This window comes from Callionymus lyra, chromosome 3 (genome assembly GCF_982586985.1).
Source record: "Callionymus lyra chromosome 3, fCalLyr1.hap1.1, whole genome shotgun sequence".
Classification (NCBI taxonomy): Eukaryota; Metazoa; Chordata; class Actinopteri; order Syngnathiformes; family Callionymidae; genus Callionymus; species Callionymus lyra.
The window spans coordinates 27,670,703-27,731,732 of NC_141820.1; the positions used below are offsets into that span (position 1 = coordinate 27,670,703).

Here is a 61,030-nt window from a genome sequence, read left to right on the forward strand (position 1 = left end):
TGTCAGCGTTCATATTCAGGTCATGTGTTCGTACTGTAACCAAAGTCAGAAAGATATTTGTAATGCTTGATATATTGTCTTTACTATGGACATACAACATTGCTATATAACGTTTTTGTTAAACAGATTTTACTTTTTTTTTTCTTAGCTAAACTACTCCCCCTGCTGTTCCCAAAATGAGGACATCATTTCTCTGTTATCACAACGTATTTATTGACTTGATTTATTACTTGTTTATTACAACTGCGCACAGATATGGTGTCAAAGTGAAGGGGTTTTCTGTTTTTGCGAAACTGTGATTATATGATTAAAGTTACATTAATGAAAAGGACATTTGAGCTAAATCTCACCCTTTAAACACCTGTAAAATGATTTATTACAATCATTTTCCATCCTTTATGAGTCAGTTACAGTGTTGGTCTTCGCGTGACTCTGAAAACGATAATGGGATGGATGGCATAGCTTAATAATAAGAGACATTATTTTCAGGAACGGGCTAACTAAACATTGAAAAATAGTTTGTTTACATTCTTACATAATTAACAACCGAGAGGTTATTTTGAAGTATGTATTGCATCAGTTTCTATCTATGTTTTGTCTAGACAAGAAGATATTATAGATATAAATCAGAATTTTTTCACATAGATATTACAGACCATCATTTTTTTGAGGCGATATAATTTTTATCTAAGTTGTAAGTGTGTAAAAAACACTTGACCCGACCCCAAATAGAATCAAGGTTTACAACAAATCTACTCCAGGTAGTAGTTTCACTACATGGTCACTCTATAACCATCTATCTATCTGTCTGTCAGTCTATCTATCTATCAATCTATCATGTAATTAAAACATTTTTTTTAGACATTTTAAACTTACATTCTTATTTTGCTATTGCCAGAATACATACAATTTTGTTGCATAATTATCCATCATTTATCATTATCATTTCATATATAGGTAAAAATAATTGCATGTCTCCAATGTCTAACATGAAACACTATAACAAATATTGCATTTAATATTGTATTTCTAGCTAAATTATTTTGGATTATTAGTTTAAATAAGCCTATTAAATCGCCAAATGGTCTTTAAAATGTGTCTTGATCTACATAAATGCATTGACGTTGATCATGAATGTACACATTTTTTTAACCAAATAGTCGGGGATTGACGGGACTGCAACGCAGACAAGCAGTGGAAAACAGGGGTTAGGCTCCTAAAGAAAGAGGACAACAAATGATTAAAATGTAAAGAGACTTTATTACTGGTCGAATCAATGAACTTTGCCCTTTGGCAGATTTAATAGAAACTAAAAGTTGATGCCGATTTCCACACCCATAATTAACATTAAATCGATGAGAAAACAAATCCAAACCAATTCATTTAAGTAACTTAATGAAGTTATTTGAACAGACGCTGATCAACACCTGAAGAACACAAACTAATCAGACGCAGCGCAATAACATAATAGTCCAGCGGAGAAAAGGCCAGAATGATCCCACAAAAAGAAAACTGATTTCTGGTGTTTGTCAATCCAAGCAGGTCAGAAAGAGGTTTGATGAGAAGTGTAGTTGATGAATGGAAGAAGGGGAGAAGAGTCGAGGTCGAGAGTCAGGGAGATGTTTGCCCAGGTGTCCCTGAGGAAGTCTCGTAGTTCATCTCTGCTCGCGGCCACAGCTGCTGCCACGTCCTGAAAGGAGCAGTGAGGATTGATGTTGGTCTCAGATGAGACGTGGTCTTCAGGGGTTGCTGGAATGGAGGAGAAGTTCTGGAGGAAGAGAGTGTGGTTGTCAGTTTGAGACAGCTTCTCCAGCTGGACATCTTGCTTCCTGAGCTCGGTGATCTCCTGCTCCAGCTTCTTCTGAAGCGCCCTGATGCAACTAACTTCGGTCTTCTGCCTGGATCTGATCTGCTGCTCCACAGAGGACAATCTCGTCTGGATGCTCTGGATCAGCTGTTGGAGGATCTCCTGAGTGTCCTGCACACTCTCATCAGCAGAGACGATGACTTTCTCCTCCTTCCCCCTCAGCAGCTTCACGTCTCTCTCTTTGTACCGGATGCTCTCCTGCAGCTTCTCTCGTCTCTGCTTCACCTCCGTCTCTCTCTCACCTCTCGCTGCTGCAGCTGAGACCGTGTTGTGACCCTTGTGTTGGTCCATGGTGCAGAGAGAACAGATGACCTGCTGGTCTGTGTGACAAAAGATCTTCATCACCTCATCGTGGTTGGAGCAGATGTTCTCCTGCAGCTGCTTGGACGGCTCCACCAGCTTGTGTCTCCTGAAGGCCAGGTTCTTTAGATGAGGCTGTAGGTGTCGGTCGCAGTATGATACCAGACACACCAGGCAGGACTTTAGAGCCTTCTTCCTCCTTCCGGTGCAGAAGTCGCAGGCGACATCTTCAGGTCCGGCGTAGCAGTTGTCTGCAGGTGTCGCTTCTAGTCCAGTCTTCTTCAGCTCCTCCACTAAATCTGCTAGCACGATGTTCTTCTCCACAAGAGGTCTCAGTGTGAAGACTTTCATGCACTGAGGACAGTTGTAGGTGTTTCTCTCCGCTTCACTGTCCCAGCAGTTGTTGATACAGTTCATGCAGTAGCTGTGTCCACATGGGGTCGTGACCGGGTCGCTCAGAAGGTCCAGACAGATGGGACAGGAGATGGCTTCTCTCTGCAGCTGAACTGTCGTGTGCTCCATTTCACGGCTCAGTGAGGAATGACTGACTTAGGCAAGATATACCACAGTGTCTTATGACCGAATTCCAACACACATTTTCTAACTGTAATTTAGATTATTGTGATTCTTATCAACGATCAGCAGCTGAACTTTAAACTGCCATTTTTTAACACGCTGATGAGATAGAGAGAGAATAAACCTTATAGCTTCAAAGAAGTCGTAAAACAATTTGAAAGAGCCTAGTGGAAGGAAAACACTAGAGGCGCTAGTGAATGCTAGATGTAGAGAATAAGCCAGAGTGAAGAAGACTGTACTGCATGCTACATACTACTGCTAGATACTAAGTTCCACCTGTTGATCCATCTGCCTTTGAGTAAAGTGGATGAAGTAAGTTACCGACTCCTTTCTACAACAATACAACACAATGCCAAAACCAATATTTTTTTTTAGTTCTTCAAACTGTCATGAGCTTCTTAATGGGCCTTGAGGGACCCAAAGCGCTACACCAAGATCCATACTCACATCCGAAGAAACAAACGTTGGGTTCTCCAATGAATAAAATCTGGCAAAGATTCTGATCACATCATTGGTTATTAACAACAATTACAAAGAGCTATCTGTCTCCCTCCCATTGATCTGAGATGTTACGAAACAAAGAGAACTTTTCGTACCCAGATTCATCAAATTTATAGCAATACTCATTTCATGATGGTTTTGTTTGTGAGTGATTTAGTAATTTATACTGTTTAAAGGGCAACTAATGTCAAACTCAATTTTCCTCTCCAAGATGCAGTAAGTCTCTCATAATGACGCTATTTTAAGGTTATTACTTTATAAAATTCTCCCCTGTCTGAAATCTCGGCAAACAAGATATCACATAATCACATATACAAAAAAAGGAATTTGTTTCTGTCTTTGTACATTGCTATTATGTGTAAATTGTTTCTGGTTGGCAAATTGGATCATATGAAGAAATGAAAGAAAAATGTTTAAAGTCTCTTGCCAGTTTCCACATGATTTGTCTCCCTGTCTATGTTCAGCTTGGTCAGTCTCTATCTTTAAATAAGGGATTATTAAACTCAATAATATTACCCTTAATAATTTCTTGGATTCCATTCTCCTATACATGCATATTTTGGACCAATGGCATGTCTATCAAGCCATTAAATCTCTAATCTATAATCCATTACAACGAAGACCGATGTATTTGCCCTACCCTTGTAAACCATTTTTACAACTCTCTCTTGGTGCGAAGGGCCACACAGTCTACAACAAGGGAAAACAAAAAAACCTGCTTTTGCATTGTACTTTCAATTTGTTCCATTTGTAAGTAACTTTGTCCATGTTATGTTCAATCAGTTTTAAAAGTATGTTTTGGGAGCTGAGGCTGTTTTATTATTTATTTCTAAAACATATTTTTGACTTAAATAATGCTTTGGAGTAATTGAATGTTTGCCCTGATTTCCGGCTTGTCGTGACATCGTACATCACTTTTTCCTCCTTTAAAGACAGTTCAAATAAAAATACATTCATCAGGCATATCTGGTTCCAACAGACACAGTGAAAGTTTAGGTTTTCATTATTGAAGTGTCTGTATTTTCAGGAATTTAAATTGTGTTGTATTTCTGTTCTCATGGGGGGTTTCAACACTCATTTTTCATGCATTGAATTTAAACCACCCATGAAAGCACCACCATTCAATGCAAATATGTTTAACAAGCACTGCAGCTGACCTTCGAACTCCCCCTGCTCACCGGAAACAATCTAAAGTCCGCCATTGATAAGCGAAGCAGTTTACATCACAACTCTTTGGTCTCAACATGGAGCCGATCTCAGAGAAGCTTTCCAAATACAAGAACTTTAATTTTGTCACCGGCCGCACTACAAAGGAATACATCGACGAACTGCAGACGTTTGAGGTGCGTGAAGATGATGTCTACCTGGTGACGTACCCCAAATCTGGTGAGTTTCGTGGGATCTGTGATGCATCATGTACAAATTTAACTGTGTGGTGTTGTATCGATATAGGCACAATCTGGACTCAGCAGATTATAATCACCATCCACAAACTGGACGGAGGAGTCGCTGAATATACAAACAACTTTGAGACCATGCCGTGGCTGGAGTACATGGAGGAGAGGGAACATTACTCCCTGCGTCCGTCTCCGAGGCTCTTCAGCTCTCACCTCACTCCCGTGCTCATGCCACCGGGCCTCAAAGACAAAAGAGTGAAGGTCAGAAAAAAAAAGAATCCCTTTCGGACTTTTACTTTCCTTCTTGTTCTTTACAAATTCATATTTATTTCACTACACTATTTTAGAGCCAAGAAATGAGTGATCTCATTTAGTAATATTGTCTGTATCCTTTTATAACAAACTAAGGGGTTGGGCCAAAGGGGTCACCTTGACCCAGAGATAACGCGAGGGTTAATAATTACACACAGTAACACTGATGTATTGGTGCCACTTGCTCAGACTCATTCAACAGACATTCAACTGATGGTAAGAAACTGATGGCCTGCCTCCACTTTTGGCAAACAAGACTATTTTTAGTTGTTGTTATATTCTACACCTACCAACATTACGTTTCTCTCTAAAACGGTTTTAAAGACATCAAACGTTTATGGCCTAAAACTACCTAAGAATACTCATATGAGTTATTTAAGTAAGAGATTCTGACAACTAAGCTAAACTTTAACTTTAATGTTACATAGACATGTTTTCTCTGTGAAGAAGAGAGTTTTATTGTGTTACTGTTTTAAATAAATTGTGTAATTATATATTTCCTGACTTTAGTGAAGAACACAGATATGGTTATTTTGTCTTCATCTATTTTATGTATGGTGTTATTTTTTATTTCCACACAGTTTTTTTTCTGTGAAGAACTCGGAGAGGGTTATTTGGTCATGTGTAGCCCCCATCAGAGGAGGGGAAGCCATCAATAAGAACTGCCAAAATAATCACATAAACAAGCAAAATTATTTTTCTTTTGTCTTTTTTCCTTTATTGAGAAAGCAGGAAATCCATCCATTACCTTTTAAAATGTAATGAATTTAACTGTGGTAATTTAAAGAGCATCAAAACTAGATCACCTCTAAAAAGCGTAGATATTCTGTTTAGACCTTCTGTTAAAGGGCCATTGTTTGAGGTATCCCTTGTGTTGTCTCTGTGCTATACAAATAAAAATGACTTACTTATTTACTTACTTACTTACTTACTATTCTGTCTGTCTGTCTCTTATGTGAAAGCTAAAATGTTAAACCAAAACCATTGAGGCATTGATAAGTGATTTATTTCTAGGCTGCACAATGTGCTGTTAATCACAGACGAGCTATTATGAGAAGATGTAACAAGTAACAACTCGGGAATATTCTGTTTAGACCTCCTGTTAAAGGGCCATTGTTTGAGGTATCCCTTGTGTTGTCTCTGGGTCAAGATTGGTGTTTTTGGGGACTTTGGGTCACCTTGACCCTGAGATAACACAAGGCTTAAGGGGAGACAAAAAAAATGGTTTCCGTGCTGAAACATTTTTGAATTATCTTCATTTTAGGTCATTTATGTGATGCGAAACCCCAAAGACAACATTGTCTCCTTCTACCACTTCAGCCAAGTGATGAGCGTGTTGGACAATCCTGAGAGCTTCAACGTCTTCTTTGAAGAATTCTTGGAAGGAAACGGTAAGATTGAGTTTAATGAAAGGCGAAAGTCAGTTCTAGCATCTTGTCTGGAATCCGACAGTTTTGTGCGGATCCTGGTTTGACCACGTCGAGGCCTGGCACAAGCAGAAGGACAACTACAACATCCTGTTCTTGACCTACGAGGAGATGATTCTGGTACATGACTCAAACTCTGATGTATTCTATGTTTGATCTACATCTTTATATGTGCACTTTGTCATCCCTTGAACTTTGTTTCATCTCTGAAATCTGAGCAAAGTTAAAATGATTCAAACAACTTAACTACTTTTTTGCTCTTATCCAGGACTTGGAAGCAGCTGTGAGGAAGATCTGTAAGTTCTTGGGGAAAACCCTGAGTGAGGCCCAGATCCAACAGGTGGTGCACCTGTCTACGTTCAAGAACATGAAGAAAGACGAGAAAGCAAACTACCAACATTTCCCTAAAGAACAGATGAAAGGAGACTTCATGCGCAAAGGTGACACCTGCAGTGGTTTGAGAAATTCCTCATTAGATTCACAAGCTTGCTGGCAAGCTCTTCAGATGGATCAACACAAAGAACTATACATAAATACTCACTCAAAAATGGATTCTAACAAATATTTGACATGAAATGTTTTAATTTTAAATATATTTCATGTAATTTTACGAGGTAATTCTATGCGAACAGCCAAATTAAATCAGATAATGTTAAAGTCTACTCAATTAAAGTATGCATTGACTGTCACAAGAAATTACTTGTGACATTGTTATTATTACCCAGGTCAAGATTTTCTGACACCCTTGTCTTTCTCCCTCAGGTAAAATCAGCGACTGGAAAAACACTCTTACGGTCGCCCAAAGTGAACAAATTGATCGGATTTTCCAGGAGAGACTCGGAGATCTGTCGGAGTTCATCTGGGAGTGAATCTGCTAACATAGCTCATGACATGAACAAATGGATTTAACTGGCGACAAAAGGCATGATGGGAAATTAAAGATACAGTAGTTACTACCACAATAGTAAATATTGTTTAAAAAATATGTGATGTTTCATTAGAACAGTTGTTCAAAACAAAGCCATCCAGTGTAGTCTGAAAATAATGACATTGCTTCATGAAGCTTCATCGGCCCATCACTACTATTTTCCTTTGTTGTTCTGTTTTAATAAATCATGATATCATTTGTAAACTGATGGCGCCACCTACTGACCTCTATACATCATGACACTGCTTCATGAAGCTTGATCAGACCATCTCCACTTTCTGGACTGTGTCCCATTTCCTGTCTTTCTAAAACTTGATATCAGTTATTGAAAAGATCTCACGCGCAGATTGACAGATTATTATCACGTCTAACAGCATTATCTTTCCACCCCTTTCATTTGGTGTTTTATCAACTGGCTCATCATTAATGGACCCGCCAAACAAGTTCAACGCACCTGCAATGGAACGTTTGTCTTTTGGCGGCTCCACCTGTTGATGGAAGAAATTCTGGCAAGAGTACGTTTGGATTTCAGCCAAGTTCGAGAGATTTCTGTAGCATATGTGACCAAAGTACAGAGAGTTATTCAGAACAAGACATTTGTTCTAACATGTGGAACACAGTCATGTCAGCGTTCATATTCAGGTCATGTGTTCGTACTGTAACCAAAGTCAGAAAGATATTTGTAATGCTTGATATATTGTCTTTACTATGGACATACAGCATTGCTATATAACGTTTTTGTTAAACAGATTTTACTTTTTTTTTCTTAGCTAAACTACTCCCCCTGCTGTTCCCAAAATGAGGACATAATTTCTCTGTTATCACAACGTATTTATTGACTTGATTTATTACTTGTTTATTACAACTGCGCACAGATATGGTGTCAAAGTGAAGGGGTTTTCTGTTTTTGCGAAACTGTGATTATATGATTAAAGTTACATTAATGAAAAGGACATTTGAGCTAAATCTCACCCTTTAAACACCTGTAAAATGATTTATTACAATCATTTTCCATCCTTTATGAGTCAGTTACAGTGTTGGTCTTCGCGTGACTCTGAAAACGATAATGGGATGGATGGCATAGCTTAATAATAAGAGACATTATTTTCAGGAACGGGCTAACTAAACATTGAAAAATAGTTTGTTTACATTCTTACATAATTAACAACCGAGAGGTTATTTTGAAGTATGTATTGCATCAGTTTCTATCTATGTTTTGTCTAGACAAGAAGATATTATAGATATAAATCAGAATTTTTTCACATAGATATTACAGACCATAATTTTTTTGAGGCGATATAATTTTTATCTAAGTTGTAAGAGTGTAAAAAACACTTGACTCGACCCCAAATAGAATCAAGGTTTACAACAAATCTACTCCAGGTAGTAGTTTCACTACATGGTCACTCTATAACCATCTATCTATCTGTCTGTCAGTCTATCTATCTATCAATCTATCATGTAATTAAAAAAAATCTTATAGACATTTTAAACTTACATTCTTATTTTGCTATTGCCAGAATACATACAATTTTGTTGCATAATTATCCATCATTTATCATTATCATTTCATATATAGGTAAAAATAATTGCATGTCTCCAATGTCTAACATGAAACACTATAACAAATATTGCATTTAATATTGTATTTCTAGCTTAATTATCTTGGATTATTAGTTTAAATAAGCCTATTAAATCGCCAAATGGTCTTTAAAATGGGTCTTGATCTACATAAATGCATTGACGTTGATCATGAATGTACACATTTTTTTAACCAAATAGTCGGGGATTGACGGGACTGCAACGCAGACAAGCAGTGGAAAACAGGGGTTAGGCTCCTAAAGAAAGAGGACAACAAATGATTAAAGTGTAAAGAGACTTTATTACTGGTCAAATCAATGAACTTTGCCCTTTGGCAGATTTAATAGACACTAAAAGTTGATGCCGATTTCCACACCCATAATTAACATTAAATCGATGACAAAACAAATCCAAACCAATTCATTTAAGTAACTTAATGAAGTTATTTGAACAGACGCTGATCAACACCTGAAGAACACAAACTAATCAGACGCAGCGCAATAACATAATAGTCCAGCCGAGAAAAGGCCAGAATGATCCCACAAAAAGAAAACTGATTTCTGGTGTTTGTCAATCCAAGCAGGTCAGAAAGAGGTTTGATGAGAAGTGTAGTTGATGAATGGAAGACGGGGAGAAGAGTTGAGGTCCCGGCCTGGGTCACTCTAACCTGTCAGAGCACAAAGTAAATAAATGACAGAAAAATCTTCTGTACGTCAGAAATGGAACATTCAAGGCATCACTCACCACCGTGGCATCATGACAGCTACATTTTGGAATCTGTTTGAAAAGCAAAGAAACTCACAATGAAAAATGATATTCCTATAAAATAAAGATGAATCCATATATTGATTCGAAACAACCAGCAACGTGAAGCTAAATGAATGTACCTGAAGAAGCAGCACCTTAATCACAACCATATATCAGTACTAGTGGTTTAGGTACAAAATATGACATCTTTACAGGCACTCCGGATTCCTCCCACCGTCAAAAAACACACAGAGGTTAATTGGGAACTTGGGGAAATTTACCGTCGGTATGAGTGTAATGCGTGAATAATTGTATGTCTTTGTGTGCCCTGGCATCCTGTCCAGTGTGTCCCCGCCTCCCACCCAAAATAACTGGGATAGGCTCCATCCTCCCGTGTCAGAAAATGAATGAATAAATAAACGTTTTATTTTATTTAACTTATAATGTCATAACAATTTCAAAGACAAAGATGGTGAAGAATGAAAGCTAAGTTTTAATTGGGGAAAAAAAAGATAGCAAACGTATAATATTTTTCAAATGAAATGCTTGAAATAACTAAGATAGAGGGTAAGTCTCGAATAATTACCCTATTGACATATGTCTCTTTTGGTACATTTAATCTCAAATAAATTCAATTTCATAAAACTGGGAAAATCTTAACAAAATTGATTAGAAATGAACAAAATAAAAAAGGTCTCAAGAGAATATCCTTTAAACTTAACGCTACATGATTTAAATTATTTGAATGACTAACAACTCCAACTCACCCCACTCAAAGGGTTTGGCCCTGTTCATGTGAGTGACCTCACAGCTGTATTTTTCACCGCTCTCTGGGGTGAAGGCGGCGTTGTAGGACAGGTGGAACTGCCAATTCTTGCCAAAAGCCAGGTCACTTGGCTCGGATGGAATCTCCACCCCGTCCCTCAGTAGGCGGATGTTGATGTCGGGTGGGTGGAAGTCGGTCACCTGACAGATGAGCCTGTTGCTCTTACCAAACATTCCCGGGTCCAAACTGTACACGCTCACCTTGGGTGAACCTGAGGAGGAGATTTATTATATTTTCTTTAGTACACTGTAAATAACATCATCGGTGTTACCATCTTTTTATTATTCTCTCCACCTGTTTTGTTCACAAAATGATGATGTCATTAAATTTTTCATTTGCCAATTAATAATTTTCAATACTAAAACGAACTATAAAACACTAATAAGTCTCAATGTTCTTCTGAATTTATAGCGTCTCACACACGCACACACACACGCGCAGTATCTGGTTTTCCATCATAATTTCGATGATATTTTATAGAATAAAAAAATTACAAAATAAAAATCGATAATAAAAGCAAATAGTTTCCGTTTGTAAATTAGACTTTTTCTGTTACTACATATACATTCACTTCGTCGTTATGTAAGTTGCGTCATGAAAATACTTGTTATATTTGAACTTTTTTTTTTTACATAAACTATAAGTCTGATATAAGTCTTCAACAAGGATATGTTAAAATTCATGATCACTTTTAAAACATTTGAATCATGGTGTATGGAGCTCCTAATGTTTGCTCGAGTCTTCAAACTACGCACTTGGAAAAGCTGACCCGTGCCACGTGATCTCACACCTTATTTAACCTAAATGTTCTGGGGGCTTCTTTCTTAAGGTTTATTATTCAAATCAAAACATTTTTTGTAATATTCTGCTGTTATGTTTGTCTGCAAACTGCAAGAATATCAATAACGCGACATCCTTCAAATACAAGGGGTTAGAACAAAAAGTGGAACAACAGAAGCAAAACGTAATAATACTTTTTTTTTTACTCGTTTAAGTCTCTTATCTTTAATAAATATCCATCAGAGGGATGTTTTTTTTCTGATCCTTAAACACACTCTTCCACCATTTTATTCCCAAGTGAAAGTGAAAGTGGAGAATTCGAGCAACCTCCATTTTACCAACAGATCCCTTCCCCGTTTTTGTTGATTAAATAATTCACACAAGCTTTTCTTTGTTGTACAAACAAGAAAAAAAAACGTTTACTAAGATTAAAGATCGGTGCGTTTATCGGGGAAAATGTTTCAATAAAGTGTTGAAAAACTTCTACTCACTGTATTTAGCGTCGACCATGCACAGGATGGCAAGAAATGCCCCCAAATTCACAATCGGATGCATGTTTCTGGCTGGATTTGTTCGATCGAAGATGCTCAAGTGCAGAGATGCTGTTGTCGCTCCGATGTCAGCTTCACTCTAGCCCTGCTGCCGGAGAGAGCAGGAAGAAAGTTGAAAAGTCCCTCCCCTCTCACGTCATACAATGACGTCATAGTTTAGAAGACAAAACCGTAAATACAAAATATCTATGTGTGGTTTAAAGTGAAAAAAGTTGCAGATTAATTGGCGACAATAGTCCTTTTCAAAGAGTTTACTTGAACTGAAGTGTATTAAGTGTATATTATGGTATTAACTCCAACTAAAATCTTCTCTAGTTCTTGAATTAGGACTTTTTACTTTACTTTTATGAGTATTTCTTTCTCATCAAAATAACTTTCGAAAATGTTTTATATCAGTTTTTCTATTTTAATGAAAGGTTTTTCAAATAAATGATTGGCATAGTTGGGTTTATTTATTTATTTTTTCTTGGTTTTCTGATACTTGCTTTGTTTTAACGTGTTTGGCTTTTCAATCTCTTTTTGCTTGACGACCCCTCCCAATACTAATATAGATAATGTGGCCCCCAGGGAAATGTAATTGCCCACCCCTGTATTAGACATTAAACATCAAACAGTTCATGTATGCGCCTTGAGCACTGTTATAAACGTTAGTTTACTTGTTCCATTTTAGATTTACGGAAAAAAAGTTCTTATCTTGGAAATGGAAGATGTGGTACGGCAGGGGTGGGCAATTAAAATTCTTCAAGGGCCACATTCAATTCTGTGAATGTTGTTAGGGGCCGTCAAGCAAAAAGAAAGACGAAAGAATCCCTAAAAAAAAAGACATTCGTCATTAGGCCATGACCTTTATTAAGCTAAATAAGCTGCAATTGTATTCTTGTATAGATTCATTTTTTTCAAAACATTTCTTCAAATAAATTAAAAAAAAATAAAATTGAGGGATTAATTTATACAAAAGAAAATTACACACAAAAAGGAGGGAAGTGTTATGTGAAAATGTAAATTAATAATAGATACAAAATACATTTGTCATACTTTGACATTACGAGGGCCGCATAAATAAAGTCAAAGGGCCGCATGTGGCCGCACTTTGCCAAGGTCTGTGTTACGGGGTGTAACATTTCACCTTAGGATGACTGCAGCTAGCTCTGCTAGCAACTAACTAAGATAGCAAGTATTAAAACCCAAATCTTTATTGTAACAGGTGGAGAGACGAAGACAACCTTCCCACCGAGACCAAATACTTGTGACAGAGGTCAGAAGAAAACTATGAATCTTGTCATCCAATAGTCGGAGCTCACAATTGTGGGGGAAGCAATAGAAAGCACAGGCTTCTTTTAAGGGTACATCAGCATCTTTGAGACATTCAGACAAGGTGTCCTTCTCTGATCTGGCTTCTCTAGATGTAAAGCAGCACGTGTTCTTCTTTGAATTACGTTGATGGAGGCCTTATCATTTGAGCGGTTTACACGTCTAATTTAATCGCACTTGGTCTGCTGGACAGAATACAACTAAAATAATAAATTATATATGTATTCGATTTTATGAAAAAGGACATTTTGGTAGTAACTCATTTTATATTTAATAAAAAATGTATAATGTATTTTTTTTCCTACAAAAAATGAAATGTGAACTATTTTCATATTTCTACTTTCTCAATTCTCACTTTCATGTTACGTATAGCAACTTCTATATAGTTTAAATATTTATTTCTGTGTCTCATCATACCTTCATTTTCTCATGTAGCATACACAAGATAAGTAAGTAAGTAATATTTATTTATATAGCGCTTTTCGAGACCAGGATCACAAAGCGCTTAAACAATCAAAACAATACTCAAAAAAGTACATACTTTAAAGATCAAGATAATACTGAGAACAACACAGGAGTTCGAGAAATTCAAGGAAAAGCCTGAACAAATAGAAACGTCTTAAGATGTTTCTTAAAGGAGTCAGTAGACTCCATCAAGCGCAAAGAGAGAGGAAGATTGTTCCAAAGCTTAGGAGCAACAGCCTGAAAAGATTTCTCTCCTCTGGTCCTGAACCAAACCATTGCAACAATTTGCTCCTATTTACTCATGGAAATAATACAATCAATATTAAGTAAATGTTAATGTGACTGTACTTCAGTTTGTTGAGTTAGCGAACTTTTTCATGCTGACAAACACCAACGTTCTCTTTCATTTTCTTCTGGTCAAACTCTCAGCACAGAAGAACCGGTTTGTTGGGAGCAAATGGAACAATTGTGGACACGTAATTTGGTTTTCCCCTGGGCGGTGTCTGACATTTATGGTTTCACTTTAAAACAGCAGTGTTGTTGAACTTGTCTTATGATCAAAAATGGCGGTGATTCTATTGTTTACAGACAAGTAGGAAGTGTCTCTCAAAATGGCACCCAAATGTGATTAGTTTTCTTTATAAAAACGTTTAAAGATCTATTCCGTCTGAGTAATGTGGATGTATACATTTGAAATAAATCAAAACTCGTCATGTCAAGTTAAAAAAAAATGTATTAAGTATTTTCATGACTATCCAGAATTTTGATTCTGGTTGTAAAGAGTGTGGTCTGTACTGCCCCCTGTGGATAGAGCGTGAAAGTGCAATTCGGCTTCTCGGCCTTCTTTCTCAAGCGTCACTTTTAAAAAGTACTCAGTACAGACTAGTGCAGGGGTCGGGAACCTATGGCTCGCGAGCCAGGTGTGGCTCTTTTGATGATTGCATCTGGCTCGCAGATTTCGGCTTTTCAGATAAAACATAAAATATTATCACTTGTTTCAGGGGTGGGCAATACGCAATAGCAATTGCCCACCCCTCGCAATAGCTTCGCGATCGACCGGTGTAGGTACAATTTCGGTCCCCCCTACAATATTAGGTACAATTTCGGTCCCCCCTACAATATTAGGTACAATTTCGGTCCCCCCTACAATATCGGTCCCCCCACTTCCTACGTGATGACGTCACACGCGTCACATGCGAACGTCTCTTTAAAATATTTTTTATGGGTTAAAGAAACGTCAACAGAACGTTTACATGATACTTTTAACCACACATGAAACATTTATATTGACAAAAAGACGATCTTCGTCAACATAATCACTTTCCGTTCTTTCATTTCCTGGTCTGACGACACACGTGACTTTGAGACCAACGGAAGGGTCCGCGCTACATGTGACGAAGCCGCTGATTGGCTGAAGCTGTTTTACTAATAATAAAGCACAACTGTATAATGAAATAAAAATCATTCGAGTTCCGAAATAATTCGCTTTTCAAAAAAAAAAAAGTTAGAATATTCCCCTTTCAATAACTCGTCTGTAGTTCGATTATAAACACCTCAGTAATTATTTAGGTTTCGATTTTTTTTAAATCAATTATTAAATGTACATATGCCCACTTTATTGAACGAGTCATTTTTTTTAATTGTCATATTTGTATAATGTATGCACTACAAAAGAAATCGTGTTTTTTTAACACTACTGGCAATAAACATTTTCTAATTTTCACACTATTGAGATTTGTTCTCTTCATAATACTGTTGGAATATAATATATATATATATATATATATATATATATATACCGCGGTCATCCACTCCAACCTTGTCCGACTTTGAGGCACCAGGCCCGGCCACCCTCCGAGCCTTTTCACTCCCTCTCCTGTTATGGTGCCTCCCTATTAACCTCTAGGTGGTTGCGCTCGTGACATCAAAAAGAACACTTTTTTCAGAGCAGTCATATATATATATATATATATATATATATATATATATATATATATATATATATATATATAATAACCCTCCTATATTGCTTTTTGTTCTCAATTGTAAACGGGCTTGTAGAACAATGAAACATGTTTAGGCTGATTATTCCAGTTGCATAATACGTACAATTCTACAGTTAAGTCTGTTTATTTACACTGCAACACAAACAAATGACAGAAACAATGATAAAATGACAACAACATTTAATAATTACGGCCTTTCAGTATATTCATTAGCATGTGGCCTCTAGGTCACAACACTCAACAAACAGTAATAAACTGTCTGACCACCAATGGTTCATAAAACGACCAAAACACGACACTTCCGTCGCTCCAACACAAAGAGTGTGTAACGGGTCGTTTATTCGCCTCTTCAAGTCAAAGAAAATACAAGCTTTCAATTCAATTCAATTTTATTTAAAGTGTCTTATCATTACAACATTATCTCAAGACACTTCACAGTTGAAGTAAGACTATAGTTAATTAAGGAAAAATAGATCCAGCAATTCAACAAAGAGCAAGAAGCGAAACACTGTACAGTGAGCAATGGCGAGGAAAAAAATCCTTTTAGAAGGCAGAAACCTCGAGCGGAACCAGACTCATTGTTGACGGCCTGCCGCTTTGACCGGCTGGGAGGAATGATGGGGGGGTAGACAGATGGATAAGGAGAGGAGTGAGGGAAATTATAGTGAGAAAAAAAAGAGGACAGTGTAGGAGAGTCCATGGAGGTGCTGATCAATTTTTCCTTAATTAACTATAGTCTTACTTCAACTGTGAAGTGTCTTGAGATAATGTTGTAATGATAAGACACTTTAAATAAAATTGAATTGAAAGCTTGTATTTTCTTTGACTTGAAGAGGCGAATAAACGACCCGTTACACACTCTTTGTGTTGGAGCGACGGAAGTGTCGTGTTTTGGTCGTTTTATGAACCATTGGTGGTCAGACAGTTTATTAGTGTTGAGTGTTGTGACCTGGAGGCCACATGCTCATGAATATACTGAAAGGCCGTAATTATTAAATGTTGTCATTTTATCATTTTTTCTGTCATTTGTTTGTGTTGCAGTGTAAATAAACAGACTTAACTGTTGAATTGTACGTATTATGCAACTGGAATAATCAGCCTAAACATGTTTCATTGTTCTACAAGCCCGTTTACAATTGAGAACAAAAAGCAATATAGGAGGGTTATTATATTATATATATATATATATATATATATGACTGCTCTGAAAAAAGTGTTCTTTTTGATGTCACGAGCGCAACCACCTAGAGGTTAATAGGGAGGCACCATAACAGGAGAGGGAGTGAAAAGGCTCGGAGGGTGGCCAGGCCTGGTGCCTCAAAGTCGGACAAGGTTGGAGTGGATGACCGCGGTATATATATATATATATATATATATATATATATATATTATATTCCAACAGTATTATGAAGAGAACAAATCTCAATAGTGTGAAAATTAGAAAATGTTTATTGCCAGTAGTGTTAAAAAAACACGATTTTTTTTGTAGTGCATACATTATACAAATATGACAATTTAAAAAAATGACTAGTTCAATAAAGTGGGCATATGTACATTTAATAATTGATTTAATTGATTTTAAAAAAATCGAAACCTAAATAATTACTGAGGTGTTTATGATCCGAACTACAGACAAGTTATTGAAAGGGGAATATTCTAACTTTTTTTTTTTTGAAAAGCGAATTATTTCGGAACTCTAATGATTTTTATTTCATTATACAGTTGTGCTTTATTATTAGTAAAACAGCTTCAGCCAATCAGCGGCTTCGTCACATGTAGCGCGGACCCTTCCGTTGGTCTCAAAGTCACGTGTGTCGTCAGACCAGGAAATGAAAGAACGGAAAGTGATTATGTTGACGAATATCGTCCTTTTGTCAATATAAATGTTTCATGTGTGGTAAAAAGTATCATGTAAACGTTCTGTTGACGTTTCTTTAACCCATAAAAAATATTTTAAAGAGACGTTCGCATATGACGCGTGTGACGTCATCACGTAGGAAGTGGGGGGGACCGATATTGTAGGGGGGGACCGAAATTGTACCTACACCGGTCGATCGCGAAGCTGTTGCGAGTAGATCGCGTGATTTAATAAAATATGATATAAGAAAATAGTAAAGAGAGCTCTGATTGGCTGCTGTGCATATTAATCAAATGGTTATTGTGCCGATTGGTTGAAAATTTGATTGAAATACACAGCAGCCAATCAGAGCTCCCGCCTCTTCCACTGAACGCACGGAAAAGATCATATGAATCGAGAATAAAAAGAGCAAAAGGTGCGACAGTCATTTTACGCAATTCAGAAAAACGATATAGAATTATAAGCTTGTTTTTTTTAAATAATATATCGAACAAAATAATGCGCGTTTGATCGCTTCAGGTTCTTCTCTACGAGAGTCACAGAAACATGACGTCAGGTCCATCAAAGTTAAGCTGCAGGTTTCAATGAAAGCGCAACAAATGCTGGTTTTCCTTTTGTGATCGCGTCCTTAAAACACACTTGCATTAATACACCATCACATGATGACTATTTGTAAATTACCTTTATCTCACGAATGTAATAAGAATACGCTCAAACCCAAACACATTAAACAGGTGCAGGTGAGCCACACATTCTAATGACGTCAGAGACGATCAGACAAAGCGATGATGATGTGAAGTTACTGATTTATTTATTTATTTAACAGTTTTATTCTCGTTAAACTTCATCTGAAATGTAATTAATCCACTTGTGTGATTCATATCAGACATGTTTAAAATTAACAAATATAAACTGTTAGTTTGAATTCATGTTTTCATTTGTTTTTGTTTTTTCATGATCACAGAAATGGAGAAATTTTAGTCTTGTGCTTCATTTAAATATGATGGACATATTGAAATGGAGGCATGGAAAGGGATGAACCCGTCTGAATTCTTTGTTGATTTTGATGAACAAAGGAAAAGGGCTTGAATTCGTGTCAAGCACAGATTCTTACATCTGAATATTATTTATATGGCTCTCACTGAAATAAATTTCCAAATATTTTGCTTTCATGGCTCTCTGAGTCAAAAAGGTTCCCGACCCCTGGACTAGAGAGACATGATACAACCTAGTCTTGTCAGCTGGACGATTTTATCTTTGCCATAAAGTCCTTCTTAAAAGGCCCTATTTCTCTCCTTACTCTTGTTGAAAATGAAAATAAAAGATATATACGCTTATATTTAAAAAAAATATGGCTCTGGAAAAAATTAAGAGACCACTGCAAAATTATCAGTTTTATCTTAAAAGATTCCATCTCCGTCGAAGCATCAGACGACCAGCCGTTGGGCAAAGCTGAAAATTGGATCAATTTGACTATCTAGAATCCTGGATCAATTTTCTGCAAATAAACACTTTGCGTGATGATACGTGTATTTGGAATTTGGGGCGAAATGTTATCAGTAGTTTATAGAATGAAACAAACATGTTATTTTTTCTGCAACACATACCTATAAGTAGTAAATGGTAAATGGTATTTTTTTTCCCAGAGCTGTACGTATACTTAAAGATCTGTCAACAATTGTGTTGTGACAACAAAGGGTATAAACTCTAGAGCAGAACTTCCCCGAGCATTTAATTCAATGGTATAGTAAAAATGATTATCATTCACAAACAGTAAGTAGGACATTGGGAAAACAGCACAAACAAAGAAAAACAAAAAACAACATACCCTCTACAATGAGTTGACAAAAATATGTGAATATGTACAATGGCGGCAGCGAAGCAAACAATATAATACACAGTACAAACAACATGAATCATACCAAATAAAAAGTTTTTTTTTAAAGAAAACCAGTATGTAATTTAGTGGAAAGATACATCTAAAGTCCTCCAACCAATTGGATAATAATAAAAAATGTATTTAATGAAATTAATATGTGCGTAAAGTTGATTTTTTTTTTTTTAGCAAGTAAATAAAGACCAGGGTCACAAAGCGCTTAAACAATCAAAACAATACTCAAAAAAGTACATGCTTTAAAGATCAAGATAATACTGAGAACAACACAGGAGTTTGAGAAATTCAAGGAAAAGCCTGAACAAATAGAAACGTCTTAAGATGTTTCTTAAAGGAGTCAGTAGATCCATCAAGCGCAAAGAGAGAGGAAGATGGTTCCAAAGCTTAGGAGCAACAGCCTGAAAAGATTTCTCTCCTCTGGTCCTGAACCAAACCATTGCAACAATTTGCTCCTATTTACTCATGGAAATAATACAATCAATATTAAGTAAATGTTAATGTGACTGTACTTCAGTTTGTTGAGTTAGCGAACTTTTTCATGCTGACAAACACCAACGTTCTCTTTCATTTTCTTCTGGTCAAACTCTCAGCACAGAAGAACCGGTTTGTTGGGAGCAAATGGAACAATTGTGGACACGTAATTTGGTTTTCCCCTGGGCGGTGTCTGACATTTATGGTTTCACTTTAAAACAGCAGTGTTGTTGAACTTGTCTTATGATCAAAAATGGCGGTGATTCTATTGTTTACAGACAAGTAGGAAGTGTCTCTCAAAATGGCACCCAAATGTGATTAGTTTTCTTTATAAAAACGTTTAAAGATCTATTCCGTCTGAGTAATGTGGATGTATACATTTGAAATAAATCAAAACTCGTCATGTCAAGTTAAAAAAAAAATGTATTAAGTATTTTCATGACTATCCAGAATTTTGATTCTGGTTGTAAAGAGTGTGGTCTGTACTGCCCCCTGTGGATAGAGCGTGAAAGTGCAAGTCGGCTTCTCGGCCTTCTTTCTCAAGCGTCACTTTTAAAAAGTACTCAGTACAGACTAGAGAGACATGATACAACCTAGTCTTGTCAGCTGGACGATTTTATCTTTGCCATAAAGTCCTTCTTAAAAGGCCCTATTTCTCTCCTTACTCTTGTTGAAAATGAAAATAAAAGATATATATGCTTATATTTAAAAAATACGGCTCTGGAAAAAATTAAGAGACCACTGCAAAATTATCAGTTTTATCTTAAAAGATTCCATCTCCGTCGAAGCATCAACGACCAGCCGTTGGGCAAAGCTGAAAATTGGATCAATTTGACTATCTAGAATCCTGGATCAATTTTCTGCAAATAAACACTTTGCGTGATGATACGTGTATTTGGAATTTGGGGCGAAATGTTATCAGTAGTTTATAGAATGAAACAAACATGTTATTTTTTCTGCAACACATACCTATAAGTAGTAAATGGTAAATGGTAATTTTTTTCCCAGAGCTGTACGTATACTTAAAGATCTGTCAACAATTGTGTTGTGACAACAAAGGGTATAAACTCTAGAGCAGAACATCCCCGAACATTTAATTCAATGGTATAGTAAAAATGATTATCATTCACAAACAGTAAGTAGGACATTGGGAAAACAGCACAAACAAAGAAAAACAAAAAACAACATACCCTCTACAATGAGTTGACAAAAATATGTGAATATGTACAATGGCGGCAGCGAAGCAAACAATATAATACACAGTACAAACAACATGAATCATACCAAATAAAACGTTTTCTTTTAAAGAAAACCAGTATGTAATTTAGTGGAAAGATACATCTAAAGTCCTCCAACCAATTTGATTTTTTTTTAGCAAGTAAATAAAGACTCTTTGTAGTGGTGTCAACAAAGTTGAATATGATTATTCGCTGTGTTTGTTAGATAGTCGCTAACTTATCGTCGGTAAATTCTCGATAGAAACTTTAAAGGTATTTTCTCTGTACTGTCTGTGAAGTGAAGGCCATCTTAAACGGAATGATATACTTGCTAGCTTAGTTAGTTGCTAACGGTGTTAGCTACAACTGTGGCAACAACCAACACTTCTTTATATATTTTTGAAGATTATTATTTTATTAAGTTTAAATATCCCTTATATTAAATCTAAAACAAAAAACATCGCTGGATTTTCTAACATCAAAGGAAGTACAGTTCATGACATTGTTATACAAAATTATATAAATATTATTTTAACATGCATTTGGGTTCAAATAATTGTAAAGAAAATAACATTTACATGTTTGCCAAATGGTTAAAATTACAGGTGGCCATTAAGATGAAGTTAAAAAAAAAAATTACGTTTAAAGGTATGCGACATTTGCATCCTCAGACTATAAACGTCGCGGTTACGTCATCCAAACAACAGCAGTGAAGTCTGCTACAGTGGGATCAGCTGATAGATCGTCAAAGACTCACTGACACCATGAATGCGGAGAAACATCCTCGGTCTTCCATTGAAGACGACTTCAACTATGGCACTAATGTCGCCACAGCGAGTGTACAGATCCGCATGGGTGAGTTTATTTCCTGGCGTTTGTTGTTTGGTGCTGAGAGCGCTTAGCTTAGCTTAGCATCTCGCTGCGGAAGCTAGCTCCTTCTAGCTAGCTCGCACTTCCTGTCCAGTGTTGCTGCCAAACATGGCATTATTAAGCACGATGGATCTTGAGAAACGCATTTTGATTTACATTTGTAAAATATTTTTGGTTATATATTTTTGCTACCACTTTGTCCAAATGTAACATTGGCTGCCAGAAAATGTATAGCCCTGTTATAAGTAAAAGAAGCTTGTTTTCACTAGTATATCTGACGAGTATTTACGTGTGTAGTAACATTTTAAAATTACTTGATTTATATGAAATATTAAAAGTTACTATCATTGAAAAGCTTCCTAATCAAAGATACTTTATGTAATAATGATGTTAATACTTTTAAATCAATAAATTAACGTTAAATTAGAAAATTGGGCTCAGAAATAATGCATAGAAAAGGCTAATTAAAATTCAAAATTTAACCAACGTGGCACTAGTTGTGTAAATAAACAGTATTGGAAATATGAAACACAGATTCAATGTATTTCTAATGGATTAGATTCATGAAATTAATGTTGTAAGTGATGTAAAATGTTTGGCATAGGGATTCCAATGATTCTTTTATTTGCCTCAGATTTTTTGCAAGGGAGTTTTTTTTGAAGGTTAGGTTAGGTAGAACTTTATTGATTGAAATCTGTTTTTTGCCACAGCAATACAGAAATTTTTCATAAAAAAATAAATAAAAATAAAACAAGAACAAAGAGAAAGAACAAGATGATACAATCTAAGTCTAAATGTAAAGAACATAGATCAAAGAAAAATAACAAAGACAAAGAATACAAAGACTAACATAAAATAGAACATCATTATACTTTTACTCCACTCCTGCCCCCGAACTCAGAATTATACAATTTAATAGCCCAAGGAATGAATGAGTCCTTAAGTCTATTAGTTTTGCAGCTGGAGACGAGCATTCGTGCTCCATCTGCTTCTCTGCTCACTGATGACAGTGTTGAGAGGATGACTGTCATCATCCATGATGGACAGTAGTTTGTTCAGTGAATGAAGAAATGTGGATTTTCAATTTGTGGAGCGTGTACTTGGTCAATCAAAAAATATCAGTATTCTTAAAAAAACTAAGACAAAAAACGCAGATCTGGGAATACATTTCTCTGGCAGCTATTAAGATTATACGCAGATGTCCAGCATCAGCAAATATACACGTACCTAAATAATGTGTTACGACCAGGAGCTGAAAGAAAAACTGTATCCATGTTGTGACATCGGTTGTGACGGCAATTTTTTATTTGTGCGACCTCGTCACGCACCTGAAAGGAGCATTTGAAAGCATCAATGATGGTTGCAGCACATCACAAACTATTTGTTAATTAATGTAATGTCTTTAAAATTAATTATTATTGTTATTATAATCATTGAGAGTGTGTTTAAAAAAAAAAACATGATGTAATTGGGACAAAACCTATTTGTTGATCACATGTTTATCACCTGTTGTATTAAAACAATTTCCCGAAGGAGACCTCCTGAGGGATCAATAAAGTTTTACCTTCCCTTACCTGATTGAACACCAAAACATTCTTTGTGTCTCCTTTGATATCAGACTTCCTGCGGAAAGTGTACTCGCTCCTCAGCCTGCAGATCATCCTGACGACGGCGACTTCTGCTGTTTTCATGTATTCTCAAACTCTGAAGGAGTTTGTCCACTCAAGGTGATCATCAGATTTTTTGAACAATGCCAATCTTAACTTAATTATGATGATGTGTCAATGAATGTCACGAATAGGGCATTGTATTGCTTCTGTCTTCTGCACGATATTTTGGTATGTTTGTTGTTGTGTCCAACATGATGTGTGTGTTTCCTCAGTCCTGCCATGGTTCTCGTTCCGTCCATCGGATCTCTGGTTCTACTGGTGGCGTTGGCCGTTTACAGACACCAGCACCCAGTCAACCTGTACCTGCTTCTAGTGTTTGTAAGTCTCTCGCACCTCAAACTATTGAATAAAACTTGAAATGCAAGTAAAATAATAAAATGATTTTGATTTGTCACTAGACACTTATGGAGGCGGTTTCTGTGGCAACGGCTGGTGAGGATCGTTTCAGTGTTTGGTGTTCATCGTATTTCTACTCACTAAACTAGTTCTTATGTGTGCAGTGACCTTTTATGACTACACAACTGTCCTGCAGTCCTTGTTCCTCACCTGCGCTGTGTTCGCGGCACTGACCACGTACACGCTTCAGTCCAAGAGGGATTTCACTAGAATGGGAGCTGGGTGAGTTCCTCATATGTTTCTCTCTTTAACCCTTCATTGATGATCCTGTCACTGCCTGCAGGATATTGCATGCAGATACGCTCATACAACTGTCGTTACACTTCTGCAGAAGCTGCCTAAACACAGAACAGATTCACCTGCACATGCCACAAGATCAAGTGCAAGACTGTGCAATAAAATTACTCCAGAGAAACCTGTACAATATTAAAAAGAAGCAAAAGTTTTTAATTATGTGTAATATGAGAATGATGATGAAGGTTAAAAAAAAGGCAAATAAGTTCACTCGGGGAGTGAGAAAAAGTTTTTGAGTAAGAAAATGGTCTGGAAGTTATGTTTCTTTCTGGAAATGAAGAGAAAAGGATGCATTTTAAGCACATTTTTATTAAATTCTAAAAACACAAAATCTATAAACCAATTACTATTGGTATTTAATTATTGTGACATAAGTTGTAACTCTTGTGTTCTCTCCCTACAGACTCTTTTCCTGCTTGTGGATACTTGTTATCGTTGGCTTCATGAAGGTGAGCTCTCTATAATCTCAGATTAAACCAGGGTAGGATGTGTTCAGTGCTGATTATTCATCTCTTTTCTAGCTCTTTTTCAACAGCGACAGCTTGGAGCTGGTGGTCGCAGGGTTCGGAGCTTTTGTCTTCTGCGGCTTCATCATCTATGACACCCACCTGCTGATGAAGCAGCTCTCCCCGGAGGAGCACATCCTGGCCTCCATAAATCTGTACTTGGACATTGTCAACCTGTTTCTGCACATCCTGAGAGTGCTGGACTCCATGAAGAAGCACTGAACACCTGCACTCGTTTAGACTTCTCTGCTAATCTGTTAATCATTCCAGATCTGGAGTTACCTTCGGCACCGTTCCACTTATTGCTTGTGTCTTTCTTAACTATTGTTGTTGGATTAATGTTGCTGAACATTTTTACGGGGTTAAGTGCGCCTCGGTGTTTCGATATTTCTCGAGTGTTTCTTTTACTGCAAGTAGGCTATAAATAACACACCACAAGGTTTATCTTTTATTGTGAGTTAGAAGACATATGAAGATTATATTCATTTTGGTGGTTTCTTGAACCAATGATGTGTTATTGCTTTAAAGGTTGTATCAGAAGCTCCACGGTGATTTAACTTGTCATTGATGTAATTGCTGTGTGGTTGGTATGATTGTATGAGGTTTAAGCAATGAGGGAGTAAATTATTTGAATTTGCACATCTTGTCTGGTTTATGAATATGTCACCCCTGTGGGTTTATGAATCCGGAAGACTGTGATGAAGGCCATATTTCTGAGTTACACCTGAGCCCTTCAGCACTTCCTGTTTGGTTCCTGTGGTATCATCACCAGGTCATTGATGCATGCAGGCTGGATCCTTCTCTCCAGGGACACCCCCTGTTCCAGCTGAGTCTGGGATCGATGCGGACCAGAACATTGCCGTTCAATAACTCTTTCTTTACATTTAATGGATGTTATTTTGCTTCATTGATTACTTGTATGCCACATTATGGAAATCCCTTTTAGATTAATGTATTTTATGACTCATTTATTTATATAATTTCATTTTTTAATTAGGTAATGTCGCAACAAAAATAATTGTTAATAGTTTCTGATGTGCTGTTTGGGAAAGAAGCTGCAACCTGCAGTACCAATCAGCTCAATGCTCTTTATGATATTGTAAATGCCCAAAAGGGTGTTGAATTATTTAAATAATATACAGAGAATAGTATTGTCGTTATACTTTTGTTCCTCCCATGCGCTCTGTCGGTCCATTTCTCAACCATTCAAATAAGTTATTTAAGGTGCAAATACAAAGCATTTGGTTTCTTTTTCGAAAACATGGACAATTTCTTTTTGAAATCAGAATCATGTTTATTGCTTGTAATATAAAAACAAAACATTTGGAAAAGACCAGCCAATTTCAGAGGCAGCCATATTGGTATCACAACTGTGGGAAAAGATCACACAAGGACAGGAATTGGAGGAACTTATAGTTTAGTACAACCTGTCCAAGAGTAGACAAACGGCAGCCATGTGCGGCGTCCACTTTGCAGATGTGAAAGAACACATAAGGAAAGATGGGTGGTGGGAAATTACAGGCGTCTCTGCGCTGCTCCTACAGAGCGCTGTGCAGGGACACAAAAAACCCACACATAAGAACATAAAAGCACATATTCAGAGAGACACAACATGATGATAACACATGGTAGGGGTAGGTACAGTAGAGCAGGGGACGCATCCATGGAACCAGCGCATAAATACGACCAGAAGGAAGAAGAAAATGAAGTAAAAACCACTTCAAATAATAGAAACATCAACATCATCATGGAGCAGGATGGAAGAAGTCTGCATGAAAGAGTGAGGGATCATTTATCTGGAAGGTAAATGCAGGTTTGTTGTTGAGAGCACAGATGTTTGCCAGTTAGTGTTTTGTGGTCTGCTAGCATTTATCATCCCTAGTAAGAAATCTTGCCTTTATTTGTTGTGTCTTTGATCTCCATGCTGAGCTGCACCAGGCAGATGTCCTCAGGAGACCCAGACCTTTATTCAGAGCTCAGTAGAATTTTTTTTTTCTCGAAACTTATCTAAAAGTGAATCAGTTCTGCTTGCATCAAAAACGCTTCATTATAAAGCTATTATTTGTCAACCCAGGAGCTCAATAAGCAATAAGTCACTGCACTGCCTCCACAAAGGGTGTAAATATATAGAATTATAAACAATTGTAACCAACTTAATTATAAAATTGACAATACTAAAACTTTTAAAAACATGTTATTAAAGTATCATTTCTCAAATGAAAATCCATCCTGTATTTTTACACTTATTATCTATTCTTAAACCACTGTTTCTCTAAGTGACATTTTAAATATAAAGAAGACATGCACGAATGCTCCTACCCAGGTGCAAAACAAATAGACTCAAGGACTCATTCAATCCTCGGGCTATTCAATTGTACAATTCTGAGTTCAGGGGCAGGAGTGGAGTGAAAGTATCTGGATGTTCTGTTCTATGTTAGTCTTTGTATCCTTTGTCTTTGTTGTTTTTCTTTGACCTATGTTCTCTGTCTTTATCTTTAGACTTAGATTGTGTCATCTTGTTCTTTCTCTTTATGTTCTTGTTCTTGTTTTATTTTGATTTATTTTTTATGAAAAATTGCTGTATTTTCTGTGGCTATTGGAAAAAAAAACAATTTCAATAAAGTTTTACCTTACCTTACCTTATATCGATCTTTGCCTCTGATGGACTGTGTCAACCCTTCCCACTGGCTGGACATTTAAGCAAAGGCAACATGATAAAAGCCCCCTCATATTGCCTTCTGACATCATAGAATAACCTAGAAAAAAAACTTGCCTTGTTTCTTTGATTGTGACACTGTTGTCTTTGATGTAAATTGGGACATAAAACAGTTAAAACCCTTCACAACTGAAATGTTTGGCTTAATGACACAGACAACGGACTCGGATCAGGCCAAGCACAGGATGGCACAAGACAACATAACAAATGAAGAGCTCTACTCTAAATTGGAAGATTTGGGGTGTACGCCCGGACCGATCACTGAAAGCACTCGACCTGTTTATCTGACGAAACTTGAGAAACTTCAAGAGGAGCGACAAAGTAAGAGCGGAATGGCATCCAAGATGTCTGACAGCAACGATGGTTTATGTGATGTTCCCCGCAGCCTCCGTGGAAGACCTCGGAAATCTGCGTACTCCGGGTTCTCGGCCAGCAGACCACCAAATCCTGAACCTGCCACGAACAGAAGAAGTGCAAGACTTGCTATGAAGACACTTGACATTAGCATGGACAGTGACATCATCATGGAAGAGACCCCTCTCAACCTCAAAACCCGCCGTATTACAGGTCAGGCCAACTCTGAGGAACCCAGAAGATACAGTGCTAGACTTAGCAATGTGTTGCGTACTCAGACCACCAACAATCTCAACACAAAGTATCTCAGTTCAAGTCAGAATAATCCGGAGGCTTTTGATGAAGGCCCAACAAACCATCACTACAAAAATCCCGCCAGGAAAACATACTCCGTCCCCAGCATCAATGTGATTGACAGCGCAGATGGTGACCAAAGCGAGAGAGCACTGTCCGAAACTGCCAGCAACGAAATCCCATATGTGACCTCTGGCAACCATATTGAGACAGCAGGATGGGGAACAGGCATGACTGAAGCCACTCAGTTTGCCAACCCAAGCCGGCACTTTACGCTCTTTGACGTTGACTCCGAGCAATCTGGCACTGAACAAGCGCAGAAAAAAGGATTTCCAATTTTGATGTGGGGTAACAACAGCGATGTCACAACAGTTGATGAGGACAACTTGGACGAATGCAAAAGCCTGAATGGTATGTACCCTAGGACCTTAAAAGTGCCATCTGTTAGTAGCATGGAAGTACAAAATGCAACACCAAAATCTGTTATCAGGGAGATAAAAAGAATTGTCCACAATAAAGAACAATCACACTACCAAAGTGTAATGCAAGGCAGGCGTGCCAAGAAGTCAATCTGTCCTTCCAGCATATCAAATGTTGAACCACCACGGACAAGAAAACTCATCAGGATGAATGAGGACAGCAGGAGTGTTAACCATGTAAGCGTCCAACCAGGTTTTAACATTCATCCATCCAATCTTTTTCAAAGGAAACCTAAATCTATGTGTGGCATTCTCGACTACAGCTCGGAAGACTCTGACTCTGAATCAATGACCCTCGTAGAAAGCACACACCTGGTCCATCACAGCACGACTGGTGGATACAATATCAGAAATGGTTACTTTCAGTCAATTTTGGCCTTAACAAAATTTTGCTTTGGTGGCAAAAGTAACGAAAAGCTACCTCCAAATCCAAACACACAGATTCAAGATTCTCTTACCGTTTCAGTTCAGCAAAAGTCCAACCTTGAAATGAAAGATCCAAGAGGCATTGTGTCCTATGACGATAAGTGCTTCGGAGAAAATGTCCTTTACACTTTAAAAGAGCAGCAGGCTTTTAGGGATATCTTTGAATTGCCTCAGTGCTCATCCCTCACTACTTCAGTCTGCTGCAATGAAGCCAAGATCGTCAGTTTGATGGGGAACTCGACAGACGACGATGCGATCAGACAAAGATTCAGGCTTCAGCACAGTGGAGGAGTGTCTTCAACCAGCTGTGATTGTGGTCCACCACAAAGCAGGCCCAGCTCATCAAGCATTAGGGCACCAAACAGCCGCAACACGTTCCAGTATAACGGCTCCAAGAATAGCTCTTCCAATGTCTCCTGCAGCCAATTCAAGAACAATCCATTTATTTCAAACAGGCATCTGGGTATGACCAAAAGGAGGGAAAGAGCGCCCAATGCTGGATCTACTCATCAGTGCCAGTCTATTTTTCTGGTGAGGGTATTGTGTCTATTTTTATTTGGTCTGGCTGCCATATATATCTGGAAAACCAGCTCTTTATTCCTCTTTAAAAGTATTAAGTGAGCAACAAAGTGGTTTAAACAATTCAATCATCCACCCTGCACCTGGTGTACTAAAGAGAGTTTTTGTCCAAAGTCTATTTCATGTATTTTGATAACATTAGCTTAGGTATACTTTAAAAAAAAGGAACATTAATTAATCATGAAACTACACACACATGCTAATATTATTTTATTTTTGTTGATTTAAAAAAGCAGTACTACCCAATAAAGCACCGGAAAGACTACATTTAAAAAGCTCTAAGGGTCTTTAGAGTATTCAATCATTCACATGTTGTCGCACTGTCTTGTGCAATCTATAAAATATTTTAAAATCTTTGTCAATCAACTCATAAATCATGAGGAATGAAAAGAAATAAATGCAACACTGTTTTCTCATTCATTCCTTCAATAAAATAACTGATTTTAAAATACAATTGTGTCCGTCGATCCTTGTTCAGCCACATCTACCGTTTCCTTGAACACGTTTAAGTTAAACTAAATAGGAAGAAAATATAGAAGACAGCCAAAAGCTAAAAGCTCTATTTTCATTCTTATATTTTTAAAAACGTCATCAGATTATCATTGAACACATGGGTTGTAATTAATTTCTCATTTTATTTTATACATTTACTTAAATATGTATACACATTAGATACATTTCATTATATACTTTCATTGGTGGTAGATTGCATGAACATGTTCTTTGTTCCTAACATGAAATATTACAAAATAAACGATAAAAATATGAACTTGTAAAACCGATAATTGTTCAATTTAAGATAATGCATATATGTGGCGGTAAATGAAGTTAAAAAGTCAGTTTTGTTCGTTTCAAAATTATACTTTAATTCACACGTAATAAAGTGCTCCACCAAGCGTCATACAGCAAAAGTTGCAAGATGATATTAATAAAATATAATTAATTTTGTATTTATACCGCTCGTTTTCTTGTCGCCAGTTGCTTCGGGCGAGAGGCGGGGATCCCCCCCACACACCCCCGCTCACAGACAATTTAGAGAAAGATTTTTCTTTAATTGTCTGCGATGCGGAACCCTTTTTCGGTCGTTTGTTTCTTACGCGACCCGGTTCTTCTCTTTCCATTTCCCTCTTGCGTCACTTCCGCGACGCAGCCTTCTGCGTGAGTTTTGTCCAAGATGGCGTCGGCGCTGCTAACGGACGAGGAGCTTTTCTCCGAACTGAAGCGCTTAGGTTTCACTCCGGGCCCGGTCACGGAGAACACGCGGCCCGTGTACGTGAAGAAACTCAAGAAGCTTCGCGAGGAGCAACAAGTGCGGGATATTATACCGGGGAAAACCCGAAGTAGAGGCGGCATCAACAGCAGCAGTGGCGGCGGCGGCGGCAGCAACACGGCGGGATCCAGGCCAACCAGCCATGACGTCACGCACCTGAGCTCCAGCAGGAGACCGGGCCGGAAGTCCGCCGTCCTCGGCTTCAGCTCCGACGAGAGTGACGCTGAACCCCCGCATAAAGGAAAGCACTCGCAGGTGGTCAGCAGATCGGATCGTCGCTCCGGTTACCAGCTGAAGATAAGGCCTGTTGTAACGTCATCCGCGGTCGGCGGCGGCAGTCAGCGTGGCGCCGGGGGTAGCATCGGTTCCTCCCCGGGTCCGGACGGTCCGAGACGAGCGTCGCTGGGTTGGGGGGTGCGGGGTAAATCGTCTCTCGAGGCGGAGGAGGACGAGTCGGGGGACGAGGATGGACCGGAGAAGGAGAAGACATCGCGCTCTTTAAACGGCAGCAGGGCGTCTCACTTGGATGCTAGCGAGCTAGCGGGGAGTTACTCGGACTCGGACGAAGACGAGGTCGGGCGCCTCTGTGCCGGAGACAAGCGTCCGGAAAGGTTCGACTCCAGACGGAAAACTTCTTTTTCACCCCACGGCGTCGCTCGAGACTCTCGAACGGAAGCCGGCGCGGCCAACGCGACCCTCAACATGAGAAGCCGGAGGGGAGAAGAGGAGGAGGAGGACGACGACGAAGACGAACCCCCAAGACGAGATTCGGGCCCGTCTGCGACCCATAACTTCGCGAGAAAGTCCATCTACGTCTCCCTCGCCGACAACAACGGAGGAGACGCGGGCAAGAACCACCATCTCCCCGGGGAGGACGGCGCCTCCTCCAGGGGCAGGTTCAGCATCGGGCTGAGACCCAGATTCTCCAACTACAGCAGTCTGTCCCAGACCTACAGGGTCAACAACTCGAACCACAGCGGTCCAAACCACTCGTACAGCCCGGCGTCGACGAAGAGGAGGCCGTCCGTGCGAGAGGACGAGCTGCTGCAACAGTTCAAAAGGGAAGAAGTGGCGTCGTCTGGAAGCTTCAGTGCCCACTACCTGTCCATGTTCCTGCTCACGGCCGCCTGCCTCTTCTTCCTGCTGCTGGGCCTCATGTACCTGAGGATGAGGGGTTCTGGATCCCCTGATAGCGATGGAGTCAGTGAGTATCAAGCCCAGAGTTGGAGATAATGATGTAAAAAAAAAAGAGTGTACATATATTTTGCCGATAGACAAACACTAGACGCAAGTCTTAAAAATATTAAAAAAAAATATATATATATCTTGGATTCATAAGACAACAATACTGGTATTAGTAATATAGTTATCAATAGGTGCTGCAGGATAAATGGTGATTTCATTTTAGGAATTCTCTAGATCCTAATTGAAGTTTAAAAAAGTGTGGAGGAATAACTTAGACTTAGACTGCACTTTAGAACTAACATGGTTCTCTCCATTACTTTATGTAATCACTGCTGAAATTTAATGCAGCACTTTTCTAAAAGTATCCCGCTAGAAGAAGATGCATATAATGCATTATGAACATTGTATGAACAGTATGTTGCATATAGTCCTGAGGTAAGACATGAGTATAGCGGGACTACGGTTTGGAATTTTAATTATTCGGAATTTTGGGTTTTCTCACCTTATTCTTTTTTCACATGTTGCAGTTCGGAACCATCCCTTTGGAGTGGAGTTTGAAGAGACATATGTAAGTGTTTTCAGTTATAAATAAGATGCCTGTAGTTAATATTGGTGCCAATATGTATTTCACTGTTCGACTGTTGTCCTTTCAGAACCTTATTTTCATTGTCAGCGAAAGCTTCCACCTACTAGAGATTTTCTTTGGTACAGTTGTGCAAACATAAAACGTGAAAAATGTAATCATAACGTATATAAAACTTACAATTTCATTATGTACACAGTGAAGAAAGTATTAGTGCTAATTGATCCTGCACTGTGAACCTGTAGTTTTACACACATCCGTGTTGGATATATCGATTGACTTTTTAGGTACAACAAGTTTCATAAAAACTAGAATAAAGCGCAAGGGATGACAAGATTAACATAGAATAGAATACATCATACTTTAACATCATCCTTTTTTATTTTTGAGTAAAGTGTCAATGTCTGAGCTTACATGTTGAGATAAGTCGTATTTGAAACCAACATTTTGCTTTTAAACCCGGAAAACGTTGTTGATTAAATTTTTAAGGCAGGAAAGAATGTGGACAATAGAACCATCCTCATAACTGAATACTCTAAAGAGAAACCTTAATGAAGTTTTTTTTAATACATTTGTGATGAGATACAGGGGAATCTCTCTTGCACAAGAGGTGCTGGAATATAAATTGTGCTCACTTTTAGCTTTGGTGCTCGTGCTATGCATCATGCATGTTTTTTTTTTCAAATGCCATTTCTTTTCTTCCTAAGGCAAGTTATGCATCCATGTGTCATACATGTCTGCTTGGGTCCAAAATTATTAAATTACAACTGCATTTTCAAAGAGAAGTGGTGTAATCTGCCTAATAGGAACCACTTCCTACTTTATTAGTAATTTTGTTTTTGAAAACCTTACTATGTGTCATGTTATAAGTTGATCATTGCAGTTGTGTAAGAAGCAATCTCTAGATATGATAATATTAGTTACTGAGAATCTGATTCAGAGTTTGTTAATCAGTCTGTCCAGTCCATCTATTTGTGGGGGTTTTACAGTTTTCACATTCAACTTTGATTACATCCCACAATTTGTGCCTCATTGCAAATCCCTGCAGTGCAGACACAAACTCTTTCAAAACATGAATTAACCAAAATTTAAACTCAAAACAATCCTTGTGCCACTGACTTATCAGGTACATTCTACTACTTATTTTTATCAATTTAACTGGGGAAAACGGTCTCTAAAAGTCATCCAGAAACCCTTTACTACACATCTTTACTCTTTGGGTTATATCATATGATATGCCCTTACTGTGACATATGTGACATTATGTATTTGTTTTCTCATTAATTTTTTATTCATAAAATAATTCTTCTATACAGGACAAGACGCAAAGGGACCTTATCCTGAATCTGCTACTCCACCTTCATGATCATTTGGCCTATGTTGCAGGTACTTATTCACATTTGTTTTCAGTTGTTCTTATCAGTAGCATAGTTAAGTTAGAAACAAACTGGGATAACTGAGCGCTTGAGTTATAATGTAAACCTTCCAATCTTGCTCTTCGTTTACAGATCTTGTATTACTCCTCACACTAGCTATTCATAATCTTCTGCCCTCCTACAAGCTCTGATCCCTAGTTTGGATTAAATTATAGGTGCATGGAATTAGTGTTTTAAAAAGTGTTGGATCTTGATTGTGAGAACAGAGTTACCTGTGACTTTTTAGATCAGTCCACAATAATCTTTGAATATGGTTGTATAAGAAACAAAACTGACTCTAATACAGCTTTTTGATAAGCGCCTCTAAAGTTATTCAAAGGTTAAACAACTCAAGTGAATATTAAAATATGTAGCTAAGAAATAATACGAGACAACGTCTTGTTGTCCAGGACTATTTTTGCACTAGAGCTGGCCCCAGGCTAACAATGTTGAATATTTATTTCTTGTTATTTATCTCAAAATTCATGCAACTGAAACTGTTTCAACAACCCAAAATATTTTCTATCACTTGTAACAACAGCCATGTCTCCAATTATCTGTTCTCAACATTTTTACTTCTTTCGGAAAAACTTCTTTGTCAAAGTGATGCCCTGTAATTGCAGGCCAGCATGACTGTGGAAACCCACAACATCCTAAAAGAAGGCTGACACGAGACGAGGCTGATGTCTATCTAAAGGTTTGTGCATGAATTCCTTTTCGAGCTGTTGAATGTGTCACGTTTGAATCTGAAACCTCTATAATATGATTATAAGCCTCTATTAATAATATAGGAATGAGGTTAACTACAATGTAGTATCGTGCATATTGTAAATCTACTTTATTCATGCATATATTTATAAGTCCTGAATTTGGTTGTAAGCTTTATAGTGAGGCATGGTTTTTTGTTGTCACTCCTTAGATTAAAGTCTATCTAATCTAATCTGTGTTCCAATCTCACATGCTCAATAATTATTGATTAACTTCTAGCAACCACTGATCTAATCGGTTGTATGTCATTTTCTGATTAAAAAATCCCTCAAAAGGTAGAAAAATACCAGTTACCATAAAAATGTTTTCATGAGATGATCATATTTAAACCCCCCATTCTTCTATTTTCCCACGGTAATGCCATATTTTAACCCCCCCCCCTTATTTTATTAGCTACTGTTTGAGATGTTTTATTAACCCAAGGTCTGTGTATTCTTAGTTCAGAAAATCTTAGTTAAGATGTACAATGTCTCAGTAAACAACCATTTTGTGCTTTTGTTTAGTCGAAGAATGAGGAGTATTCATCTGTATTCGACAAAGCGCTGGAGTGGGTCACCAGGTCCAAAAAAGATGTCGGAATAAGGTAAGTCTTAAAATGAAAATAAATAATAATAAAATGATTAAAAAAAGTTTTCTAAGCTCCTGCTTCTTCTGTAGGGTTCTGGGTAATGATGGCAGCGTTCCTGCTGTTGCTTTGTCTGAGATCATTGAGATGGAGTCCACTCATCCCAACATGCCCTTCATCTGCAGGCTCCGCAGAGCCTTCTTCAGCGTCATCATCAAAGTCTTCCTTGCTGCAGCTGGTGAGGAGGATCTGTCAGACGTTTGGTGTTGTTTGGATTGTGTTAGCGAGCAGCACCTGAATTAGCCTTGAGAAGATGCTTGACTTCTCAATTAGTTCTGACGGAACATAAGAAAGAAGTGCTGCAATGGAAACGATAGAAAAAATGTTCTAAGCGTAAGAGTACAAAAAAGATGTAGATGTGTGTGTATGAAAGGGCAGCAATCGTATGCGTGTTTCTCCTCGATAGTAGTGATGGACTGACTAAGCGTCGTGAAGCACTGACCTACTTTTTTAGAGCTCAGTAGGTGGCGCTCTCAATGCCCTCTAGTGGGCTTGAAAGGCTTCATCAACTCATCAGTTGCCAACCGAACTATTGAAATGGGTCTCTCTGTGTGTATGAAAATGTTATTGATCTGTCCCAATTTAAGTTGTAATGGTCATTTCTGAACCATGTGTTTCCAGTCATCGGCTGCGTGGCAGGTGTGGTCTTCTACATGAAATATCGCTGGAGACGGGAGGAGGAGGAGACCAGGCAGATGTACGATATGGTGGAGAGGATCATTGGTACGTGACAACACAACTGTTGAAGAGAAAATCACATGCAGCATTTTGTATTATTAATGCAGCTTATTTAGAGTTAGAGTTCAACTATAAAATTCATCATAAAGTTATTAGACACACTCTTGAATTTCAGCAATTTAGATTTATGTTTGGCTCCTAAATCCAAGCTATAAAAGTTACACTCATTACTCAAGATTTTTGATTTCTTTCCCCAAATCACTGAGCCCTAATGTCAACGGACGAGATTAAACCGAAATAAACACTACAGCTATAATCAAAATGTCATCATGTATTTGTAGTGCAACTTACCAAGTCATGTTTCATCAATATAAAAATGGTGTTCTGATTTCATCTCAGATGTGTTGAGAAGTCACAATGAAGCGTGTCAAGAGAACCAGGACCTGCAGCCGTACATGCCCATCCCCCACGTCAGAGACTCCCTGGTCCTGCCGCAGAACAGGTCAGTGTCGACTCCATGAAGGTCTAATCTAGTCTCATTTCTATTTGCTTTATATACCAGAGCTTTTGTTTTGCTTGTGCAGGAAAATGATGTCAAGAGTTTGGGATCGCGCAGTGACCTTCCTTTCCAGCAACGAGTCCAGGATTCGAACAGAGACGCAGAGTGTGGAAGGATCCGACTTCATCGTCTGGAGGTGGATCCAACCTGCACTCAGCAGCGACAAGACAACTTCAGGGCCGTCCAAGGTCTGGCAAGGAAAAGGTGAATAAAACAATTAGAACTTTAAGAATTTTGAACTTTTGAGTCTGACTTTGATCAGTTTTTTTTTATGCTTGAAGACCTCAAACAAGACGAATGTTTCTCATCATCTCACTGTTTGATTCAGTAATGCCTGAAATTTGAGGAATGAATCCCAGCTCTTGTCTGGACCATGTTCTTTATTGATCATTTTTCCGTCTTGCAGCTTTCCCTCTGGACCGCCGGAACTCTCCACCCAACAGCCTGACTCCTTGTTTGAAGATCCGGAACATGTTTGACCCGATCATGTAAAGACCTCTTCTACCCCTTCAATGAAAAACCACATAAGTCTTTGCACGCTCATCGTGTCTTCTTCTTTGTGATTAGGGAGGTGGGAGAGAACTGGGACCTTGTCATCCACCAGGCCATTCTGCAGAAGTGCAGCGACAACAACGGGATCGTCCACATCGCAGTTGACAAGAATTCCAGAGAGGTACGGTCAATTCCCAATTTATTTGGCAGGTGAGAGAGTTGGTCAATGCAGGGGATGTTCATGATGGTATTGTGGCTTTGAAAGATGCATGTGTGTCAGCAAACATCATGACAAAATAGTGTTGTTAGACCCTGTAATCGCTTGTTAGTTAAATATATTATTACATATGGAAGAGAAATAACAATACTTAAAAGTGGTTTATAAATTACATTCTATTCATTTTCTGTTACATGTCAACTGCGATCATTGACAAAAATGTGGTCAACATAGTTACACAAATGTAACTTTGTGCTGTGGTCTTCCGTGACTGGATACAATTAACATTATTGATGCAGTAAAATAGAATTTCATTGCTAAAACTTGAACAAAACACAATTAAACTAGTCAAACAATTCATGCCTTCTTGATGACTAAAACAGTGAAAGTGTGTGATTAAAATAAACTTAAATTGCAGCTCAAAGAAAGGACTACAGTAAAAACATGTCATCAGAAGCCTCACTAGTTTCAGCTAATGACCATAGATTATCCATGTCAACAGTTCTAGATGGAATGAAAATAATAGAACATTGATAAAGAAAGAAAAAGGAAAGGTTTGGAGCATTTTTTGTAAAACATTGTTTGGTAGAGGAACACGCATACAGACGATTAAGCCTCCAAAATCAAGACTTTTTTGGAATATTCTGGCTCAATGCCTGACATGAGTTGTTAAATGACCAGACCTCACAGTTGGTTAACCAACCTCATCTTGTCGCAGGGCTGCGTCTACGTCAAGTGTCTCTCTGCGGAGTACTCGGGGAAGGCCTTCAAGGCTCTGCACGGCTCCTGGTTTGACGGTAAATCTCTGCTCCAAATGTTACATGTGCTGCTGCCACAATATGTCAAAGCACAAGTCCGTGCATACGAATAAATATAGTTTAAAATTGATTTTTTTAAACCTGGATTAACACCTGATTGTTCTTACCTGTGCAGGTAAACTGGTGACCGTGAAGTACCTGCGTCTGGACCGGTACCACCAGCGCTTCCCCCAAGCTCAGAACTGCACCACTCCACTGAGAGCCTCCAGCCTCGATCCAAACTCCACGACTCACAACAACTCCTTCGTCTCCTCATGATAGAGGGGTCACTCTGTGTCCTCCTGTTGTCATGGCAACCAAGTTTGCTGCTTCTTACACTCAGTTTTTGTTGTTGTTGCAGGGGGGGGGGGTGTTTTTTTTACCCTCTACTTTTTTGGAGAAGCTGTGTGTTTACTACTCTTATATACGACATGTTCTCACAAAGTGGAGTCCGCTGACAGAGGCTGACGTCGCCATGATGTCATCGGCCAGCTGTTTGGATGCGACATAGAACAGTGTCGGGGTTGTTTTCCCTGGAAAATGTCGGCTCTCCTTGTTTTCGAGCCAGGCAAGAGGACAGGATGTAAATAGATGCAAACAAAAGGCACAAGCTTTATGTAATAATCTGCAATTAAGAAAACCATAAGATCATTTTTTTTTGTTTTAATATTATCTCGTCGGTGAAGACTAGACAAACCCACTTTTAACAGCCATCACTTCTATTGTAATCCAGTATTACCCCCATGTTGTTTATTTACCTGTCTCGTCTCACTTCTGGATGATTGATTGTAGTCCAGAGTTCCAAGTCCACATACTCATCTATTTGTCTCCCACTCTTAAGGCGTTATTGTCTTTTTTCTTTTCTTTTTTTTTCCTAATGCAGTGAATTGAAAGTTACAGTGTGTTGTTGTACAAATTATGCACATAAATGTTAACACAAAACTGCTGTTTCAAAGCAGGCAAACCCAAACGTGCCTTAAATTTGTGCTTTTTAAATACTGCATTGCTGGGGAATGTACTGGGGAAACAAAGGTCAAGTCTGGTATAGATGTAGTTTTGTTAGACATACTCATATTTTGTAGCAACATGATTTGAGATATTAAGAAACCAAATGCTTCTCTCTATTTATTATTTTTCTAATCAGCCACAGTGATGTATGTTTAATGTCACTACACATAACATGAATATTTTCTTTCCTTTCACCCCCCCCCCCTCCGCTCATCAACGACCATCCTTGCATCCGCTTCCAGACTTCTGTCAGGATTGTGCAAAATAAAGTGAACACTTTTGGAAATAAGCCGGTTGTTATTTGAGTGCATCACTGGAATCTATTTTTGTACGGCGTCAACGAAGCGGAATGTAAATGTTAACTGCTCCTCTCTGAGCTTTTGTATGCTTCCCTGTGAGATGCATTATTTTCCTCGGATGTATTTTTTAAATGTACGTACATATTTCTTAATGTGGACAAAATTATATATATATATAAATATATGCAGCTTTATTTCCACTGCGTTGTTTGAATTTACCGGTGTCCCTGCCCTGCTAGCCAGAGGAGGGAATTGTACAAAATTGCAGATTTCTAAATAAAAAATTCACAAGTTTCCATGTTATTTTTTAATTATATAACACAATTAAAAAAAGATGGCATTACGTTCTCTAAGAATCACACATTTTTTTTCATATCAATGACATCTTCAGTAGCTGATAAAGAATAGTGTACTTATTTTATAGAATCACACTTGAATATGTTGAATATTCAGGAAAACAGCTTGATCTGAAACGTATTACGTCATCGAAAGAGTAACTGCGTAACGCCTGTTTTGTTTTGTGTCCGTGCTAATAAAGTTTGGACTTGGAAAAAAAAGAAAAGAAAAAACGTCACAGGCTTATCGCACTATAATAGGAGATGTGTCTCTGCTGACATTCTATCCGACCTGCAGCTTCCCTCGGCCTGACTCGGGCAGGTTTTTTGGTTCCCAACTCCGACTAATGTTTGAGTCTGACGCCGGGAAACGCTCTTTCTTCCGCCGCTACTTCAGCGTCTGTGTCGGCCTTCTGTTGCTGCAGAGCTCCGGTAGGTTTGCTGGTGTCCCTGGAGTCAAAATGTCCGTTGCTACTACATGCTAAACTAGCATTGATGGTTTTTCTAGCTGGAAGCGGATATTTCGATGTAAAACAACGATTCACTTGAGCAGAAAGAACGACAAAACGTTACGATATGTCAATCATCTTTAATAATATTACTATTTTGAAACGGGAAAACGTTTAGAAAGATTACAGAAACATCTTCTGAAAGAACCGAATCATATGCTATTCAATGACTGTGTTGTTGTTGCTCTTAGAATCTCGTGATGACAAGACTCTGTTAATGGGGACGTGGCGAATATCGCGATATTTGGCGCAGCCGTGTGTGTGACGTGTCATGTAAACTAACGTGATGAAACAAATAGTAATTTTTTTTTTAAAAAGGCCTACGAGAAACAACCATGTTGAGAAAACTGATGAGATGTTCATGAAAGGTCTCTAATGGCAAATGTCTTATTTTACAACTTAAAGTATTTTTCAGATATTAGCCACATCTAGTTAAAACAACTTGTATTTTTTACACAAATAGAAAATAGTTACTGACAAATGGAAAGTCTATATTGATTACTTTTCCTGTAATGTTTATTCCTTTAAACAGGCCAAAAGGATTGATCTTACCTCATAAAAATGTTTATGTCGTCATTTAATTACAAACTAAAGATATACATTGAAAGAGTATTTGCTGTTTTAACCATAGGTTGCATTATTGAGCTTAAATATTTGTTTGGCTGTAATTATTAAAGTCGCATAGATGATCAATTTCAGTTCAATTTGAGCTCAACAATGGCTTCAACTGCTGCTCTCTCTTCCTTCAGTGTTCAGTGTGATGGCTCTCCTGTTGAGACGAGGGCTCCTCGCGGGGCTTCATGCTGTTAGGCTCGGCAGAGACTCTGTCTGCCGCCCTGCTCTGTCAGCTGGGCTGACAGGTAGAGTAACTTTTAGTGTTTTTCACGTTTAGTGGGGGCTCGCTTAAGTTTCTTTAAAGTTTTTTTAAATGGAAAACAACAGAAACATCCGTATTTTAGCGATGTTGAAGTATACAGCTTCAACAGATCAGCATTTATTACCTTGTAATATTTAGGGGGTTGTATGGGCTGTTAGAATAACGATATAGCCATATATCGCAATATTTCTTACTTTCGCAATAGCTTTATACTGACATCTGACAGTAACAAATAATGTGTTGTTAACCATAGTTCTTGTGGATTAAAGTTCAATAAAGTATGTATACAATAATTCGATTTATTATACATTTTCTTAACAATAACTTAAGCAAATATTCACGCCGTTTGTACATTTTTGTGTTGCAATCAAACTTCCGTCTGCTAGATGGTAGCAGTTATTACAACCTCTATAGCTAAAGGAACAATAAAAAAAATTGTGAGGACGAGACTGAGGGCGAGAGGATACAGTCGTCTCCAGCAGCTTATGACATTTTTTGGTTTCAAAACGAATGAAAGCAGTTACGACTTCGGCAAGAGTCATGTGGTCTGTAAATTCTGCAACACCAGAGTCAAGTATGAGGAGAATACTTATTTGTAAAATAATATTTGTAGTATCTCAATATAACACTATATCATATGGTGGTTATATATTTTATGTTGCCAGATTCAACCTGAAATGATAGAAACAATGGATTTAATTATGACATTTAAAGCAAGACATTTCCACAATATTTGACAATATGGCCAAAGCATTACTTTTTAAACTACTATAAATGAATGCAACCTTTCGTCACTATTATATGAATAAGCGATGACTTATAGTGAAGGGCTTTCAGAAACAATTCTTCATGAGTATTCTTTTATTAGCTTCACTCTTACTTCATATACGTCCAGATTAATGCAGGCAAAGGGCTGCATGTGGCCCCCGGGTCTGCTTTCACCTCTGTTTACTTGACTTCATTAGCAAATAGTTTTTGGCCAAATCACATCTTAGTAATACCTCAAAATAGCTTTATAAAGGATGCGAATGTTTAACAACTACCCACAACAGAGATAAAAGAAGCGACACAATTGCTCCCATGTAATCGGAAACTCTGAGTAAAATTGCCTCGCGTGTTAATCCGACACCTTGTCAAGGCTGTGAAGGACAAGAAATAACCAGGATTAGGATACTAAAGTTTCACAGAGCTTGGGGCTGAAAGCCCAGGGCCTCCCGTTTGGAACAATTCCTAGTAATGAAATATAAAACATCTTAAAGAAACTCAAGCGATCCCAGTTGTCTACACTAAACCCTGAGGTGTCTTGTGACATTAGTGGCTTGACATAGGTCCGCCTTTTAGGTTTTACTCCAGCTGTGACAGGATGAAGTGGGATGTGGTTTTTGATTCACCTAAAATTTTTAAACAAACTTGATTCTCTTAAGTGTTTTGAAAGCAAATTGCGTTTGCTAAATTCCGAGGTAGAAACTTTACTGTGACTCCATTTGTGACATTTTTATTTGAAGAAAAAATATATGTATAATTTATATTTAAAACATGTTTCAAGCCAAGCACTTCGCAAGTGCACTTCTCTGCCAAGGGACTCATTTTCTATAAAAACGAAGTATACAGTCAAGTTCATAAAACAACACCTTTAATTGAGGGGGGTTACTGGGAGACAAAGCTTTACTTAATCTTATAATCACAGAAAATTTGTTTCATTTATTTCAGTGAATGTTTCTTGTATTCTCTAAAGTCAAGTTTTCCAGCTGTTTTACCCTCCATGGTTGCCATAGTCAAGACAGATAAATGCCATCAAAAACATCATAAACATAAACGTGTTTATCAATTGTAATTCTGTTTTTTCAGTTTAAAGATAAAGAAGGTGAAGGTTCTGGTTCTGTTCATTTAAATCTACTATAAGCATACATACAGCAACGTCTCTTCCACGCAACGTCATGCCAGCGTTTTCTTAAAAACGAGCGCTTAACCGAGGAAAACCTGAGGATTTAGAGACGGTCACATGATTTCCTGGTGGTCGGCACCTACGCTGCACGATCTCACGACCGAACTCTATTTCATTGTTTACTATAGTTATTTAATGGTATTAAAGTGTGTATAAAACTTTTTTTTTTGTTCATTACAATAACTTTCAATTTACTATACAGATTCATTTGTACATTTTTTGGTTCCTGCAGTTATTTAGTCTTCCGTTGCTAAAGGAACAATGAAATCTTGTGAGATCCTGGTGATGACTGAGGACTAGAGGACACAGATGACTACAGTAACTTTTAAATCTGATGTTTGGACATATTTTGATTCTAAAAATTAAAGATTGAAAGCAGTCACAACTTCATCAATAGTCATCTCACTCGGGCAATACAAGATTCTGATTCTGTTCTCGGTTCTCAATACTAGTAGACAATACTACAGATATTTCCTTGTTCCTTCAGTATCTCAACAAATCATCATCGTACCTGTTTTGTGATCCGCATCATGTCGCAACTTTATTATAACATTTAAAGCAAGAAATTTCAAGTTGGCTAAAGCATTATTTGTTAAACTACTTGATTGTTTTCCCCTTTCATCACAATATATGTAAATGCATAGTTGAATGATCAATGACTTATAGTGCAGAGCTTTCAGAAACAATTCTTCATGAGTCGTTTTCTAGCCTCACTCTAATAAAGTCTTTATTGCTGAAGCTCTTGATCATCAGAACAGTTTCTCATGAGTTTAGATGCATTAAAAATGTTAATACATGCTTTCTTTCCAGTGTTTCCGTGGTCTGCGTCCATGTTAACCAGTGTCCTCCAAAGTCTGCATGAAGTCTAGTGGACACAGACTGATGATCAGCTCTTTCCCTCCTCATGTCTTGTCCCGTCTTGTCTCTCTCTATGTGCTTCTCTCGGTCCAGCCCGGTCCCTCGGTTGTTAACGGTGGTGGTTCCTCTCCTCCAGCAGACATGTCGGGCTTCAATCTGCTCCATCTAATAACAAAGAGTCAGCCTGTGGCTCTGAGGTCCTGCAGTCTTCCCTCAGGTCCACTGACTGGATGCTGTGTGCCTGCTGTGCTCTGCCTCTCAAAGCCTTAACACTCGGCTGGTGTGTCAGCATGTCTTTACTGTCCCCGTCTCTACCTCTTTTTTCTTTCTTCATTTGTTCACCGAGCTCCTCAGTGATCAAGTGACACGTGCTTATGAAGTCTGTCGAGTCAAACTTGTGTTCTGTCCAAAGCATTTAAGTCGCCTTTAGTGTTCATCACAGCTGCACAGGTTTAGAATGTAATTGGCTTTAAGATGTGAGAGAGTTTGTTGCAGTCTGATACTTTTAATTATGAACTTTTTCTTCTCAGTAACCAATTACAACCTCAGTATCTTCATCTCTGACTCTTAGATGGTGTCACTGATGGTCCAGACATGAACATTGTGGTCTGTGCAACCCCTGAGGAAGTTAGTTACGAATAAATAACCAGAAGAAAATGTATAATCTAATAAGATAAAAAAGCCCAGAGGGGTTTCTTCCTTGGCACTAAAACATGGAATAGTTCAAATATTTATATGATTTGTTCCTTTTTTGCGAGGCATCATGACTGACTCTTGAGTGGCGACTAGAATGTTTGTTCTTGAGTCCAGTCTTGGTCTTGTGTATTCAGAAAAGGTTTTTTTTCGTTATTTGTAGTAAAACTAGAACCTTTTTGACTAGAAATGATCATGAGCTATTCTTTTCTTGAACAGTACACAATTCACTCTGTTTGGCTTCTTGATATTTGGACATACAGTATAAGAAACCAAAGTGCACTTTTCTTTCCGCTGGTGTTATTTTCCATTGTGTGTTTTTAGCTTTTCTCTGGTTGATTTTTTTTTTGTCCAACACATAAAATGTCCGCCACTAACGGAATAACAGTTCACTGCCTGGCTTGATTCGCAGCTTGCACGCACGAGTGGAATTGATTTTGTTCAACTAATGATCACATTGGTAGTAGGCTTTAGACAAGGACCCTTCATTTAACTGTGTTTTTTATGATTCTTTTTTTGAGCAAAGTTAAAATGTTTATAGCTACACAAGAATATGGATTGTTTCCACTTTGTCCTTAACAGCTGGTAGTAACCTTAACTAGATGAACTTCTGGTCTGTTAATGGAATATTTATCGTCATCTTAATGGGTTTTTACTGGACTTTAGAAACAAATTTCATCAGCTTTTTATCCTGGGGTTTTACTGCCAACTGAGGTGGGATCCTTCTAGGATGCAGCGGTCACTGGTCACTGGTCACTGTCATATCTTGTTAACCAGCCAGAACTTTTATGGATATCTGAGCTAAGAATATATTGGATAATGATCATACCTGCACTTCCCATATGCTAATAATCAATAACATTATATAAAAAATGATTGCTTTGTCTACTGAAGCAAAACTGTTTCATTTGCTTGTTGATTTTTAGAGAAAACAATTAAAAAATTTAAAACTGGATACAAGTGTGAACATTAGAAACAACATGTTAAACCGTATGCTCTGGTGGTGAAATCAAGCCCCCTGTGTGAAATCTCAAATACTGCACTAAACTACAGGGAAACCAAAAATGGGGCACGATTAAATTGACTCATAAATGTTTTATCTTTAGTGTCTAATGAAAAAACATTTGACAATGTCACATCTGAAATCTCAGTTTAACACATTTCTAGCAGTTTCATAACTGTGTTAATGTGTCATTATCCTTCATTTTTTTTCAAACAACTTCTTAGTACTGACCACTGCAGACTAGGAGGATCCAGGCGAGGCCCTGGTTTTTCACACTAAAGCATCCTCATGGATAAAGCTTACATCAAGGATATTTTTGTTGGGGTTATTAGTTTCTTTGTTTAGAAATTGTGCTGCTTCCCTTGCTAAATTTTGCTTTGATTTTTGTAAAAAAAAAATCTTAACACCTCAGGAGCACGACGGACCAAGAAGACATGGCCAGTCCGCTTCACAGAAGAGGAGATGAGAAAACGCCTCACTCCACAGCAGTACCATGTGACCCAGGAGAGAGGAACAGAGAGGTGAGCAGATGCAAAAATCACCTTTTCCATACTCAGTCGACTTTACCTATAATCTTACTGCAGAAGATATTTTCCTAGAGTCTTTTTCACAGCAGACAAGACTCACTTTATTAGACGTTAATAAATATGTTTTACTGTCATAGAAAATATATATATTGTAAATACATTTATTTCCTTGTAGACACATCCATAGTGACTACAGCTAACCACTTGTTAAGGTAGCATTCAGTCTAAAAATGTTCGTTACTTTTAATCACTCAAAAACCTTATTGTAAAACTTTCTACGAGGTATTAAAAGTTAACAACTGTCTAACTACCAGAGAGAAAGAGTAATTAAATCCAACTGTCTGGGAACTAACTTGATTGAGACCTTGGCTCCTGTAAGGGTTTAAGAGATGTCACTTAAAAAAACTGTGTCTTTGTAATTGTCGGGACATTGTTTAAGGGTGGCTTGTAAAACTGTAGGAATTGAGGTACATGATTTTTTTTCACAAGAAATTATGCTTTTATTTTGAAAAACATATAGTGTCTATCATTGATGATATGTGTCAGGTGTTAGTTCTATGTTGGACTTTACGCACATGGACAAACTGACCCTGGTTCAAATGACTAAAAAGTCAACATGTAACTTATCGAACCATTTTTGCTGTTAGTGCGTTCACAGGTGACTTTCATGACCACAAAGATGATGGCACCTACACGTGTGTCGTGTGTGGAACTCAACTGTTCAGGTGAGTCACGTCATACATTTGTTTGTAACTTTAAAACTTTCTTTTAATTTTCCTCCGCCCAGATGGTGCCCAATAGTAAGTTATCAATTTTCTACCCCCCCAAAAATTCAGTTTATGGATGGATTAATGGATGGAAGGATATATTGATGAATGGATGAGTGAATGGATTAATGAATGGATTAATAGCCATGAACAAACATAATAAAACAAAGACAATAGGCACAGCGTTTTTCCACTATTTGTAAAAATTAAGCGCAAACTTAACCAGTCATGAAGTTGTACAAACCACCTTTTTCCCTGTGTAGCTGGGATAGGCTTCAGCCACCTTGTTAAATAACAAACTGGTAGAAAATGTCTGTTAATTGTAGCTATTTAATGACTATTCTGTCTGTGGTCGTTCATACACACCTTCGAGCAGCAGATGGCAGTGTTGCGCATTTTCTATAAATCCACGTTTTCTTATTTCCCAGTTTACTGTTGCCCTTTTATCAGTTACAAATCTAGCATGTTTCACTCAGTTTTCTTAAATCAATCTTACTATCTTATAGCTCGAGCACGAAGTTTGACTCAGGATCTGGTGAGTATTTCTCACTTTTCATTCAAGGTTTGGCCGAGAGACTTTTTTTTTTTGTGTTAAGACGATTTTCATGTGCAGGTTGGCCTTCGTTCTTCGACCTCCTGAAAGAGGAGTCCATCACGGTGACCGACGACTTCTCTTATGGAATGCACAGAGTGGAGACCACCTGTAGTCAGGTAGAAACCGAGGGATGGGTTCATATTTTTTCAACTTGAGGTTCTAAAGGTTGTGTCATGTGCTTGCGTCTCAGTGCGGGGCTCACCTGGGTCACCTGTTCGACGACGGGCCGAGACCCACAGGGAAGCGTTACTGCATCAACTCTGCGTCGCTGGCCTTCCAGCCTCAAGATGGCGCCGCGTCTTCCTCCTCGGCCGAGGAGGACACAGCCAGCGGCGGCAGCAGCCAGAAGGATGGGAAGACAGAACTTTGATTCCAGATGAGAACATGTGACTTGAGACAGTTTCAAACACGGAGTGAGAGAAACACCTGGTTCTCAGACGACCAAAGGATCATACGTCTCAGTGACAGGCATTCATGATGGCCACTCTGTCTCCCGCTAAACACCACAGATGGATGTCCTGTATTTAAGTGTATTTGAAGTGAGTTTTAATGATGCCAGCTTCACCATAAGAGCTATGCAAGTGCAGCTTGTAGACTGTAGTGTGCACAATTATTGTTTTGTACCTTCCTCTGCACAAACGATGTTGTTCTCTGCCTTAAAATGAATAAAACGATGTCCAATAACAAAGATGTTTTACTGGAGGAGGCCCCAGAGCAAACCCAGGTCAGGCCTGGTAGGTTTGAGTCTATCAGTTGTGAGAAAGTAGACTCACAACATGAAGAAACCGTAGTGACATATCATTGAAAAATTGTACAGCCTGTAAAACAAAGCATAATTGTAATTAAAAAAAACCAAAATATGTCGCAAAAATATTTAATAAAAGAAACTGTTCAGAATGACCAGTATAGTGAAGTTAAAGTCTATTATTTAAACAAACAAAACATGTTATTCTATTACTTTAACAAATAATAAAATAATAATAATAATAATACTTTTTAAATATTCAAATACATATTTGCCAATATGAGATCAGTCAATATCTTTAAACAGTCCCAAAAACAATTATATTTATTCATAATGTACACCAAAAACTAGAGTAAGTAAGAGTAAAACAAGATTACTAAACTCATGCTTTATCATCAAGACTTCTTTTTTTAATCATGATTTACAGAATTACAGAACAACAGTTTGCCTTACAGCGCAGTAGTGAAAGACGACAACTAATGGTTGAGAAATATAACTTTTTGTGGTACAGCTAACAAAGCTAGCATTAGCAACTAACGGGTCAGCTAGTGTTGGAGGCGTAAGCGCCGTTTATCGTTATAAATATTTAAAACGTTTACATTTACATTGTTAGCCTGTTTACTACACTATTTTCTTCAATTCATATCCCTTTTGTGGATTTTAACTATTTAAAAACAAGTGTGTTTTTGTCAGTAATTTGGAGCAGATTCCACAAATATGATAAAAGAAATACATTTCTGAAACGACAACTTAAATTAATTAGTTTTGGTTTTAAGGAACAAAAGACAGGACTTCTAGGATTCCTAGAGAGACTTTGTTACATAATAATACAAGGTTTTTTTAATTGTTTTACTAAAGAGGTAAAATCATCAAAGGAATCTGCAGATTAAGATACTTTTAGATTTGAAATAGGTTTTTGAAATGGATGATTTAATAAGTATAGCCTAAAAATAACAGAAGTTGCTCTCATTTATCGCCAAAAGATGGCGCTATAAAATTCGAATCCAATAAAGAGTCCATAAGACAATCATTCTAAAGCTTTAAGAAACCAGAGTATGTTCCTCATCCGTTTGCCCTCACACTGAAGAACTTTGGGTCACATTCCCTAGATTAGTGGGGTCACAGGTGTGTGTGTGTGTGTGTGTGTGTGTGTGTGTGTGTGTGTGTGTGTGTGTGTGTGGGGGTGTGTGTGTGTGTGTGTGTGTGTGTGTCGTGCAGAAGTGTGACATCAGTCTGGGAAATCCCAGCCAGGGAGGCCTCAGTGGTGAGAGCGTTTATGTTCCAGGGATATTTACAAGTGCCGAGTGTTTAGACTGCGGAGTAGAAAAGCTCCGGTGAGGTCGGACTCTGGCGGTGGCGAGCAGCTGGAGCGTCTCACCGCTCCAACGTTTTACAACATGTCAACTCCGTCATGAAGTCACACAAACATGGAGGAGGCATCGGCAGGAGGAGAGGAGCTATTTAAAGATGATGTTTCTGCTGTGAACAATCAATGCTGCATGAATTCAACCATCAAACTGTAAAGTATGATACTTTAGTATAACATTAAAATCATATGTCAATGTCAAATATTCTGACATTCATTGTTCCGGACTAGACTTCAGACAAAGGTTATTAAAATAGTTTATTTTTAATTGGTAAAAATGTTTGTGAACCTGAATGCGAGACAGACATTCCGAGAAGAGCTGATCTGGTGGGCAGATGATGCTCAAAACTGTTTTTAATTCAAAAGTTATTATGCCCTGAAACCACACATCTAAAGTCATGGTTCTCCGCTCTTGTACCGAATAAGAAGAAGGTTTAATGCAGTCAAAGCTGCAGTTGATCTTAATTGACAGATTCACTTTGTCAATTCAATATAAATCTTTCCAAAATAACAAAAGGTTTTTTTTAACATTTAAACAAAATTGTACTGTACACAGGTGACCAAAATCAGACTTTTTTTTAAAACATTATCTGCCCACTCGTCTCCCTTAATCGGTGCTGGACATGTCTTTAGTAAAAGTGTTGCCATTGCATTATTGTGATATATTATAACAAGTGATGGTCTGATGAGACTTCATGAAACAGTGTCATGTTGTTTAGAGGTCAGTAGGTGGCGCCATATAGTTTCAAAATGATGTGATGTTTCATTAGAATAGTTGTTCAAAAAAAAGGTAAAATAGTGCAGAGACTGCCATCGAGTGGACTCTGAAAATAATGACACTGCTTCATAAAGCTTCATCAGACCATCACTAAGTTTAACATGAAATCCTTATTATGTACTCAGATTTAGCGTATATCGAAGTGTCACCAAAGCTAACATTAGCATGTAGCTTACGATAGCCTGTAGCTTATATAAGCATTTAGCCAGTTTCCAATGAATTATGATTTTTTAGCAATATAAAAGCATAATTGTGTACACTATACACCTTAACATGTTTCCATTGTAACAAACTGCTATGTTCTGTCAGTATTATTTTGGGTTGAAATTGTTTGCAGGCATTTTTAGGGACAGGTTTAGTTCTTTAAAGTAGTGATGATCTGATGAAGCTTCATGAAGCAGTGTCATGTTGTTTACAGGTCAGTAGGTGGCGCCATTAGTTAAAAAATGATGTGACGTTTCATTAGAACAGTAGTCACTGTTGTCTCTTTCTTGTCAGAGTGGAGACAGGTGTGATGAAGGACAAGTCATCATCTGAGGATGTGAGGAATACATTACAATGAAGAGGCTTGAAATGTGTGTGTGTGTGGGGGGAGAAGTGGGGCGCATGGGGTGAGAATTGGGGGGCACTCTGCAGAAGCAGCAGCTCTGGGATCAATTATGGACCAGTGGGGGCACCGGAACCTCCTCTGGGATTAAATGACAGAGACGGGGCTCCTGTGGGGGAGGACTCACATCTGGACGACGTCATCAGCCTCCCGTCAGTGGCATGACTCGGATGAAGAGATAATCTTGAGCGGCATTTGAGCTTTAGATTTGGGATTTCACCTTTCAGTCAGCCACCGATTGGTTGGATTGGATTGAGTTTTTTAAAGATCTTAAAGTGATTAGACGAAGACATCTGAGCTCCAGTCGCTACATTAAAATGAACATACATTTTAAATGTACAGTTTTGAATGTAAATTTGAATTTTGGGTGAACTGTCACCTCCTGGTTGCATCTTCAACTAAGCTCATGCTTAAATGTGTATTCACTCTGCCGAGGATCGTAGGAAATGTTCATCTATGTGGTTGCAAAATAACTCGAAAACGTATTTCTATGATTTTTTTTAAGGAAATGTTAAAAACAGAACACAGAACAGATGACAAAATGTTGAAGTTGTGCTATTGTTACATCTGGATATACAAAGGTTTTGTCATTCATTTGAAAACTTGACTTTATTCACTGCTGTGTGTTCAGTATTAGTTCAGGGTTTGTCACTTCAGTTTTGAAAATTCTAACAAACTATTGTCTGCTGGTTTAAGCTCACAACTTTTTCCCTCATACATTCTTGTGAAAGGAGCTCCCTCCATCAGTGTCTGTTTTTACAAAACTCTCTTTTCATTTAGATATGTATGTTAGAAAATGTACTTAAGCCCCACCCACTGAAAACACTTTTCTGGAGATTAAATCTTTTTTACCATAACCACGCCCACTCTGCAGTGATTGGTCAAACATCAAGGATTGTCACCTCGCGTCATCAATCCCGGAAGTCTCAATCGCCAATGGTCCCGTTGTATAAACAAAGTGGGCTTGATTACAGCTGGCTGGAGGAGTGAATCTATTATTAAATCATAATTGTCTCCACTCTCTCAACTTCTCGTTCGCCAAAATAGGGGAGAACTTTATAAATTAATAAGTTCAAAACATGGTCATGATGAGAGACTTACTGCATCCTGGAGAGGAAGACTTTTGAAATATGGGAGTGAGTCAGGAAAGTTGGAGTTTTTTACATTAGTTGCTCTTTAATAATTGAGCCAAACCTTGTTTTTCAACCAGTCTGGCGACTGCTGTCACCAAATCCTAGACAAATTGAGACAAACTAAAAAAAAATGTTTGGGTAAATAAACATTTACTTTCCAGGAGGGTCTCGGTAAGTGTTTGGCTTGAGGGTTTACGGAATCTGCAACAACCCTTCTCAGCCAATGTAGTTAAAACTGAGAGGAAAACTCCTCCTGCATGAGGTTTGATGGTCTTTTGTGCAGCCGAGGAGAAGACTGGCTCAATGAAGTCCTCTCAGTCTGCACAGACCCCCCCCTCCCCTCATGGGGAAATCCCTTGCATTTGAGGAAAAATACACAAACTTGTGGTTGGTTGCATGCTGCTCCTGTTCACGGTGCCAACTACTTTTTCTTCTCTCTGCTCTCCCAGCTTCAGTTTATTCATGAGCTTAATGTGTTTGGCAAAGCGTCTCACAGGAAATAGACGGAATTGCAACATGATTGGAAATGTTCCTCGCAAACAGACCGGCTTCCTTGTGGTGTTTATGGGTGGAAATGAAAACACGGGGATGATACAAAACTTCTCAGAGATGTTGATTCAACTGAGAAAAAAAAAAAGATACGATGCATATGTTTTTCCTTATGAGATCACAAGTGTCTCAGCGGGACTTTCCTGATGTCTTTTTACTGTCCTCCCGAGCTCTACTTCAGATGTTTTCTACCAATCTATTTTCATTAATTATCAACAATATCTCACCACAGTTTAAGATTCATCCAGGCTTGGATATTTCCAATAGAATGTTATTTTGTCGCTGTCTGGGATCAACCTTCTAAAACCACAAGCTGATTTTTGTGCTTGAATTACTTAAAAGGGACTATTTGTTTCTCAGTAGAAAAACCTTCAAACATGTCCATAAAGAAGTTCATGCTGCTAATCTTAGACCATCTCAAACAGATCTTATTGCATCCCCATCCACTCTTCTTTGTGGAGCGACAGAGTAGTTACAGTTTGAAAAAGGGGCCCCAAACATTTCCTTACCTTGACTTTATTATCAGATCCAACTGAGGAGTTCGGAAATGTAAGAGCAGTCAAGACAACTTTTTATGTGGAGGATTTGTGACTCCATTCTTACAGTTGAGGTTGCAGGTCCACTTTTTTTTTCAAGGTAGAGTCGGGATTGTGTGTCTTGATCTTCGAACCCTTTCCTCCTCAATTCATATGTCCTGCCACCAAAACACTCAGTTTTCAAGAATTGTGAGCATCACAAAATCCAAAGTTGACTGCAGCTACCTGTCTTAATGCATGGTTTCAACGTTTTTGCACCAAGGACCAGTATTTTTTCAGCATTATATTCACAGAACGATCTTCAGATAAAAACAGTAAAAAAAATACAGTTTCTGTTCCTCTAATTTTCAATTCTTACGAGTTTATTTGATTTTGTTTTGACTTAATATGTCAAGAGCCACAGGCTAATTTTAATCTGGAAAAAAGTGCCATATTTTTGTCAAAACAAAACACATTTCAGATGGTAACAGATAAAAGGAAAGAAATAATTCGAACATGTATTGTTTTTTCTTTCTGGTAACAAATGCCTCACGGACCAGGGGTTGGATATAATGGTTGCAATTTTCGTATTTTCTTCAATGTTTTTGACATCAAACTTTTCAAGGGTTATGTCATATTTCAGGCAAGTTGATACTTTGAGATTTGTCACATTAAAAATCATGAATTTATATTTTAACGTGAGTCTGTATCACATTTACATTTTATCTTTTCTAAAAAGAGCATTTCTTTCACAATTTTTTATGTTTTATTCCAAATTAAAGTAATTTCTTTTTCTCCATTATGGCCTTTTTTTCATCTTTGTATTTATTCAAATTCTTCCTTACATTATTGGCTATATTTGAGATGAATGAACAACAATAGCAACTATACATTATATATCACAACCTCAAGACTGGTTAGACAGCAGCTACTGACATTCCCAATATACCGTGTAGCCCCTTTAGATGGCGTGGTGCTCCTCTGGATTCCACCCCACCAGTAGAGGGCACCATCCCACTGCTGAACACGAAGGGACATGGTTTACCTTAGACGTGTCTGACTACCTGCCGTCGGGCGTGTAAAGAACTCATCTGAACACGTGCATCGTAAACAGGAACCTAGAAAACAATAACATCCTCGATTCAATCCGACTCAACTCAACCCCCTCCGAGGACAGACAGTTGTTTTAAGAGATGGCGGTGTTCAAAAGTGAACTCTGACCTCTGTGGGTGTGGTGGCCAGATTCCTCTGCAATTCCGTCCGAGTTCAACTGCGCTGCTTAAAACGTTCTGGAGTTTTCTTCCCCTCTCTGCTCCGACAGCATGAATCAGAGAAGCCACCCCTGCAGAGGTCACCATGGCAACAACACTGGCCTAAGGTCAGCGTGCGGGTCAGAAGGGGTCGGTCGCGCGACAGACATTTGCGTGAGACTGGAAACAGAGGAACATGGAAGCAAGGAAGAAGCTTGAATGAAGGACAGGGTCAATAATGAGCTCTAATTGGGGACAACGTGCACCAAATATGTCCACATCCGCCTGACCTCGTCCTCACCGAGATCTCTTTGAAGAAGACAGCCAGGTCGTTCTGGACTCTTAGCACGACCACTGAGATGAGACCAGGCTCCTGTCCGGGGTGAGACGTTCAAGAGAAAAGACCCTTGGATTGACTTACCCATAGAAACTTGTAATAGAATAAGTTAATATCTTTTATATCCTCATAGTCGACCAGTTAATGTTTTAGTTTGGACCAGTGGTTCCCAAACTTAACCATAGCAAGGCCCCCCAAACTACATTACTTTTCAATATTCATTCTTTGTTAAGCATAGATGTTTAACAAAAGTGTTTTAGTACCATTGAATAACTTTCTAAGAAGCTGTTAACAGATAAAAACCAGACAAAGCTAGCCTTCAAGCTAGCTTCACGCTACATTGCTAACAGCCAGGTCGACACAGATCGTGACATCAACACAGGTGGTGTGTTTAGGTACTATCGGAAGATTGAGTATCCCAGATCAAAGAAACTTTTTTCAGGAAATGGTTAAAAAATATATTAAAATTGTCATTATTGTTTGATTGATTCCATTGAGCCCATCTTTAAAAACACTGGTTCTAGAACAGTGATTGATAGATGTTTAAGAAATTGAAAGGTGTTTTATTTTAGATAAATAATTGTATAGCCAACACCTGTGCTGTATCTCAAATGGCATACTTCTCTTAGTATACTAGAAGTTAGTATGCATCAGGATAGAGTACATACTAACTAGTACGCAAATTCTCCACAGATAGTATGTCTCAAATCAAACACTGCTGCTACGCACTAACCGGAATTGAGGCGACAGCTTCTTCTTCTACTTCTATTTAACGATGTTGCAAGCAGCTGTTTGAACACTATCGCCGACACCTGCTGGCAGCAGCAAGTTTGGAAAAAGAAATAAAGAAAAAATATGAGAAACGAAATATTCTCGAGATATTTACGCTGGTATCAGCAGCGAAGACGTGTTTATCCTCCTACTGCTGCTGAAAATGCACCTGTAAGTATATTAATATATATATATGAATATATATATGACGTAACTTCCGTTTACAACGTCACTAAGATGGCGGCCGTTTAGGGTGGTTAGTGTCCATCGAACCATACTCAGTTTTGTGGGCGTTTTAGTACACCAATTTAGTGTGCATGGCGCACTAGATTTCATGTACTAAGAATTGAGACGTACTTACGCACTAAAAATGCTAACTTTGAGTACGCTAGTATGCGATTTGAGACACAGCACTGGTTAATCTTAGAGAAGCACTGAGTCCATGCACAGGATCGTTGGACTTCACATCCTGTCGTTTGTAAGAGACGAATGAGCATGAACCAGTTTCGACTACAGCGACCGTCAAACTCTCAATCTAACCTGTCTTGACGGATGAAAGTCCTGTTTGCACTGCACCTGACGCAGTCACACGGTTTTTAGAGATTCACCACTAATACTGTGATTTGTGGATCAATCTTGTTTTCCTTACCACACTTTGATCACTACATATGGCCTGTAGAAAGGTCGGCTCTAAATCCATCGATATATGTAGATTGATGTGAACGTTGATATCGTGTCCTATCGAGATACACATCTAAGCTAGCAAACACTTTTGGTGTTAAGCATCCGGATCTTTCTCTTTTACTCCATTTGTTTATTTTCTCCTCCATCCCATTTTCCAAGCATCCTGTCTGGTGTGGAATGCAACGACTGAAAGTGTCAACATGTATGTGAAATGTATTTATATTGAGGCGACGAGATGGAAAAAGGTCGGAGGCTTCCACTGATCCCATAATTTCACAGTTTTAAGCGACAACTCCTGATTCCTGGCCCGAAGTAGGAAACCAGGGTTCAATTATCCTGAAGATGTGGAAAAATGTAGGTGTTCCAGAACCTCGTGAATCGTTGAATGTAAGGAGTTCAAGTGAGATACTCAAGGGATTCTTGCTCGGATGAATGGGGTGAACGGAATCCTGAGAAATGTAATTATTTAACTATTTTCACTTAAATGCTTTCGATCTGAGCTTCACAGTTATTTACTGTGGTCATTGACAAACTAGGTAAAGAAACAAACTTAAGTAGTTAATGTTCTCCTGATTTTTTCCCCCGATTCAACCATTTCTTTCAGCTACTACCGTAAATTATTTTTCTCTTGTCCTTTTCTTAAGAGTTTGATTGGTTTGAATTTGGATACACAGTCTTGCCAAGTAAATTCTGACCAAAAGCAACAGAAATCAAAACTCAAATGCATCGGTGTATCAATATACGAGGACATTGTCGAGATCCATGAGCAACTCTAGAGTGTCACTGTTTTGTATACGTTTATAAGTTGATGGTTCAAGTTCTGTTGTGTAGAGCTTATTGCAATCAGTAAGTTTCAATTGCAGCACTTTGCAAAGTAAAATAAAATAAAAAGAAATTTGTATCTGTTATGTTTTGCTTGGATTATCTTTGAATATTTTTTGAATACATTTTTAGCGATTTAAATAATATATTTAACACTTGGAAATGAAGGTTATTATATTTTAAAAGGTAGTAAAACATAAATATAAAATAAATGCATGGCAATAATACTGTTAGGAAAGTGAATTCTACTTTACACTGGTCTAACAGTCATGTGCTTCTTTTTTTTCAATTCAGCATTTCCTTCTGCTAAATTGTGCATTTTCCCAGCTACACAGGGCAAGAGGTGGAGTACAACCTTCTCTCAAAATCAGCATCAATTTAAAAGTCATCAGAAAGAAGCAGACATAAGCTTGGGAAGAACATTCAAACTCCAGCCTAGAAACACCAGAGTGTGTTCCAAACCCTCGAGCAAAGAACTCGAACTCGCAACCTTCCTAGCAGGTTGAATTATATTTTTCCGACTGTCATACCTACGACTGGAAACCTGTGTAAACACAGACTGGTGTGAATGTGTGAATGATCCCAGTGGAGCCCAATGAGTACGATCCTTTTTTGATAGTCTTAATAAATGTTTTTTTCAAACCGCACAATGAAATCGGAGTTCCTGGAGCGACACCTGGCGAGCTCGGGAACACGGAAACCTCCAACGAAGAGGTCAGAACAACCCTGGCGCCGAGATTTGAAAGGATTGAATTTCACTCATTTGCATTCGTAGTAAAACGTACTTTGATGGCGATGTTCGCACACACAGCCTGACATCTGGATGACTTTATCCACGTTTTTTTTTTTTTTTTATCATTCGGTGTCTTCTCCGCAAGTGAGCTCAGATCTCCACCACAGTAACTTCACAGAGACAACTGCCACACCACCTCCCGCACCGAGGCAGCGGGAGGAGAAGGAAACCTCGCTATATTTAATTGGCGTATGGACACCGACGCCGGGCGACGGCCTGAGAAACCTGTCGGGAAAGAATGTAATCCGAAGCGTGGATAGAAATAGAAGTTCTGTATGAAGCGTTTGGCAGATGGCCTCGCAGCATTGTGCGCCATAAATGCATCACACATGTGCTCCGAAGGAAGCCGACAGCGACAAGTCTGGAGGGGAGACGCTGGAGAAAAAAAACGGGTGGTTGGCGAGGAGGCTGCGGTCAAACGCCGGTGTTTCGGTGTTTTTTGCCGTGTCCGAAAGCACATGACAGAGAAGGAGGCGGCATGTGTTGTGAAAATGCAGACACCATTAGCGCTCAGAGAGGAATGTGACTCTGTATTTGGGTTTATGCAAACATTATGTACAAACCGCTGCACTGTCCACATCTTAGCTGCGCTTGAACATCTTGTTCTGAAATTTAAAGGGTGAGCCCAACATTTCTTTCTAATATAGTCACAAATTCCTGGAAGTCATTTTCTCCAAAAGCTTTCAGAGCACACACACACACACACACACACACACACACACACGTAGGTTCGCACACGTGTTCGCTTCACGTCTGTACTTTATTATGCTGTAGAGTTTTATTGGTTTACGCTGTGTGGTATTATGAATATTTAGTCTGTACTTAAAGGTGCAGTCTGCAGTTATTTCAGGAAGACTTTTCAAGAGTCTTCAGTTTATGCTGTTGGTTCACTTAGCATGAACGTATTTAAGGAACTTATTCTGTAATCGGTAAAAACAATGCTTTGATGACGGTCGGTCGTTCTTTTCTTACCTCCAACAAGGAGGTTAAAACCAATTTTTTTTCTTTTTCAGTTAGCAAAATAAATACAGCACAATTAAGGGGAATGATGCTAACTGTGGTTCCATCTCGATTAAGGAATGTTTTATAGGGATCATTCAGAACTGTTTCAGTACTTACTCGTGCAGTAGACACAGTGGGAAAACAATTGTCAAACTCAAGTCGCAGGGGCTAAATCCGGCCAACCGATGACTTAAAGTGGCCCACAAGCACTTCGAAATATAGAGTTAGCTCAAAATTGACGTGAATACAGATTCATTGTTAGCTAACTTGTCAAGAATGAATCTGGAAACTAAAAAAAGGGAAAACCATTGAAATAATCTGTAGTGAACCACATTGTTGTTAATAATAGGACTAGTGATAAAATATCCTGAAATAACTGAAAGTCTGACTGATCATTCTTTCATATTTTCTTAGAGTAAAGTTTTTTCTAGTGAGTCAACCAGTGTATAGTAACATCAAGTTTGGCCTGTGAGACAGATATTGGTTAACATTTTATACCCCACTTGCGAGTGAGTTTCACACTCCTGCAATAGAACAATGGTAGTGCAAGACTCTCCTCTCTCTTCTCAGGGTGAAGAATCCTTAATTTTTTTGTGGATTAAGATGGAACTCCAAAGACTCCACTAAAATGTAATCGTCTCATAGTCCTTGTGTGGCTTATAGTCACCACTTCTTGTACGCCCAGCTGCGATCCTCAAATCATCATTTACATTTTAGCAAAAAAAGCCTCTTTTATTATAATGAGCAGGAAAAACCTTTGTGAAAACCCAACTCTCATGACTCAATCACATGTTTCAAATGTTGAAGTCTTCCTTTCAAAAATGCAGTATGTCCCCCATCATGACCATGTTTTGAACTTATTACTTTATAAAGTTCTCCACAGTCTGAAATCTTGGCAAACAAGAGGTTACAAGAGCGGTGTCTATTACGACATAATAATGGCTTCACTGCTCCTCCAGCCAGCCCCGCTCTGTTTATACAACGAGTCGCTTGGAGGTGGAGACTTCAGGTATGAAGACGCGCAGTGACGAACCTTGATGTTCGAACAATCACAGCAGAGTGGGCGTGTTTATGGTAAATAAGATTTCACTTCCAGAGTAGTGTTTTCATTTTCTAATGTAAATATTTCAATGAAAAGGGAGTTTTGTACAGACACATACTGAGTGCAATAGCGGTACAACATCTATTTAAGACACACTTATATCAACACATTCTTTACCTTTTTTGTAACAAACAAGTAAACAATAAAGATTTGATATTTAGAAAAAAGTTGGAATACATGTTTTAGATTTGACAGAGTGTGAAGTTCAACAGGGATCACTGCTACAAAACAGTATTTTAACAACCAAAGAATTGTGTTAATAGATGGATTAAATGAGTGTTGAGTAAAAAAAAAGAAGGTAAAATCAGAATTAAAACATGAGCGCTTCATGCACAGTGAACTCTTGTAACTGTCCTCTGACGGTTGTGTGGGCTTTAAGAGACTGTTCAGCTCAGTACTGAAGTATTTATTTGGCCCAGAAGCACACTTTGCCAAAGGGGGTGAAAGGTCAGCGGCTGCAGACGCCGACGCTCACTCACTTCAGTTTCCTTGTTGATGAAATGAACGTTCAGTCTGTCCCACAAAACTCCCCTTTTTTTTTTCAAAGTCAAAAACATACTTATTTCCTTGTTTGATTGTGCCGCTCCAGACAGAGAGCCGCAGATGCGCCAAACTCCCCGGTAGGTAATGGATCTGTGCGGCCATTGATTGTATTGGTTTGATGCTGACGCCACTCTGTCTGTAGGGGAGGGGTCTACACAGAAACCCCTTCTTTGGGGGTCTGTCGGGGCTTTTTTTTATTTTTTTTTTTTATGAATGAAGTGAGCGAGAAATGAGCACTGTCTCGGAAAAACCTCTCCGAAAACACGTTAAAGGTAAATGAAGAAAGTGAGAGCGAGCGGGCCGCAGGATCGTGGGAAAGGTCTTCCACGTAAGGCACCTTGCTCTTTGTGTCTGTTGTTCTTGTGTAATTGATCTCATTCCACCGCCGAGTTCCTCAATGACCCGCACGTCTCTCCTTTGTCGACCATG

The 61,030-nt window shown here is 38.3% G+C and overlaps 7 protein-coding genes across 8 annotated transcripts; 5 read left to right on the forward strand and 2 right to left on the reverse strand.

Moving 5' to 3' along the window:
* Positions 1-1,543: 1,543 nt before the first annotated feature.
* LOC148084267 (E3 ubiquitin/ISG15 ligase TRIM25-like) lies at positions 1,544-2,689 on the reverse strand. Its single transcript, XM_087786064.1, has one exon. The coding sequence runs from the start codon at positions 2,687-2,689 to the stop codon at positions 1,544-1,546; it is 1,146 nt and encodes a 381-aa protein (XP_087642190.1).
* Positions 2,690-4,488: 1,799 nt separating this feature from the next.
* LOC148084268 (amine sulfotransferase-like) lies at positions 4,489-7,343 on the forward strand. Its single transcript, XM_087785884.1, has 6 exons — positions 4,489-4,630; positions 4,697-4,902; positions 6,218-6,344; positions 6,406-6,500; positions 6,649-6,820; positions 7,143-7,343. Exons 1-6 carry the CDS (start codon positions 4,489-4,491, stop codon positions 7,247-7,249), a joined length of 849 nt encoding a protein of 282 aa, XP_087642010.1. The 3' UTR covers positions 7,250-7,343.
* Positions 7,344-9,170: 1,827 nt separating this feature from the next.
* On the reverse strand, positions 9,171-11,881 carry LOC148084269 (beta-2-microglobulin-like). The gene is made up of 4 exons (XM_087787368.1): positions 11,734-11,881; positions 10,404-10,673; positions 9,634-9,666; positions 9,171-9,556 (listed from the first exon to the last, which is right to left on the reverse strand). Exons 1-3 carry the CDS (start codon positions 11,795-11,797, stop codon positions 9,653-9,655), a joined length of 348 nt encoding a protein of 115 aa, XP_087643494.1. The 5' UTR covers positions 11,798-11,881; the 3' UTR covers positions 9,171-9,556; positions 9,634-9,652.
* Positions 11,882-21,705: 9,824 nt separating this feature from the next.
* Positions 21,706-25,390, forward strand: tmbim4 (transmembrane BAX inhibitor motif containing 4). Its single transcript, XM_087787367.1, has 7 exons — positions 21,706-21,870; positions 23,504-23,612; positions 23,768-23,873; positions 23,954-23,987; positions 24,056-24,173; positions 24,649-24,694; positions 24,767-25,390. Exons 1-7 carry the CDS (start codon positions 21,780-21,782, stop codon positions 24,971-24,973), a joined length of 711 nt encoding a protein of 236 aa, XP_087643493.1. The 5' UTR covers positions 21,706-21,779; the 3' UTR covers positions 24,974-25,390.
* Positions 25,391-27,710: 2,320 nt separating this feature from the next.
* On the forward strand, positions 27,711-29,970 carry LOC148084271 (uncharacterized). Its single transcript, XM_087787366.1, has 2 exons — positions 27,711-27,788; positions 27,853-29,970. The coding sequence occupies exon 2, from the start codon at positions 27,953-27,955 to the stop codon at positions 29,639-29,641; it is 1,689 nt and encodes a 562-aa protein (XP_087643492.1). The 5' UTR covers positions 27,711-27,788; positions 27,853-27,952; the 3' UTR covers positions 29,642-29,970.
* Positions 29,971-30,711: 741 nt separating this feature from the next.
* On the forward strand, positions 30,712-39,789 carry lemd3 (LEM domain containing 3). Its single transcript, XM_087787369.1, has 13 exons — positions 30,712-32,073; positions 32,582-32,622; positions 33,954-34,023; positions 34,676-34,749; positions 35,324-35,403; positions 35,478-35,623; positions 36,067-36,168; positions 36,523-36,625; positions 36,708-36,886; positions 37,089-37,170; positions 37,250-37,355; positions 38,110-38,188; positions 38,325-39,789. The coding sequence occupies exons 1-13, from the start codon at positions 30,774-30,776 to the stop codon at positions 38,465-38,467; spliced, it is 2,505 nt and encodes an 834-aa protein (XP_087643495.1). The 5' UTR covers positions 30,712-30,773; the 3' UTR covers positions 38,468-39,789.
* Positions 39,790-39,950: 161 nt separating this feature from the next.
* msrb3 (methionine sulfoxide reductase B3) lies at positions 39,951-48,292 on the forward strand. 2 transcript variants are annotated; one of them, XM_087787372.1, is made up of 7 exons: positions 39,951-40,262; positions 41,089-41,199; positions 46,128-46,236; positions 46,890-46,967; positions 47,516-47,544; positions 47,623-47,720; positions 47,795-48,292. In XM_087787372.1, exons 1-7 carry the CDS (start codon positions 40,178-40,180, stop codon positions 47,972-47,974), a joined length of 690 nt encoding a protein of 229 aa, XP_087643498.1. In that variant the 5' UTR covers positions 39,951-40,177; the 3' UTR covers positions 47,975-48,292. The 2 variants fall into 2 exon arrangements, with proteins under 2 accessions (XP_087643498.1, XP_087643500.1); XM_087787374.1 differs by lacking the exon at positions 41,089-41,199 and having other exon boundaries at positions 39,952-40,262.
* Positions 48,293-61,030: the final 12,738 nt, after the last annotated feature.

What these genes read in the sequence shown, in the direction of transcription:
- lemd3 (XM_087787369.1), top strand. Translation starts at nt 30,774, where the DNA reads ATGGCGTCGGCGCTGCTAACGGACGAGGAGCTTTTCTCCGAACTGAAG. An exon ending in AACATGTTTGACCCGATCAT is followed by an intron (nt 37,171 to 37,249) that starts GTAAAGACCTCT and finishes CTTTGTGATTAG; the next exon opens with GGAGGTGGGAGAGAACTGGG. An exon ending in GCACGGCTCCTGGTTTGACG is followed by an intron (nt 38,189 to 38,324) that starts GTAAATCTCTGC and finishes TTACCTGTGCAG; the next exon opens with GTAAACTGGTGACCGTGAAG.
- LOC148084268 (XM_087785884.1), top strand. Translation starts at nt 4,489, where the DNA reads ATGGAGCCGATCTCAGAGAAGCTTTCCAAATACAAGAACTTTAATTTT. An exon ending in AGAATTCTTGGAAGGAAACG is followed by an intron (nt 6,345 to 6,405) that starts GTAAGATTGAGT and finishes GGAATCCGACAG; the next exon opens with TTTTGTGCGGATCCTGGTTT. An exon ending in AGGAGACTTCATGCGCAAAG is followed by an intron (nt 6,821 to 7,142) that starts GTGACACCTGCA and finishes TTTCTCCCTCAG; the next exon opens with GTAAAATCAGCGACTGGAAA.
- LOC148084267 (XM_087786064.1), bottom strand. Translation starts at nt 2,689, where the DNA reads ATGGAGCACACGACAGTTCAGCTGCAGAGAGAAGCCATCTCCTGTCCC.
- LOC148084271 (XM_087787366.1), top strand. Translation starts at nt 27,953, where the DNA reads ATGAAGACACTTGACATTAGCATGGACAGTGACATCATCATGGAAGAG.
- msrb3 (XM_087787372.1), top strand. Translation starts at nt 40,178, where the DNA reads ATGTTTGAGTCTGACGCCGGGAAACGCTCTTTCTTCCGCCGCTACTTC. An exon ending in TGTGGAACTCAACTGTTCAG is followed by an intron (nt 46,968 to 47,515) that starts GTGAGTCACGTC and finishes ACTATCTTATAG; the next exon opens with CTCGAGCACGAAGTTTGACT. An exon ending in GAAGTTTGACTCAGGATCTG is followed by an intron (nt 47,545 to 47,622) that starts GTGAGTATTTCT and finishes TTTCATGTGCAG; the next exon opens with GTTGGCCTTCGTTCTTCGAC.
- tmbim4 (XM_087787367.1), top strand. Translation starts at nt 21,780, where the DNA reads ATGAATGCGGAGAAACATCCTCGGTCTTCCATTGAAGACGACTTCAAC. An exon ending in GAGTGTACAGATCCGCATGG is followed by an intron (nt 21,871 to 23,503) that starts GTGAGTTTATTT and finishes CTTTGATATCAG; the next exon opens with ACTTCCTGCGGAAAGTGTAC. An exon ending in TGTACCTGCTTCTAGTGTTT is followed by an intron (nt 23,874 to 23,953) that starts GTAAGTCTCTCG and finishes ATTTGTCACTAG; the next exon opens with ACACTTATGGAGGCGGTTTC.
- LOC148084269 (XM_087787368.1), bottom strand. Translation starts at nt 11,797, where the DNA reads ATGCATCCGATTGTGAATTTGGGGGCATTTCTTGCCATCCTGTGCATG. An exon ending in CATGGTCGACGCTAAATACA is followed by an intron (nt 10,674 to 11,733) that starts GTGAGTAGAAGT and finishes TCTCCTCCTCAG; the next exon opens with GTTCACCCAAGGTGAGCGTG.